The following is a 72,089-nucleotide window of genomic DNA, read 5'->3' as shown; positions in this document are numbered from 1 at the left end:
AGTTATTTTCAGGAAAGAAACCTGGTTAGGCAAGTTTTTTGAGCCAGATTTGTAGCCCTTAATTCTCACCATCGCCAATAAGTTTCATCTGTGTGAACAAGTTTAAGGACATCCAAATCTGAGCCTTTGTGCACCCACTCAGATTTACAAACACAAACACACTCACCAGCCTGAATACTTACAGTGGGATATTAATTCTCAAGAGAGGAAAGTTCCTATCAAGGAGTTTATGTCACCCTCTCTAGTGAGGACAGTATAATCTATATAGCTTACTAGAAGCAATTAAGCTTCCTTTAACATCATTTTGTTAGTTCTCAGTTGCGTTGCTGGTTCTTGCAGGTGAGACAGTTCTTCCTTCACCCTGCATTAACGGGCTGCCCATCTGTAGATGACACTGATTAGCTCCAAGGGATGCAGCACTCCAAAGAAAGCAGAGAGCTGTAATTCAAATGCAGTAGGAGTTCTCTGGCACCAGGTACCAGAAGAATTTCTGTCTCAATAACTTGGGTTTCAACATAAGCCCTAGAAAAACATGCATGCTGTCTCTGGATAGAAATCCGCTATGACACCACCAGACATGCTACAAAAACATGCTGAATAACAACTAAATTCAGCTTAAGAGCAAGAGATAATTGGCATGATGATTTCCAGAGACATGCTGAAAAAAGACCATTTGCATCTATTCATGCTAGCGTATACAGCTTGGTTTTTACATGAGAAATCAAGATAATACTTTAAGGAGGCAATTACTGTAACGTTTCAAGTACAGTAACATAAATATAAAAAGCATTAGTATTAAAGATTATGCCCAGCTCTGCTTTTACATGACAGTGATTATTTTCCCTGGGCTTCTTACTCTGGAATACTATTACACCTTTGGTTTACATCCTTTTACCTTGCACCCAAGTATACATCTCTGAAGGATTATAACAAGGTGAGTTTTGCTTAATAGTGTCCTATTTGCAGTAACAGTAGTTACACCTGATTAAGGGGTCAATGAGACCAAAACTTTGTTCTTGCACTTACATAAAAATTAGGAGTTTACAGACAGTGCAAATAAATTAAAATTACTGTGTACAATAAATTTTAGGTACATGCTAGAAGCAGTACCAAAAATAAAAAAAAAAAAATCAAAACCACAACCCTCAAGCAAGAACACATGAGATACAAAATTTATTTGCATAGTATTTTACTGTATATAAAGAGAAGGATGGGGGAAAAAATACAAAGACTGTTAAGCACAGTGAACACTTTCTACTATTTTATCAGCCCCAAGATTCTCAAAGTTAAAAGTTCCTGTCCAGACTGGTGGTTCTGTGAGCTGGAGGAAAGCTGGAACAGGGACAGCTCACATGTCACAGGAGCAGGGACATTTCAGATGCTTTGGTGTAACTTCTGGAGCTCACGGGTGCATTTACTGTAAAATTCCTGTCTGTAGACTTCTCCACAGATGTAGGACATGCAGTCTAATCACCATTATCAATAAGCACTAATAGTAAATAATTCCTTCATCCCACACAAAGCAAATGCTGATAAGAGAGACTCATTTATAATAGTCATCTGGTTAGATGCTTCAGGCCAGCCGGCAGGTAAATTATTATAAATTCCAAAGAGGAATTAGGAATCCTTCCATTCCATTTAGCCTAAAAGGATGGTAATTAGAGCTATTAATATTACTTGCTTTTCAACTCTATTGACCAATGCAGTCCCAAAACTTGTTTCCAAGAGTGGATATTAATATACCATGGGAAGACTTCTTTTGGGATCAGTAATAGGACAAAAATAGCATTAGAAAGCAAGATAGCACAGAAAAAGGAAGAGTTTCAAAAACTCAGTTCAAAACTTCAGACACACACTACACTCTTTTTGAGAAGATATGCAATTAGCTGTGGATTGTTCTTTCAAAAATTGTGCAGATTAACAAGTTAAAACTCAAGCCAGAACTCAGAAGCCCAGGAACACCAGAAGATGCCAGAAATAACATTTAGGAGTTAGATGTCATTAATAGATGTCTACCATATCTTCAAAGAAACAAACAACTATTTAAATAGATCAATGCAATTTCAACTTTAACCACTAAAAATTTTTTACTCATTTCCTCCCATCGTAATGGACAAATGATAAAGTGGAAAAGACTCTCTAAATTTATATTAAACTTGGAATATTCATTTACTATTTGCCTAACTAACTGAATGAACAGAAATATGTTTTTCCTGTTTTCTACACATAAAGCACATACTTGCTTAAGGTTCGTTGCTCTCCCAAAGTCAAATTTAAAAACCACAACTGACTGATGCAGCTGTGGTCAAATAGTCTTTGACTTGCAGGAGGACCATGTTAGAAAGTACAGCTTGTGTTTGTATGAGTATAGATGCTGATAAGAAGGATGCGCAGAAGCTCCTGAATTAAATGGAGAGTTAAAGGTTCAGTTAATACAAAAAATGTGAAGTCTGCTATCTGGGAGGTTATGGAAGTATTAGGAACCAAGTAGGTCAGAAAAAACCTAAAACCAATGTATACAGTAACTGCAACAATTATTTTTGTATACGTTTTATGTTGCATCAGCATTTTTAATTCATTTTCTCAGTTTTATATAGGTCTATTGCACATTTTTATGGGGTGTTCTGTGGTGGGTTTTTTTCTTAGGATTTAATACACAAAAGTTAGTTCAGGAATTATTAAATTGGTTTTGTTTCAAATATTTTTTTTTAATTTATTTTTATGTAATTCTGTTTGTGAACACTCTGATTTCTGCATAAGTTCACAAAATAGGAACTTGTACTGAAATGGGATACTCTTGATCTGAAATAAGAATATTAATCCTCAGTGTTGCATCAAACAATGACACATTTGAAACAGATTTCCTTCTCTCAGCTCCATTATGAGGGTGACAAACGTGCTTTTGCTCATTACTTTGAATAATATATCAAACAGAAACATCTTTAATTGTTTATTTTGCTAGCTGGAAAATAGACTGTGTAGTTCTGGAAAGAAAAAAAAAGGCAAGGAGTTATTTTAGCTTCCTTTTTTCTTTCCTGTTTCTTTCTTCTGCTTTACTGTTAAGCCAACACTAATTCTTTCTTCCTTAAAATTTTAGAGAAACATCTCTCATTTCACTCTCCTCAGAACCACTTTGACATTGAAGAGCAATAGAGACAAAAAACAACTACTGTAATCACACCTACTTAAAGCTTGATTGTGATGTCTTCTTTCACAAGCAGTAAAAGAATGGTGAACAATCACATTACACCAATAAAACAACTTACAGAACAAAAGTACAAAAATACACAAAATGTAATACTCCAACTACGCAACACTCAGAATAAATCAAATTGAGATCTAAAAACTTTCACACACCAGTAGATCAGAAAAATTAGCACCGCATTTGATACCTGAAAAAAAGAGCAATACCAAAGTATATTTCTTCCTTCTAGTTACAATAGAAATGGTTCAGGTCCTAAGAGATATTTCTAAAGCTGTAGGAAAAAAAAAAAAAAATCTGTAACTGACGCTATAGCAGAACTTTTATCTTTTGACTTCCATTTTCACTCTCAACCACTAGCTAACAGCCCTGTATTTTCTGTAACAGTCTCGACTTTTCCTACATTTTGTTTTCAACTTGATTAACAAACAGACATTAAAAAAAAAGAAAGTTTTCAAATGGATTACAAAATCCACTTTCAGTCTCTTACAAAGTGGTTCCTGAATAATTCTCATTCAGGAAGCAATGGGCATGAAATATTTTCAGGGCATAGTACAACGAATATTCCTAAACTATTCCTAAGAGAGGCAAAACCCAGAGGTCAAATTCTTCTGTAAGATAAAAGTGTGAAACCCGCACTGAAACATATGTGAATAGCCCATATATAAATCTGTCTGAGGATAGAATTTGAAGAATTTCCAAGATGAAATTGTTGGCATTAGCACAAGAAAACCAGTTCTTTAGAAGGAGATCCCTTTTAGCACATCTTTTTTCTTTCCTCTGAAGTAAGAGTCAGCATTAATGGTGAGCACAAACTAAGTAAAACAGAAATGCTGTATGTTTCAATGTCTGTGTGAAAGCAAAGAAGAGGAGGGATGGGTATACTTGGCATCACACTAAAATTTTTTTCAAAAAATTATCAGATTCATTGATTTTTAACTGGAAGAACCGAGTCTTGTTTTTTGGCTCTTTCTCTTCTCATAGAGATCATCGTTGCTGAATAAAAACACCTGATAAAATGCCCTAGAGTAGCTTTGCAACTCAACTGGCACTTACACAGCAGATAAGTCTTACTGATATGAGAGTAATCTTTCCACAAGGATGAATAGCTCTTGAACAGTTTCTCCAGGGAGCAGTATTAGACACAAACAGACATTCTCCATCATCAGACATGATATTCAGCCCATACGTAACATACATTGTGTAACTATACACAGTATGTAATACCCTGATTTTTATGTGCCCTAATATCAGCAAATAATATGTGTAAAATAATATGTGTAAAAATATATGATGGTAGGCCTAAGATGCCCACCCCATCATCACAGTCAGACAGCTGAAACACTTTTGATTTGTTTACAGAAGTTTCATATGACTGAAATACCATTTTTTTATTTCTAGCTTTTTCATTCATTAGTTTGTACTAGAGAGCAGTCCCTCTCACTATATTACCCTGCACAAGACAAGACCTTTTCCTTACATTGCCTATAATTGTGTCAAACTTTAATTTGAAAGGCTTTAGCCAAAAACAGTTTGTCCAATTCCCAGATCATGGGTACCTGTCACAGTGCTTATTGACCTTCACTCTCATCACAAGCTTATAAACTTAGGTATCTGTTCTGAACTAGTCATTTCTGCTTCCTCAATCATCAGCGACAGACAGTCAAGCACATACAGAGGGTGATTTGTTCTGTCTACATGTCTGCTTGGACTAGGATGAATCATCTGATCATTGTGTTGACATGAACTTAGACAAAATGCCTAACTATTAGATTGATATAGTCACATTGAATTAATCCTTTTCTCAGTGCTCAACTCCATGCATGATATTAGCAAAAACAGTACACACTATATACAGAGCAATTACTTCCTCTATGAGCATAGCTGTGTTCATGAACAGTAACTAGTTACACTTCTTCACAGTATCTGTATGAAAAGAAGAAAAGTGTTATGCTTTTACAGGTGGGGCATCTAAGGCAAAAATAGTCCAAATGATATAAGCTCACCTGAGAGATTTAGGCCCTACTTTTCTTTTTTTAAAATCTCCCCCTACACGCAGTGGTCAAAAACAGGTGGGGTTAGAAGAGTCAATTTTACTTTGGTTTCCAGAAGCAACAATTCCACATATCTGGTCTCAGAGTATGGGTATCCACACAATGTGAGAAAGCCAGGAATTTTTTCTCAACTGGAATTATTACATGTCATTCTTCATATCTCATATGTGTCTCTAGTAAAGGCACAGACACCCACATTCTCTGGTTGTAAGGCTATGCTTAATTCTTTCTGCATACCCTGCCCTATCTACTGCAATATGTGAGACCCCAGCACTACAGACAACAGGCACACAAAACTGGTTCACCCTCAGAGAAGACATCTTCAGCACTCAGTGAGGTCACACAATTCTGCCTTGTCTTGCCACTCCTGTGACTGACCTTGTCTTAAAAGGCTGAAGCATAATACTTAGGGGAAAAGGACAAAAGTAGGAGCAGGTGCACATATTTACTCAGCATTTCCAAGTATCCGTATTTCTGACTTTAGTCTCAATGCTCTTTTCATATAGATTTTGAAGGATTGTAATAATGAAACTTCTGCTGTTTAGGACGATAGTAACATTAATACTTGGGCCATCGTCAGGATTTGGACTTTCGTAATCACAACACAAACCTTTCAAATAGAGCTAACAGCAAAAGTGCTGATGAAATAGATGGGGTATACTGATCAACTATTAACAAATGGATATCATGCACACTTTGACCCATGGTTTTCAAGGTTATTCACTGACCACAGGAAATGCAGAGGTTAGTGAGTCTGATTTCCATGACAGGTTCTGGATATGGAATAACTTAAAATTGTTTTTGTCTGTTTGTTTCTACCCAGAATCCTGTGTATACTCTTTCCATCTGCTAGACCTCTGCCTTCTGCCTCCACATCCTCACCTGTAGTCTCCACTCCACAAGGCCTCTTCTGTCCTTCCTTATTTCTCCTCCTTCTCCCCAGTCCTGCACTCCTGATAGTCCCTCCCTGCACTTCTACCTTTCCATCGTGCCTTGTAGCCAGCAGAGGGAGAACTGAAGGTAAAGGCAAGACCAGAGAAAAACATCCATGGAATTGTTCAAAATCCAACTAGACACAATCCTGGGCAACCTGCTCTAGCTGACCCATCTTGGGCAAGGGCTTGGACTACGTGACCTGAAGAGGTCCCTTCCAACCTCAACAACTTTCTGATTCTGTGACTTTTCCAACAGCAAAGGTGCCTGACATCACTCATCATGCCTTCTGATTTTAAGACTGCAACATCACCTCAGATTGGGTTGGTTTTGCATGAAAATTTGAAAGGAATCAGAGAAGACATTTATGAGTTTGAGAATATTTGGACTATAGCATACTTCTGACTTCTCTATAAAGTGTCAGAATTCAATAGTTTTCTTGGATTTGGTACATCTGAGGCTTCTAACTCTTCTTAAGAACCAGAATACAGATGAGAAGTGAAAAGTAAATTGATATGAAAATTAAAAACTATTCAATGTTTTTGTGTAATACAGTTAATTGTTAATGTATCCAACAATTAAATATTTAACTGCCAGTCAGCAAATAAAAACTGCCAACTATTCTGCAACAGACTTTTTTAGTGCTGTAGAGTCTGAGATGAGTTGATTCAATGCCTGCCAACCCAAAATTAACTGTTTACCTATTAGGAAGCAAGCAATTAACTTCTGAAATGACAATGAAACAAAGAAGAACAAGTAAATAATTCAGATTCAGAGGGAATGGCTGGAGATAAGAGTTTCCAGGTGGTATAAGTTATTGGTGTTCTGGCACACCAGCAAAACATGAGCAGCTCCCTGAAAGTCAGTGGACTCCTGTTGCTGCTAAACTGATAGGAAGCACCGAACAGGACTATGAGTTTAGAAATCTCTAGAACAAAATAAAGAAAATGAAAATAAATGTGACAAGTCAGAGAATGAGCAGGGCTTGGAAAATAGTTCGGAAGTCAAGCATGTAGCCTATTATTTAACGCAACTCTGTTCTGAAGGAACAGAAGACAGGAAAGATGATGCCAGCTTTTAAAAATTACTCCAGAAAACACAGACCAGTGAGTTTGACTGCCCAGTGGGCAAACTGGTGGAAACCTTAGTAAGAAACAGAATTAGTGTTCACGAGATAAAATATTTTACACTTCATAAAAAGAAGTCAGGATTCCCAAAACTATTGAAGAAGTCAATGACTAGGGAGGTAAGATAACCTTGTTGATAGAGAGCACACCTGAGGTTTTTCAAGGTCTCTCACCAAATGCTTTTTAAGAAACTAAACTGGTTTGAGTTAAAAGATAAGGTCCTGTCATTGATAAATAATTGGTTGTAGGAGAGTAAACAAAGAATAAAAATAAATATTCAGTCTCAAAACTTCATCAGGTGAACCAGTCAAAGTTTTACCGGTGACGAATATGGATCTGTACTGAGATATATGTCATCAAATACATATAAGTGAGGTGAAAGACATCAGGACAAAGAGGATAGGAAGGAGGAAAAAAAAAAAAAAAGATTTGGTGAAGAAAGAGATAAAGGATAGCAAAATCTGAAATGGAAAATTCAAGATATTGACAAATTGGGTTCTAAAATGTCATATGAACTTAGGTCTAAGGAACACAGTTACACACATAGGAAAGATACAGCTAACTGTACACAAGGAGAGAGTAAACACCTAAAGTCAGGATCTCAAAAAAAGAGATCCTGAAGTTACTGTGCATACTTATGTATGCGCTGTGCTCAGAGACTGTCAGTAAGATTGAAAATGGAATTGAAAACAACACAGAAAATGTTACTATGACACTTTGCAAACTCATACTACACCAATATGTTCAATGCTGTATGCAGTATTAAAAAGAGTGAATGAGAAAGGCTGGAGAAGAATAGAAAAGATGGTCAGGTGTACAAGATTATTCCAATATGGGAAAGAGAACATAACAGACTTTTCAGTTTGGAAAAGATGTAATTTTGTCTACAAATTATGAAAAGGATTAACAAGGTGAATAAAAAAAAAAATTATCATCCACTATTTCTCATTACAGAAGGGCAAGGGGGCATGTAGAGAAATTATCAGGTAGCAGAAAGAGCTAATTTTTAAGAAATGCATATTTCAGCTGTGGAACTTATTCCCACAATAAGTCAAAGAATAAATTAGCTCAAGAAGTATTATTGAGGATAACTTTGTGCATTGGGCCATTGAAAATAGTTGTTTGTATGGTGTCTCTGTTTGATTCCCGGAAACTGAGGATGAGTCAGAATCTCACTCGGTACTCACTTCTACGACCATCACTTGGTATTTGCTGATCACTGCTTACAGTCTCTCTATATGAATGTTCAAATTCTTTACTGAGAAAATACTAAGTCTTGGCAGCTCCAGTCTCCCAGGCAAAGTAATACTGCAGGATTCAGCTTTGTTTTGCGCTCCTTTTAGTCAATGTAATAAGCAGGTTTTATAGTCTGCTGCAGAAACATTTTTGGATATCATTACCTTCTTTTATGTTTGAGGTGGTGTGGCACTTTCAATGCAAGATACCACCTCACTTTGACTCCATGACTCCTGAAAACAGGCATTCTCTCAGTTCCCCAGTGCTTTCTTGTCACTTCCTGATGTGGATAAACCTTTTAAGGCAGAAAACAGCCTTTTCATACTATGCCTTGATTTTTAGACATACTCCCTCAAGTGCACATTCTTTGCCTCCTATTATTTCCTGATGACTATACAGCATTTGTTTTGTCTACAACAAAAGTTCCTGGACCAAAATTTACGTTTTATTGATTTTTTTTTTCTTTTTTGCTATCCATGTTCCTCATTAAAAACAAATCTGTACCAGGAGGAGTTAACTGAATGCAATAGCAGCACTTTCACCAAGATCCCCTTTTTCAGTAAGAGCACAATATGACTCCCCCAGATTTTGCTCATGCTAGTTCACTTTTTTTATGTTGTATTCTTTTGCAACCATCTCAGCCAAAATTCCCTCTAGCAATTCTGGCAAATATATGTGGGCCATTTGTGATTTTTCTTGTAAAATGTGTGCATGATGCCTTTCCAACAGACTCCAGCCATTCTTGCCTATGGTTTGTATACCTGGTTGGAGCTATGGGGAGACCATTGCCTTGCAGCAACCACACAGAATCCCAGTTTCTGGGATGCCAAGGTATGCACACATGCCTCTTTGAACACGTTAGAGAAGGGTTACCCCTACAGAGAAAACTGGCACAGAATGAAGATCAAAGGGCTGCAATAGAGCTATACATATCCCAAAGGCCCCAACATCTCCTCACTGGTAGTCCTATAAGCCTTGTCTTTTACTAGAAACCTGAAATGTTTCTCTCCAGTAAACACACTAGCCACAGGGCTATCATACCTAGGAAAGTTGAGATACTTTTTCTACATTGCTACTTGTCTTTTGATGACAGAATGAGCCAGCAGTGTGCTTTTTCAGAGAGAAAATTAAAAAAAAAAAAAATAGAGTGGCTGAAAAGGCACTGCTCTTTGCAGTAACCAACAGGAGTGCAATAGTGAAGGCTGGCATCAAAAGCATGGGTTGGCATGGTAGCAAAACTGCAAGTTCCCAGAAATTGCTAGAGTACTAGGTCCCAGGGGTGAAAGATTCCCAGGGTGACTGTGGTGCTGGAAGAAACATGTATAATAACTTTGAGAGAAGTTCAGCCATGTCTTCAACAACATGGGAAGGAAAGTTTGGTGTGTGTGTCTGACAGTGGGCTGAAAGATGGAGGAAATCCAGTGTGACAAGAGTCAGAAGAATCAGGTGATTGAGGCAGAAACTGGGAAGGGATTAGCAAGAGAAAGATTAAGAGAGGTTTTGGGAAAAAAATTAAAACAGAGCCGCAGGATGAATGAGGAGAAGTTTTACTCTGAATAAGTGAGAGCAGTAAAGTGATTTGTGGATGGAAGAAAAGAGCTGAGATGGGAGAGCCAGGAGTCTGGGTTGCAAGGCACTGGAGCATTTTGAAGGAAAAGTGTTTGGAGATATTGGCAGGAGGTAGGAGGGCTGTAAGATCTGAGGAGCTGTGGTTCAGGAGGTAACCCCAGGTGAGCAACTTCCTTCCTGTCACTCTCCACACAGGCCTGACAGGTACCACTACAGCCTATTTTCACTTCAGCTGTTAGAAGTAGAGTAACTCTATCAATAGAGTCCATACAGGCTGTAGATAGTGGTGTTGGTGGCCCTATGCAGGTGATCCACGAGGAAGACTGTAGTAAAAGGCAAACACTGCTTCCCTTTCCTCTGTGCTGTTTTCACAGTCCACCCATCCTCTACATCAGAGGTATTTTTTTTTTTTTTTGCCACAATCTCCAATTTTCTATCACCATTCCCTATTAATGTTAATAAAATTAAATTTATGGTCATACCTGGATGATTCCATGTTAAACCATGAGAACAATTCTCAGCCTTCTTCCTGTCTATGGATACCTCGTACTGCACAAGATGACTGTTAGAACTTAAAGAATTCTATAGGATGTCAAACTGTTAATATAACTGGCCTGTGACAGACAGACAGAGGAAATATATCACATGCAAATAGAACACGTGTTTACACATATATTCATAGTCTTTACCTGGCTTTAATAATAGACTTGAAAATGTTCATTATTTCCTGCAAAATAATTATTTCCAAAAAAAGTGTACTGTTAGATGACAAAAGAGGCAGAACAAAGAGAAGAAAATAAACTATAAACCTACAGGAAGAAGAAAGTGGGGGGGGGGGGGGGGGGGGAAGGAAGTAAGATTGAACTCAATCCGAAAAAAAAGAGAAAAAAAAATAACAAAGAGAAAGAAAATAAAGCAGACAAATCAGAGACAGAGAGATAAAAAGGCAGAAATGTGAAGTACGAGTGTTTTTCCTTTTTTCGTTTTATTTTTACAAGAAAGGAAAACAATTTGAAAGGTAAATCTATTTAGAGTATTTTAAATTGAATTATTGTTTTTTTTATTTGTTTCTAAGTGTCACCGGGAAATTAGAGAAATAGCAATTTACGGGAACAATGTACAGAAATTACCTCTAGCCCAAACACACAGTAAATTTTCCCTCATTTACTCCACCCACCCTCACACATTGACTTCTCTCATTGGGAAGAGAGATTTTCTTTTACGTTTGAATAATGTGCCAAAGCCTACTTTTTCACCAGCATGCGAAAATAAATAACATGGAGCACTTCCCAAATTAGCCAGGACCAGAGACTGTCAGGTGAAGGAGCAGCCTGTGACACAGAACTTAGAAAAATTTTTTGGTTTTGTGACAAATCAATTTCTTCACACATCTTTTCCAAATGTAAAATGTAACTGACTAGATGCGGAGTCTGTACGTGTCAGAGAATATGCAGAGTGTATAGAAATAATGTCTTGAATAGGCTGGGTGAGAAGTATATTCCTTTTGATTGTTGTCTCTTTCTTTTTAATGTTCTCGGAAAACGGCTGTATCTTTCAGAGTCTCTCAAGGATTTTTAGATAAAAAGAGAGGTTTTATCTTTGCATGTCTATAAGCAGTGAAAAACTCTGGAGACTGAAACCTACAGGCAATTCAAATAAACTAAATCCGATCAAGGTAATATCAATGCCAGAATTAGAAGAAAACCCAGAGAGAATATCAATAACAACATTAAAACAGCAGGATTCAACTGGAATCAATAGGCAGTATAAACAGAAAAAATTAAGTCACAAAGTGATAGTAGATAAAAGCTCCCCACTCATTAAAATTCTGTTTGTCTTTGTGTCTTTTTATCAATGTACCTATATATCTATGCAAGTGTATCAAAGTTTATAATGTAAAAGAATGATGAAATAATCTAATTAATTTCCGGTGTCATTTCACATATTTCTTTCAAGTTAAAACTGCAATATTAATAATGGTTTGCAGTTTAATAAAATATCTCTATGTCCTATTAACTTCTGTATCTGCTTGTTATAAAGCCCTTTTTTATCAAATAGCTAAACTTCAAAAGATTTCTACTTTGATCTGAAATGAAAAAATGAGGTTCATTCCATTTGTACAGAATAACCTCACTATATTTTACAGAAAGACAGTTGTCTGTTACTGCCTTTTTGTCTCAAAATACATTGTAACTTGGGCAAGCAGGAGGAAAATATATTGGAAAGACTGGGTTTTAAGAAGGTACATTATCATAGGGCTGTGGTTGTGTCTTAAAATTTATGACAACTGGAGTGAATGAGATATTCTTCCTACTTGAAAAACCGTAAAAGTTTCAAGAATGAAATGTGTAGGTATTTACAGGTGGTTTTAATACTCTGGGGGTGAGTTTTCATGGTATATATCCACTTTTAGAACTGAGATTTTAACAATATGTTAATCACTTGTGATTTTCTGATAGCTTTTTCTCTGCCACAGGAAAAAAATATTTTATAGATAGTAAGGGGGAAATACTCTAAATGTAAGTGTTTTATGGAGCTTATATCCCAAATCAACATTTCAGAGGATGCCAGCCCAGACATCCAAAGGGTGACCATTAACAATCTTTGCATGACCAAAACACTCCCTGATATTATTTGAATTTTGACCCAAAAGGGAATTCAGGACTAGGCCTAAATTAAACCACATCTGAAAGCCACATGATTCCTGGCAGACGAAGAAAAAAGCCATATTTTATGTATTCCTAAATGAACCTAGAGCCTTTGTAAAGAACCACACTCAACATTATCACTTCAATCAGAACACCCTTTTTAGTGGGTCCTTTAAACACTGTTCACAAATGAATCGGAAGGAAAATTCAGGAAAATGCAGGTAAAGCTGCTTGTAACTATGTTGTAGCTTGGTGGTCAATGTGAAAAGCGTTGGTTAGAGCTACAGTAAAGTAGTATTTCTTGCCAGCTTATCATCTGATAATGCTCTTTATGCTGAAGCTTATGGATATGCTTCAGTGACAAAGGGCAGAAGGGACCTGTGCTACCCAGCCCAGGTCTGCAGGTGTGTTGATAAAGGTAATTTATCCATAAGCACACATCTGCAGCTCCTCCCCATATCTTCTGTCCTCCTTATCCATAACCACATCACCTCAGATCACCCACATCCTCTGCTTTCAACATGATTTGTCCATACAGTAACATGAGTATGTGCTATATTCCCCTCCAGGTAGCTTCCTCACAACAACATCTGCTACTCTCTCACTCACTGTGTGGTACCTACCCCTGTTTGCACTGCCAATCCAGATGCATCCAGAGTCACTTATGTGCTGAATGGCCAAGTAGTTGCTGCCTCTCAAACACTGATGGATCAGATTAAGTGTCTGGGACCTGCATGCGGCTTTCATAGTATCTGGCACACCAGATATTCTAACTGCAAGAGTGGCCAAGTACAGTTTTCCCTAAAGAATGTATACAGGCCCAGTTGTGAAGGGATTTGACAATGAGGGGTGGTATAATAGCTTACTTACATAGCTGACTACTATGTAAGAATTTTTTAAGTTTCTGTTCAGGTTTTCAAAAGCTGTCATGCTCTGCTCAGTACTAGCAGCGAACTAGAGTTAATGTATTATATGATGCCTCCAGCCTCCATACCACCTCCTGTTAACAATCCTTAACAACAGTGTTTTACCATGGGGATGGTGGGGATGGAATATACAATTGAATTTATGTATGATTTAAACTTCTGATTTTGCAGTTGACAGTGGTTTAAAGTTAATTGATACAGAATTATTAATTAACTGTCCAGAGGAAGATTTATAGCTGTTGTCGTTGTTTTCCCTGGAAAAAGTGCATTGTGCTAAAGTAAAAGAGAAAATATCAGCTACACAAATGTGGTGCTGTTATCAGTTTGTCTACTTTTTTAATCTCATATGAGAATAAGCATTAACATTCTGAGTCAGATGTTCTCATTAATGTGATTCCCATCGTGAAACTGAAAATACACAAGCTATCAACACTTCTAAAACTCTCTTTGTTCATATCACAAACAAGCTCTTAAGAGCACCAGCCCCACAAAACTTATGAATGTTCTTACTAAGTGTGAGTCTTACTTGCCTAAGAACAGGAAAAGAGTTCCAAGAGACCTGTAATAGCTACTGTAGATTTTGAGTGAATCCTCTAGAGTCAAGATCCTCAGAACCTCTATTACCTCCATTGTGACTTAGATGTACCCAAAGGTCCCGTGTGTTTAAATATCCATTTACTTCATCTGGCAGAACCAGATTAATAGGTATTTTGGGGAAGTTTCCTCTGAATCAAACCCTGCAGAAAACAAGGTGCAGGGAACTAACACTTCATTTACACAAAGAACAGTTTCATTTGAAGCTGTTCAGTCACTCAAGAGAAAAAAGAAAAGCTACAAAAAAACCCCATATAATCTTGGATTTGACATCAAGATAGCTTTATTGCCTTGAAAACAGGCAAGCTGTGGAAGAGGTTGCCCAGAAACTGTTCAGTGTCTGTCTTTGGAAGTTGACAAGACCCAGCTGGATAAAGCCCTGTGCAGGCTGATCCTATAGCTGACTCTGCTCTGAGCAGGAAGTTGGACTGGGGGTCTCCTGGAATCTGCTATAACCTACATTATTCTGCATTTGTATGTGTTATATGCATTTCTTCTTACTTAGTGTCGTATCTTACAGGATCCTCAAATGTGCTTTGGAACAGGAAGCAGAAATGCAACAGGGGGCCAATCCACGGCCTGCTGTCCCTTTGAAAATCCATTTAAGCTTGGCTGAGATTTAATCCTCTGAAAATCATCATTTGAATATTGTCAACAGAGAATTTCTTAGAAATGGGGTAGTAAGCTCTCCAGACAGTCCTCCTGCATAGACTACACTAAGATGAAGTGACCTACCCACTATTACTGGAACATTTCTAGCCACAGACTCCCATGGTTAAACAGTTTCTGATACTTCACACAACATAAGACAAATTTCTGATCTTTTCTCTTGGTTTGGATAATATTTCACTCCACATGAAATGCTCACTCAGCTGCTAAATAAAGTATTTTTCTGTGTGAGTAAACATAGCAGAATCTGACTCAAAGCAAATTATTTATTTAATATACCTAGCCCTACTTTCTGTTCACAAATTTTCCTTGAAACAAATGTAGACCATTTGAAACAGAGCTTTTGTCTCTTTTCTGGTGGCATTTGAGTTCATGTTGTCTCCCCAGTTAGTTAATGATAAATGAACATCCCTGACAGATGGTGCTGCATGCAAGCCTCCTCATCAGTGGAGGCTGGGACATTTCAGGGAAGGTTTGGCATTCACCTGGTTGCTTACCAGTGTTATTATTACCATCTGCATTTATTTATAGTAGAGAGATCAGCTTTGTTTTCTTAAAAAAAAAACCCACACACACACAGAAGAACACTGAACGTTGCCAGGCTCTGCAAGTGAGAACTGGGAACCCAGACACTGGGCTCAATCACAGAGGAGGGATCTGAGGAGGATGTGATTCCATTTTTCTCTGCAATTCCTTGGTGAAAACACAGGAGTGAAGGTTAGCCAGCAGAACTCAGTATCACAAGTTCACTTGAGGACTTTTTAGAAATATAATTCCTTGGTTTGTGAAAAGGGTAGACTATCCAGCAGTGCAATACTTAATTATCTTTTGTCAAGGCCCTGATCTGAAGTGCATGATAGAAAAATACAAGAATTGGCGGAAGTGTATTCCTGGATTTGTAATAGATAAATTGAATATAAATAACTAATTTATTGCAGAACATGTGGTACAGTTCCACCGTCCTAAATACAATATTTAAAATTTCATATTAATTGAATCTCTATGCTCATACTTTGCCTTTTCTTAGATGCTGACAAGACAAAAAAATCCCACCTTCTGTACCATGAAGTCTTTGCTGCCTGAATGACAGATACATTGAAGGCAAAGCAGGCTGGAAAAAAAGAGGGGAAGAATTGTCATATTTATCTTTTAATATATTTTAATACCTCATTTCTTATTGATGTAATGGAACTAAACTACTCTCTGCAAAGAAATTGCTCACCTCCTAACACTTTCATTACGTCCCATCATTTACAAGAAAAATAAAAGATGAGTTTTTTATGTGCCCTTGGAATCAGACAATGTTGCTATCATCTAGACAGAAGATGTACTGAAAACTATAACTCTGAGTCTTCTGAGAGGTTACCTTGTACACCACTGCTCACCAGCAAGCCCCAGTACAACCAGTCCTGAATTAAAACTTCTCATGAGTCATAAGAATTATGCTTTCTTCTTGCTTGATTGCAAAGGCATTAGAGCTACTATTAATGTTTCTATCTTATTCCAGGAATGGCTCCACTTTGGCTGAAGCCCCAAAGTTGAATAAAATAGTACTGAAGTCCCAAATATTCACTTACAGTTCCTCGAAGAACTGCATAACAATTCAGTGACATCATCTATGTATAATCTACATTCATAGATAATCAGCTGTATCACACAGTTAGTGGCATCAGATGACACTGTGTAATTGTACACTTTTCATTCTTATTCCTCTTTGGACAGAACAGTCACAGACCGCTCCCAAACCATTTTTGTTCTGTGGGGAAATTGCAGAAACTCTTTACCACTCAATACCTTCTATGGTTGGATATAGAGTTGAAGATCTCATTTTGAACACTATCTGTTGAAGACTTTAAGGGCAGTGAAATTTTAATCCTAAGAACAGAGATAAAAAATTTTGTCTAGCCTTTTTTTTTTTGTTCACTATTCTCAAAGGACAGAAATATGTTATGCTCAACATAATAATTTTTCTTGTGGGAGCATTTGTACAGAAATGTATAGGAACCTAGGTTAATTTATGCAAAACATTGCTTTGGCATTTAACTAGTCATAAGGGTATGACTAGCCAGTGCCCATTATGAGCTGCATTCTACAGAGAACTTGAATTCAGTAGTGGTATTTCACATTGCATGAAATTGCCTGCAGGTACTGTGGAGTCAACCCCAGGCCAAATTATAAGCATTGTTGGAGCTTTGTTTTTCTGTAGTCTTGCAGAGCTCTTCTTTTGTTTGTAAACCACATGAAGAAAATCTTCTTTGGCTTCCCATGATGCCAGATCACTTCATATCAAAATAGATTAGTGCTAGCCCGAGTAGTTCATGTTTATGTTACTGTTTTCTCTGAGGCAATATCTTTTCTCTAATTATGACATAAGGACATCCCCACAATTGGAGATCAGGGTTACAGTACAGTGGCCAGCCCCATTAAGCCATCTGAGAGTATCTTTCCACAGTTTTCAATGGAATTCTTGATACATGAATGCGTATCACTAAGGCCATGCAAAAAATCTTTCAGAGAAGAAATAAGGTTAACTATTTCCAGTGACCATAATAACTACATTAAAAACATTATTTGCTGACTTAACATAGAATCTAAACAAACACATTAATTTATACAATCTAATAGTTTTATGTCTATTTCTTGTCTTAACTTTTCAGCAAGCTTGAAACTAAATAAAACAATTACACTTCTAGGGATTGTCATGACTTAAATGTCCTGGAATTTTAGCTCACAATTCCTGTTTTCTTGGTAACCATTGTTATAAAAGAAACAATCCATGCTAGAATTTATTGCTGTAATTTATATTAGGCAAGAATTTGTGATCCTTGAAATTTCCTGCTGTCTGATTTACAATACTCTTTTTCATTGTATCATCCTTAATTTTATGTAATCATCATTTGAAATGTTTCCTGTTATGGTTGCTGCCATGCTGAGCTAAGGTTATTTATCTGGTCAGAATGTTTGCTCTTATCATAGTGAATTTTGTATATGTTGAATCCCAATACTATGTAATTGCTTGTTTGCTTGCCTGTTCCTTTGAACAAGTCTTTCAGACATTATTGAGCTTTAGTAATCATTAGAATTTCAGGTGTCCGACAACCATTTAGCGATTTGTGAATATTGAGTGTGGGTGTATATATCCGAGATGCATAGCAAGCAGCATGTTCATGTAATTCTTTATTTGATTCCAAAGACAGCTGTTGAAAACCCTTGGTATACACAATTATCTTCTTTCATTTGAGCGCTGTAGTAACTATGCAAATATCTTGATTTGTGTGGGTTTAATAACTGAACTTTTTCTTTTACATATGCACTTGTTTTCTGCTTGTTCCAGATAGAAATAAGAGAGTTTTTAAAGTGTAACTCTCCTCGCTGTGGATTTCTTTAAAATGTAAGGTGCTTTTTTATGTTTTGCTATTCAGAATTCTCTTACTTCTTCATGCATAATATGTATCATGTGACTTGAGGATAAACTGCTTCAATAAATCCCATTATTCTGAAGAACAATAAAAATAACAAGTTAGTGACACTGAAACAGTGATAAATAGCACTTTTTTTCTTTTACGCTATTAGAATCTCATTTTTGCACTTCTGAATCAACTCTAGTTCTCAGTGCTGTCAGACTAGGAAAACATTACCTGTGCTGTTTTTGTCAAAGAAAATTACGTTATCGAACATTATTATTTGTTAAATTCAAAATCTTACTGAGGCAATTAGTGCAACTCATGTTATCTCTGAACATGTAACTGAAAAAATAAATGAACAATGCATACAAAACACACCCATGGCTCCTGAAACAAAGACGACCTTATTAAGAGAGATGCTATTTGAAGATAAGAACAGCACTCTGGTATCATACCTCTACCCCCAGTGCCATGAAACCAATCTTCTGCGACAGCTTTGATGGCTGTGGGTCCCTGAGTTCCTGAAGGTAGGTGCGTTGGAGGACAGTATTTTTTCTTGCAGGTAGACAGAAAGTCCCAAAGACAACATGTGAACTAAATACATCTGAAATGGTCCTCACAATGATTGCAGTCATCATGATTAAAGTTGTAAGCCCACAGTAAGCCTGATTTTAGCCATCTATACCTTCCTAGATTCTACAAACAAAAGTATGAAGTATCAAAATCAGCAAATTCAGCCTAGAGCCAAGACAAACATTTTAACTCAAGGTTCAAAAGTTGAACTCACTCTCACACTACAAGAAAAGGAAAGACAGGCAAAAAAAAAAAAAAACAAAACAAAACAACCAAACAAACAAAAAAAGTGGAAGATCAAGACATGGAGATCAATCAATTCTCAATTCCTTCTGTAAGAGATATTAAACAAAAAATATGAAATATAAATATTTGATATTATTCAACATTAATGTTTTATTTCCCAATTAGACTCTAGCTGAACATGAAGTAAGGGAATCAGGAGAAGAGGTAGAAGACAGGACAAGATTACTAAGAAATCACTCTTTTCACCGCAAATAAATTAACAGTGACTGACAACAGAGGTCCTACTGCATGCTGCATTTTTGTAGGCCTGTGCAGTAGACAGAAATGTAGAGGGTGAAATCATCATCCTCCTGCTGTCCATAAAAGCACTGCCACCAGCTTCACCATAATTGGAGTCCTTCGTTCTCTCATTTGGCTACCCTGGCTTTCTACCAGTCCCCTCTTTGCATCCTGTCTTCTGCCCAATACTATACCTTCCAGCAAAGATCCACCTGTTACTCCTCGTCTTAGATTACTAATTGGTTGGTGTCCCATATGTTTTTCAAGGCCACAAGAGCACTAACAGGCTTTAATAACTCCATCTGGGTGGGCCCCCATGGTCCAGGGCCCCCATTTCAGTTCATCCAGGGACCATGAATCCTTGCCTGCATTATGCTGTCTCCAGGTCCATCACAGCCATGCCCAAGCATGCACTCTGCTGGACAGGATCCTGACTCATGGGCTGACTTCCTAGCTTGACCTCATACCCGCCACCTTATTACGGGACCTGCCTGGTGGTCACTGGGCTGAGTAGGATCCTGGCTGCTGCCACCAAATATAATCCTGTTTTGCCAACTTACATTCCTTGGACCTGCCTCATCACCAGGTGATGCTAAGTGTTCTGGACTCTCAGTTGAACCCTGCTGCCACCTTTGGGCCTGTCCTGTTCCCCTCACTTGGGAACAGTGGGATAGGATGCTGGCTGGCAAGTCCCTGCCCTGCTGGCCCACCTGATGGACCAACCACACATGACTCACAGTGGCGGACCCATTCTGGATTGTCTTGTGTGTTCCTCAGCCCCAAAATTTCACAGAAGGGCCCTCTGTAGCCCAGTCCACTATTGGCATTTCAGGTGAAGGCACCAAGTAGCAGGAGGCTGATGGACTGGCTGACATTGCTTGCAGAAGTGGCCAGCTCACATGGGTGCATAATCCCAAGTATACAGTTGTCCTTCAGATTGTAGCCATAAGGCAATTACGAAGAAAGGAAGAAGATGGATACATTAAAACTGGGAGTGGGGACATGGAGGGTAAGACAGAAGGGAGCTCTTCTGAAACTATTTTACTATTCCAGCCATAAATAAATCAGATCTGGGACTTTTCTGTGTTTTTTGTCTTATGGTACTGCAACAATGTAATAAGAGTAATTCACCTCCTATTATTGCACCTGCTTGTACAGTTTAAATTAAAACCAGAAACATTGCAAATCCCACTTCACAATGCCTTTCAGTGTTCAACACTCTGAATGAAAGGCCTTCATTGTTTAGGAGGATTATTTCATTGCCTTCACTGGCTTCAAAGGAATAAGAATCTTCACTCACTTTTCTATTGATCCCCGTTGATCAGATTAACTTTGTTTTGGATTCCTACTGAAACAAAAGACAAATAGAAATGTTTTGAACACTTACATTTACAGTTTTGTTCAGTTCAGGACTTTATTACCTATTACAAAGATGATTATTGGTTAGACAAAGAAAGAATAAAGGAATTACTGTAAATTATGTTCACTAAATACCAACACTTTAAGCAATTACAAAATTATGAAATATTTCAGAATCGCATGCAATTACAGTTAATTCTATAATTAAGAGTATATGTTTTATTTAGCAGCACTTGTTCTTTCATAAACAATAATTAGTATTAAGAAAGTTCAGAGAACACTTTCATTGCAACACTACAAAACACATTTAAAGCCATTCCTGCTCCCTACCATGCACTTTAGATTCAGTGACTTTGCTTTTTCATTATTTTGTAACAAATGACAAAGAATCTTAATATGGTCCAAGAGGCTCTCCTAGGAAGTCACAAAACACAACCGTTAAATCATGTTAGCTGGGCCATAGACAAAAGCTATTCAGCTAGGAAGTACCCTTACCTGTGTACTCAGATAAATTATCCTCAGAAGTATAATATATTATAATATCTGATCATAACTGACAGGTCTGCTTTCTTACACTACTATTTTACTGTGTTTGCACAGCAATATTTTGGTAACGGGGGCTACAGGGCTGGCTTCTGTGAGAAGCTACCAGAAGTTTTCCCCATGTCTCAGAGAGCCAATGTCAGCCGGCTCCAAGACAGACCCGCCACTGGCCAAGGCCGAGCCCATCAGCAATGGTGATAGCACCCCTGGGTTAATATAGTTAAGAAGGAGAAAAACTGCTGCACAACTGCAGCTGTAGAGAGGAGTAAGAATATATGAAACAACTCTGCAGACACCAAGATCACTGAAGAAGAAGGGCAGGAGGTGCTCCAGGCACCGAAGCAGAGATTTCTCTGCAGCCCATGGTGCAGACCATGATGAGGTCAGTGGAGTAGATATTCACCTTCATCCCACGGAAGACCCCATGCTGGAGCTGGTGGATACCTGAAGGATGCTGTGACCTCACAGAAAGCACACGCTGGAGCAAGTTTGCTGGCAGGACTTGTGACCCCACATAGGACCCACACTGTAGAAATTCATGAAAAACTGCAGCTGCGGGAAGGACTCACATTTGAGAAGTTCATGGAGAACTGTCTCACTTGGGAGGGACCCCACACTGGAGCAGGGGAAGTGCGTGAGGAGTCCTCCCCCTGAGGAAGAAGGAGCAGCAGAGACAACGTGTGATGAACTGATTACAACCTCCATTCCCTGTCCCCATGCGCTGCTGATGGGGAGGAGGTAGAAAAAATCAGGAATGAAGTTAAGACCAGGAAGAAGGGAGAGGTGGGAGGAAGGTGTTTTAAGATTTAGGTTATATTTCTCATTACTCTGCTCTGATTTGACTGGTAATATTTTTTCTTTTCCCAAGGTCAAATCTGGTTTGCCTGTGATGGTAATGGGTGAGTGATCTCTCCCTGTTCTTATCTCGACCCATGAGCCTTTTGTTGCATTTTTTGTGACATCTGACATCCAGCCAGAGTCAACCCACCACAATGACCCTGCACATCTACATGCAAGTCTACTTCTATATCTTCTGAAGCAGCCTATTAAAGCCTCAGCTGGGTTGGAAACTCAGCTAATCGGCTGGATGAGGACTATTCCTCAGGTCTTGCTCATTCTTTTCTTCCTCCTTTCTACTCTTTCCTGGACACAGAAATGGCTTTCTGATAAAGATGGCACAGTGCCTGCCAGATCTCTCTAGTTTGCTAATATGGCTTGTTTGCTCTATCAGGCAGCATCTTAATAGTTATCGTGGCTATATATAAATAAATGTATCTGTAGTGAATATAACTGACATGTTAGAGACATATGCATTATTGCCACATATTTTGTAGACTGCCCCAGATGGTCCTGTAATGTGGACAACAATGTTAACTCCACTCTTACATTGCTATGAGTCCCACTGCTACAAAATTATAAACCAGTTTTGGTTGGAAAGGATCTCTGGAAGTCATCTAATGCCACTCTTCTCTCAAAGTGAGTCCAACTATGACAGATTCCTTGTCCAGTTCACTTTTGAATATCTTCAAGGATGATGAGTCCACAGACTCTCTGGGCACTTACAGCTTGGTTTTTTTTTTTCCTCTTTTTATTTTTTTTTTTCATGTCTAATCACAATTTCCCATATAATATCCTGTGTCTTCTGCTTCTCACCCTGCCACCTCTACAAACAGTCTGTTTCTATCTTTCTTACATGTTGCTGGTAAGTAGCTGCAAGTAGCAATAAGATCTCCCATTAACCTTTGGCTGAACAAAGATAACTCTCACAGCCTCTCCTCATCATGCTCTCTGTGCTTCTAATCACCTTGGGAGCCCGCAGCTACACTGACTACTACATGCCAATACTTGTCTTGCACTGGAAAGCTCAAAAACGGACAGAGTCCCTCATATGGACCCTCACAAGTGCAAAATAGAGGAGAATGATCACTTCCTTCCTGCTGGTTACACAAACACTATTACTGCCTAGTATGCAGTTGGTCTTCTTCACTGCAACTCCTGCTCATTGCTGGCTCATGTTCGCTCTGTCGCCTACTGGGGCCCTCAGGTCCTTTTTCACAAAATGGCTTTTCAGCCAGTTGATGTTAAGCCTGGATGGAAGCAGGATATCTTCCCAGACCAAGGCCAGGACTCTACTTTCACCTGTGCTGAACCTCATTATATTCTTGCTGGACTCTTTCTCTACCCTATCAAAGTTGTTCTAAATAACTGCCTGCCCTCCAGCGAAAGAGTCACTCCCAACCAATGTGGTATGGCCTGCAAACCTGCTAGGTGTACACTCTATCCTACCTTGTAGAATTGTAAGAAACAGTAAGGATTGCTACCTGAACTGCTGAGGGAACTCACCAGTGACTCCCCTGGCAGGACCTTGAACCATGGTCACAACCTTTGAAGTCTCACAGGTCAGTCAGTGATCCACCCACCTTGACGTTCACTACTCAAGTTCAGGTCCTGAACTGGAAAGTGACCCTTGCAAAGTCTTCATCTACTTCTCCATGTTCTTGGCTGTATCCTCAGTTGTCCCATGGGCTTGTCTAGCTAGCTGAAGTGATCCTTTAAGTGTTTTTAAATGCTTTCTATTTCCTTTCTTACATTTATTCCTTTATTTCTATTCTTGCACATAAAAATGTGAAGTTAAATAGTAGTACTAATTAAAAAAAAAAAAGTGTTCAAAATTGTGTGTATATTAATTAATTCTCTTACTGTTGGGCAAAAAGTACAAGTACTATATGCACAGAGCATAACACACAGTTAAAGGCACATACACCAATACTCTCATCTAGCACCGTGAACAGTCACATAACAAACTGTAAGGTTACTTGACATCAGCTCCAGTTGAAGGTCAGATTACATCCAAAAGCCACCATTTTTTTCCCAAAAACATGTTCATATTAATGAGGAACACAAAAGCAAACAAATCCAGAAATGTTTTTTTCACTCTTACATATGTACATGCTCTTTCAAGTGTAAGTTTTAGTGAAGTGAAAAGAGTAACATAATTAGTCACACAACTGTAGTTACATGAGGAGTCACCTGAGTCCCTAATTGCTTAAACTTATCACTTTTAAGCAGAGTAGGCACATCAGTAGAGAATGCAATTTTTTTTTATTGTTGCCTAGGCTTTAGGGTCTCAGAGTAAGCAGTACATAAACATGCAGAAAGACAATTCCTCCTCTGAAATTTTTATCAACTACCAAGTACAGATAAACATGAAGAATATAGGGATGCTGCTTTTAATAAGAACAACTGAAAGGGCAGAAGTGTTTTTCATGTAGAGTCAAATATGGAGCTGACAAGACTGAGCTAGGGGAGATGGAAAACATGGAAGATAGGAGATGGAACTGAAAGAAAAAGGTGGCAATTAATGGGCAGAGGATAAGAAAGCAAGGTGAGAAGACCCAAAAAAGAATGATGAAAAATAAAGTATACTGAATTAGGAAAGTCTGCCACCCTAAAAGACACTACCTGGGAGGACCCAAGTTTTACATGGTTAGCATAGTGACATTTTTAGCAGCTATGTTGGTCAGTGGAGACAGAGGAATCCAACAGCCTTCTCAACACTGAGTTGTTCCTTCCTGCCCAAGAAGGACTATTCTACTGCTTCTGTGCCCTAGCAAATGAGAAAAACTCAGGTGTCCTGCTCCCAGGACTTCAAGGCAGTGCTGCAGTCACAATTCACAATAAAAGCAAACAAGAAAACAAAAGAGCAGTGGAATTGAGATGACAAAGGCTCTTGACCACATTCTTCCTTTGAATGCTCCAGTTTCTGCTAGAGAGGTCCTTTTTATACCCGTAGAGCTTACCATGGTTTAAAAGAATGCGTAAACTTGTAACAAAGTAAGAAATCCATATCAAACCTCTGTATAGCTGGAAATCTGTTATATTGACACAGAAGTTTGTTCAGCAATGCAGTGGCACTGCATTATGGGAAAATTTCCAAACAGGTCCCAAGATGGACTGAAGTGGGGATTAGTCAGAGCACCAATCAATATCTGAAGAGATTATTTTATTTGAACTAAATGAACTGGTATTCATCACTATATGAAACAGCAAATAGTTTAGACCAAGTAAATAATGTGAAGTAGAAGGAAATTGCACAGAACAGGCTTTGTAAGGATTGCGAGATTATTGTGAGTTACGCTGGCAGTATCTACTACATCAATGCAACTGCACCAAGACTGCTTCCATGTAGCATTAGAATTATTAAGGTTAGTATAGAAATGTTTATGGTAACAGTGTTCTGGACTAGTGCAATTACAGCAGTGATGCCAGCACAGTGTGAAACAATGCTTGCAGATGTTGGCGTGAGACAAAGTGAGAGAGAAAAGTATCTGTGAACAACTGAATGACCATGTTATTGTCTAACTCTGACTCTCATGGAAAGGAAAGGAGAAGGTAAATATTTCCCTGCCTGATTCTAGCCCAGTTTTGCAGGATATGGCCTTTTACTTTCTTTGTCTTCAAAACATATGCTTGGCTTAGATTTATTTTGTATCCGACTTTATTCAAGTAACCTGTGGCATTCAAAAAGCATCCAGGTGTTAAGTATTTGAACTTACGGACACAGGTGCACACAATAAAAAACTTCAGGTTCCACTGTCTCTACTCAAGCTAAGCAATATTTTACTCCACTGCTAATCTCTTTAACTTGAGGGTTCAGAATATATTGAGTACATAGTTCCTTGCATGTTTTCTCTTTGCGTGTAGTAATTAACCCCAAAAAGCTTCCAGCTGCTCAACTGAGGGTCTTAATTTGGGCCATTTGTGTTTGTAAATGCTCATAATTCTTTAGTGTTCTTAATAATGACTGTAAGTCTCCAAACACCATGACTTAGACTTGTAAAATTTATCTTGTCTGTATGCAATGCAAAACATATGAGGCAACAGTAGAATACACATGGGGGGAAAAAAAAAATCTATCCATATTGTATAAAATGTCTTGTAAATTGAAGCAGTCTAGTTACGCATGAAGAATTAATAGTGGATGTGATATTATTATTATTCGAGTGTTCTCAACCCTAGGCAAAATCCTAAAAATTGTCATCTTTGGCAAGGAAGTATCATGCATAAGTAAAGTGAAACATATGAGATGAGGAACAGCAGTCTGAGGGGAAAAAAAACTGCAATGAATCAATAAAATAAACTCAGTGCTACTTTGTAGAGTACAATGATGCAGCTCATGACTGCACACTAAGTTCTGTGCGTTGTCACAGTAATTTAACTACCACAAAGACACAGACCTAAAAAAAAAAAAAAATGAGCAGTCTAGTTTCTTGTTTCTTACAGCATCTAGACTAATGGTTCAGTAGAGGACATTATTAACTTTCTTGTTAAGAAAAACTGTATTATTAGTCCAACAGTCAATATTTGTTCTAAGCACCACATATGAAGGTTTTCCTCATAATATCATGTTTCAGTAGAAGCATTTTCATTCATTTACTACAATTTTTTTAAAATCCACTTTATTTGGGGTCTCACTGTTATCCCAATGGAATGCTTTCAGTGGACTAGTGCTGTTTAATACAGGCCAAGCTCAAACTGTGTTGCCATTCAAATACTCCTGTGTTATAAGAAATAACGAATATAAAAGAGAGATGGGCCTCATTGACTTACTGCCATGGTAATGTAGAGGAAGGAAGCAGAAGAGGAAGCTAATTACACTTTAGTAAGCCTAAAGTGGAAAATATATGTAAGTGTATAAATGCATAAAAATGTACAGTCTGATTTGAGAGCAAATCTGTCCACAAGTAAAAATCTTGCCCAGGTCTACACTAGCCATTAAAACTAAATCAACAGTTTACATCTGTCCTTAAAATACAAAAAAAAAAAATCTTATTTAAAAGTATTATTAAATAAAACAACAAAAAAGTCATTAAAATGCAGCACACATCAATAATTATGTAAATCAATTATATTAGCAAAAAGAGTTACTATATATCTAAGAAAAAAAGAAAACAAAGCAAGAAAATACACCAACTGCTACTAATGCTGAAGTATTAGAAGAAAGCTATAGAAGAGATAGAATGACATTGTAAATTATGCTGTTTATAGAATATTAAAAAGAATCTGGGGAGCTTTTGTGAGGAATTTTAATTCAACAAGTTCCAGCCTAAGATTTATTTAATAGTCTGTTCTACCATAACTACATTATTGAAATTATCCAGCTGTACTTTATCAGTAATAATAGAGTGGAAGTGCACATATTTTCCAAAGGGGCTAAGAATAATAAAAAACAAAACAAAACAAACAACAACAACAACAACAAAAAAAACCACAAATATAATCTGTTAATATATGGATTTGGTTATCAAAATTAATGGAGTAAACTACATTATCTAGATGTGCTGTGACAACTGCACTCATAACTTCAAGAAAAGCATAGGGTCTCAAGAATTAAAATGCCAGGCCTACAAATCTATAACTCCTATAGTATCTTTTAAGTCTTACAAACATTTAAATGGAGTTGCCAGTTGATTCTAATAATACTGTGTGCAAATTGTGCATAGTAGAGGACACCAACATATTTATGTGTCTCTAAACAGTGAGATATTCTGATAATTTTTATATAAGATCTGAAAATGACTGTCTCAGCTTTAAATATCTTAAACATTTTTAATATAATTGTGAGTTTTCAGGTGTTCTGAATTCAATATGCCATTCTCACTGTAACAGGGGGCTACTCTTGGGTTCAGGACCTGGCATATTTACCTGAAAGTGTGAAATAGGCATCAGACTCAAGCACTTCTGGCACCGAGAAAAAGGAGTTGAGGTGCTGGTGAGTGGCTAAGCTCCACTGCTGCCACGGTGCCAGTAGTTTGTGCAATCTGTACATAAAAGCTGCTTCTTTCCAGTAGACCCCCAGAAATCATGAAAAGAAAATAAAATTTTTTAAAAAGTCTCCGCATCCCCACCCTGAAATGGGAAGACAGAAAAGAGCAAAGATTGAGGCTTGGCTCTGCCATTCCTTTCCTGCCTGGCGTCCAGCATACCCCCAGAGCTCTGCATGTCGGCTTTGCAGTTCGAGAGGGGCTCTCCTGGCTTCCCCACGATCGCTCTGGCTAGGGCCGAGCCCAGCTGTGCTGCGGTGTAATTAAGCGCCGCTCTAGCTGCTCTGCAATTGACTGAGGGCTTGAGCAGGCACGTCTGCACCAAAGCAGTCAAATGCTGTGGAAACCGTAGGGAGTTCATCGTCATTTCAAACGACGGCGCCGAAAAAAGCGTAGGAACGGGTCGAGGGCGGTGCGCGGGAGCCACGCACCCTCAGCCTTTGGCAGTGGGACTCCCTGTGACACACAGCCACCGCTGCCTCCGCGGGGCGACCGGCGGGTTACCTTCTACCTGGCCTCAGGGGGCGAAGGGGGAGCGAGGGAGACTTCCCTGCCCAGCAGGTGTGTTTGCTGTTTTGAGCTGCGGGTGCACCTCCAGCTCTTCTCCTCCGTGTGCACCCACGGGCTAGTTAGTGGTGCGGTCCTTCGCCGCAGGAGTGCCCAAGTGGGAGCTTCAGTGTCACCTGTTAGGGAACCTCCAAACACGGCTTTGGCTCGAACTGATGCCTCAACGTTGTTGAAGCTTGGTTTTAAGCTTGCTTCTTCTTTTATTCTCCCTACACACTGTTTAAGTACACACATGCTCCTCTTTCCCTCTCGCTGATGTTTCGCAAGCAGAAATGTTTGTTAGGTTCTTACCTACCAAAGGAAGGTAAGAGAGAAATACTCCTTCATGTTTGGCATCCCCTGATAGCCTTCGCTACCTCCATAGATACGGTTTAACTCCTGTTCCCTATTCTGACAGCGATCGGGCTTCCTGCGTGATGCCAGAGCATCACTGCGGGAGGGGAAGGAGAGGTCGATTCGGACCCTCGCTGGTTCCCGCCCTCCGGTTCAGGCCTTGCTGATGGTCTCGTTGTGTTCCGGGGAAGGGAGAAGGGCCACCCGGAAGTTCTCGGTCGGAACGACAGGTAACCGCAGAGTAGTAATTTCGAGAGGTCTCACTGCCAAACGCCAAGAAGAATTCCCAGCGCAGAATAAAACAAACAAAACCAAACCAAACAGATTAAAAAAATATTTTGGACCTAGTTTTTCTGCAGCAGATCAGTAGAATACGTCAAGCAGAGCTTTCACTACTGCATAAGAAAAAAAAAAAAACGGGTTGGGTGGTTTTTGGTTTTGGGTGGTTGTTGTTGTTTTTGAGGCTGATAATCCCCGAGGTGTGGTGGTTTCAGACGAATCTTCTGTCAAGTGTTGCAGTTCAGCGCTGTATGCATTGCATCTTGGAAACAAACAGTGTGGTAGCTGGAAAACTTGGGAACCAAGGAGAAAGGTCAAGGGTAGAGGCTGATGAGTTTTTGTTGTCTTAGCTGAAGAATTATAAATAATCAAAGGAGTGTCATTAGCTTCACTGTACACAAGACTGGGAAAAAAAAAAAAAAAAAAAAAAGAAGACTCTTTTGTAGCCTGACACTCCGCGCTTTGACACCTTCCTGTCCAGTACCTCTTCCAGGCACGGCACTGCAGGGAGGGGACACATCCCTGGGGAGCCGCTCCTCGCCCGGCGGTGCGCAGGGCGCGGAGCGGCGCTCAGCCCCTTTCACCGCGGCAGCCAGACGGCCTCGCCGTCGCTGGCTGAGTCGCGCCCGCGTTTTGCCTCGAAATTCAGCCTGCAAAGCCGCCCGTGTCCCATCTCTATCTCCCTGGCGCCGCCCCCCCCACCCCGCCTGCCCCGGCACGGAGCGATGCGGTGGGGCGCATTACTTACGCGAGTCCCCGGCGGTGGGCTGCGGAACGCTCAATCCGGGCTATCGAAGGGACTAGGTTTGAACCCTGATGGTTGCGGGGCTCGGCGTGCCCACCGACGGCTGACAGAAACAAAGAGTTAAAATATAAAACCAATTTAAAAAAAAAATATTAATGTTCTTATAACGGAAGTTCTTATCAGTGGGTTGCACTGTACTTGGCAAACAAGCCTTTTTACCTTTTAAACAAATAATTCATTAGGTAATTAAATTCAAGTGAGATTACTCTAATTAAATATACACTGCTGTTGAATCATAATTTCTATGTGGCCTAGTTAAAGATGAACGATCTCTTATTCCTCACAAAAAAAAAAAAAAAAAAAAAAAAAAAAAGAAAGCTTTAAAAGAATTCCCCAGTGACTGGAATAATAGATTTATACACCACCGTACAGAGGTCATTTCAAGAAAGAAGAGACACCAAACACAACATAAAGGGACTTTTCATGTCTGGAGATACTAGAATTTCAGGTTTTATTGCTGCGAGTTCTATTAAAAGACTTTGTGGAACCTAGGAGGAAATCAAAATTATCTTTCAAAAGGCGATAAGTTATATAAATATGTGCACAAACAGAAACGTGTCTCAGAAGGTATTAGTTCTGCATAATTTCAGATGAGTAGCTACTAGGCCTCAAAGGAAACAGTGCATCTTGAAATGCTCTGAAGGCTTACATTGGCCAAAATAAGGCAGGACTTTAGCAAAATTAGAAGTAACTTTGTAGCCAATGATGTGCTATATGTCCTGGTTCCCTTTAATAGCATTAGGCGTTCAAACCATAAAGACTAATCTGGAGAGTAGAAGTTCCTGCTCTCTGCTTTGATCTCCTTCCTCTTGGCTGTTTAAAGCTGACAGTTTGGCTGAATGGCATTCACTGCTTTCATTTGTAAGACATGAGTTTCCTAGTGTTCCAGAGCTAGCAGCTACACCTGTACTGCAGGAATTTACATTACATTGCTCCAGGATGGCATTGATTTGGGACGGGTGAAATACAAACACAAACTAATTAAAAACTGCATAATGCAGCCCTACAGGAACAAGACAGAAAAACAAATAAATACAACTGCAGCTGGCACGGCAATTGTGCCTCTGGCCCCAAGCAACAGTCTGGTGACATAAAATTATAAACCTTAAAAATCTCACATAATTGCTGTTGATCATTTTAGTGACAAAATGGAAATTATTTTGTTAATTAAGTTGAGACCCATAAAATATTCATAGATAGGTAGACAGACAGACGGACAGCTAGATGCAGAGAGAGGCAGATGATTCGTTCTATAGATTTGTGGGCTTGTTCACATAGGCCTGTGTGCAAAGCTTTCATTTGCAAAAACGTTAAGGAAGAGAGCATCTGTGCATTCGCATTGCTATCAGAAACAAATGTAAGTTGCAACTGAGGTGGATTGATAACAAATTAATAAAAAGTCACCGTCAGGGTGTCGAGGAAAAAAAAATCAATATATCTGAATTTAATAATTAAAAAGAAAAAAAGATAAAAAATAAAATAAAAAGAGACAGACATATTACTTTTCTTTTAATGCGCGATCTCCTTAAATTAAATAATCTTTGTAAACGTATTATTAGCTGTTACCTTGAGTACATTAGCTGCTCAGACTTGGAGTCCTTCCTGTACTACCTGTACCATGCATATGTGCACGTTCACATTTAGGGAATCGACCGGGTATCCCTGATCGCAACTTTGTGTTTATTTGGACAAACCAAGCCATTCGTTTGCATGGTCCGAGGTCTGGAGTCTGCTGTTGCCGTGGATTAGATTTACAAAAAGAGTGAGAATTTTTTTTTTCTTTTACCTTTTTTTTAAACGTAAATGTTCTTCTGGTTTGGCGTGAAGGGGAGGAGGGGGGGAATGTGGCGCTCCAGAGCTACATCACCTCTCCGCCTGTAATTGTTTGACACATGCCCTGTTGTCACAAAGTAGGGTTGTTTCCCAGATCCGGCTGAAAAAAAAAAAAAAAAAAAAAAAAGGTGCAAAGTAATAATGAGTGTTTAACAAGGCTCATAAATCAGGGTTGATGAGAAGCGCTCAGGACGGACGGGCGGAGGCGACGAGGCCTGGCAGAGGGTCACCAGCGGGAGGAAACCAACGCCAAGGTCCTGCGGAGCCTCAGCCAGTGCTACCGGCACCCCAAAAAAGGGACACGTCGTCAAATGAAACACGGTCCCATGCTAAATCAAATATAATACACTTAATGAAAACTCAGTCAACTGATCCGAATAGCCGACACTCGGTGCATAATTAGAATCTAGGCGAGATATATTAGATTAATGGATTCAGTCCTGCACAGATGTATCATTAAAATGTATAGGATTGATATTTAACATGAGAGAGTTATTTTAAACTTACACATAAAAAAGACAGTGAGGGAAGAAAAAAATTAAAAAAAAAAAAAAAGAGGGAGGGGAAGAAAAAAAAGACGGTGAAACTACCTGCCGAGAACAGTTAGAAAATTAACAACATACGGATAATCTATTAATTTTTTTGCACTTCCCCCACCCCCGCACGTTCTTTCCACAGGAAAGAAAATTGAAACAGGCTATGAACTGAAGAGATCATCTTAAATTTCTTTGTCTATTACCGGTGCGAGCTGAAAATCAAGACAGGATTTGTGAAATAAATCGTTACCAGGATGTTTCAAAGCAATCACAGAATCAAATGAAAACTTTTCTTCCCAAGTCACAAACAAGGGGCTTTAGCGATTAAGCCTCCTTTTCTTTTGGTAGATCTTATTATCAACGCCGCATAAACCCCGAATTTTACTACCAGGTCCATATACGCACGTCTGCATGCAGAGCCGGCGCACAAACGTGCGTATCTCCGTGGAAATTACACGGGTGAACCGTAGACTAGTAAATATCTGAACTCCACTCTCAGATTGTGCTCTGCTTAGTATCCTATTCTCTCCCCATAGTTAGGTGTCTCCTTTCAACATCTCTGTCATCTCCATTTGAAGACATTTTCAGCGGTTTATCACTGCCATCTCCAGCCCTGCACATTTGCAGCAGGTTATCACAATTGCCAGTCCCCCCTGGCTGATGTGTTGCGCTGATTACCATCAGTGCCCTCAGATATTTGGTGCGGATTCCCAGCACTGCAATATCCACTCTTAGGACATCTGGAGCAGATCAGAATCACTGACTTCATTTTTTAGTAGAGTCAGTGCTAAAGCTTCACATACCCTCTTCGCAAACATACCCTTTAGACAATTCCTGCAGGACCAGCCTTTAGTTAAAATTCGGCCAAGCAGCGACCCCTATGTCTGGATTTGCATTTCTTATCGGACCCCTATCTAAACTGATTTGTTAATAATAAAGAGAAAATCTCTTGGCAGTGGATGCATCGCCTTAAGAAACTGGAAGGATCACACTGTCTTAGCAAACTCCTTCTCAAGAAAAGCTCTTTAAGGAGAAGTTTATCTACCCAATGATCTTTGAATTATATGAGCATGGCCATTTAGGTCGATTTAGTTTAAACAGTATACAATTTATTTTAAGCGATTACCTTAGGTATAATCACATTATACCCAGCGCCGCTATATATTTCCCTCCCGCCTGTTTTCAGACGTGCATCTGCTCTCCAGCGGGAAGGTGGCTCTGCTTTTCAGTCCGAGCCCAATCCCTTTTTCTTTTGCTACGTGCCTCTTTACCGTCTTTTAAAACGCACTTCTGCTAATGAGTTGGCACCGCAGTCCTTTTGGTTAGGTTTTGCCGAAAATTCAAGAGGCATTCGAGCAACTAAAACACAGATCTCAGAAAAAAAAAAAAAAAAAAAAGAGTAAAAAGAAGAGATTTTTTTTTTCTCCCGACCTATGTTTAAAATGACTTTTTTTTTTTTCTCATTGAAAAAGTATTTTATTCCATCTCTGAACAATTCCAAGCTAATTTATGGGTAGGGAGGTTGGTCACACCAACCTTTTGACTGTTTAGGTCTCGGCTTTAGGGAAAGATTTTCTTGGTGCTTTTGGCAGCTGCTGCTGATGTTTGTAATTTTCCGTACAGTTTCGTTCTTTTTGCACTTTTGTTATTAAGCTCTTGCTATAGGTCTTGTATGGGGGGAAATAAACCCAGAATCTCCCAGACCTTCACTAAACTGATTTTCAAGCTAAGTAGCTTAGTGTAGCAGCTCTGGTCCCAGCTTACTTGCACAAGGGAGAAAAAAAAAAATTATAAAGGGCTTTGATAGGTAGCCTACTAAAGTGACTTAATAAACCCCCAGAAAAATGGGCAATGTCCAATGCAGGAATCGCGTGGTGAGGGATTGGCATTTGCTGATCAGAACTGTGCATAATTAATGCCGTTCTCAGGACTCTGCTCATCCTTGTGCCGGAAACTTTGCAGATGAGCAACAAAGCTCTCCTCCCACTCTTGCAACTTTTCCCGTCCTCGGCGAGTTTCCTCCTTCCCTTCTTTTCTTTCTTTTACTTTTCCCGTCATATTTTTTGTCTTTTTTTTTTTTTTTCCCTCAAAATCACCGTTACGGGTAACCTGCACTTTGTATTTTTTTTCTCAATTTCCACGCAAGGTCAAGAATAGCAAAGTTTGCCCCGGAAAGATGCTGGGCTGATAGAAAAGCAAGCGAGACTTTTTTTCTTTTCTTTTTTTTTTTTTTTTTTTTTTTTCCCCTGAACCGATCTGAGCAGGATGGGGCTGGTGGGGGAGGGGATGACTCACATTTCTTAAGCCTCCAAGTGGAAACCTTTTCTGGATACACATTCCACCCAGATCTAAAGCACTAAGAAGATTTCGGCAGCGTCGGTGCCTTATCCCACCTTTATTTACCTGCAGCCCTTGTAATGTGACACTTCCATTCGCAAAACACCGCTGCGATTTTTCTAGCCCCACTCAGCTTTGTTACGGCGGTGCGCTTTTGCCTGGGGGTTGCACTGCTGCTTTGAGGGTGAGAATTTGGAAGGGGGGCGGAGGTGGGGAGGGAGGTCCTCCCCTCTCTGTTAGACATAGGAAGGGCAAAGCTCGTTATTTCCAACTGATGGGGGAAAGAAGTTTAACCAACTCTGAAACGGAGCGGTTTCGTGGAGCGCTGGGAGGGAAGAGCTGGCCGGGGTTAGAGACACTCCGCAGGGGCGTTCGTAGAGGGAGAAGCATTTCCCTCTGCTCTAGCGGCGGCCGGGACCCGTGGTGTCGGTCTGAACCCGCCGGCTGCAGGCTCGGAGAGAGGGCTCAAAGTCCAGCGGAGGGGCGCGGACCTTGGGAGCTATGTCTCGCCCTAGGCTCGGCAAAAGAGGAGAGACACCCTTGGTCCCCCGCCTTCTTCCCTCCCTCCCGCCCCCGCCGCTTGCATTCCGAAAAGCAGCAGGCCTTCGCCTCTGCGGCCCCCTCCGAGCCGCGTCGCGCTGTCCCTTGAGGAAGAGCTCTGTGGCCCCGTCCGCCCCTTCAGCACAAAGACGGAGCTCTCGGGCGGCGGGGACGACGGCGGCGAGGGCTGGCCTGTGCTGGGGGTGGCCACTCCGTGCTACTCCGCGGGGCCGCTCCGCTGGGGCGGGCCGAGGGGGCGGCAGCACCCTGCTCTGCCCTCCCCGCGCACGGTGGAGCTGTTGCCCAGCCCCACCGCGGGCTCCGGGCCGGACTCGTGGGGCAGAGCGGGCCCCGGACAGTCCCACTGGGGCTGGAAGTGTCGAGGGAAGAAACACCCAGCCCTCGACCCTCCGCTCTCCCGCTCCCCGTTTCCCTCACTGGCGGGGCTGAGAGGACCTGGCAGCGGTAGGAAAAGGAAATTTTGCGATGCCGGCCGGGAAGTGCGAGGCTCTGCCGGCCCCAGCGGGGTACGAGTGAGCCCCTCACGTCGAGGAAGCGGGCAGCATCGTGGGCAGGTCACAGAAATGACAACTCGTGTCCTTCAACGCGACCGAGTCCCTCGGTCTCTCGCAGAGGGGTCCTTTGTCTCCCGCTGCACCTTCCACCCCGCTCCACGGGGAAAAGGGGAAGAAGGAAAAAAAAAACCTCTTCGTCTAATCATTGCTACTAATGACGGTGATAGCAACAGCCCGTTTTGGTCCTATCATGTCCACCCCTGCGTTTCCTTTGGTCCCTGTAGAAAAGGAAGGATGGAAGTTTTGACAATCCAGATAATCTCTCGGGCCGCCCCGGCTCGGGGGCGAGGTCTGGGGGTCTTCTGTGCCCCTCGGCGTACGTGTCGTCACTGTTGATTTGCGGGTTTATTTATTGCTAATATTCCAAGAACTGTCCCAAAGCCTCTGATAATTGTCCCTGAGTGTAAATCTGTCGACAGGGCGTGAGGAGGAGAAAGGGTACGGTACGGAGGAAGATCGCTGCGGGTCTTTTTTTTTTTTTTTTTTATAACTAAAGATCCTTCTGGGAAGAGCTGCTAAGAGCCTTTTGACTTTCAGCAAAGTTGTGCATGTGTGGCGTTTGTGGGTTGTTATAGATAGACCGCATTTATTTATTTATTCATATGCCTTTTTTCCCCCTTTTTTTTCAAAGTGGTAAATTGTTACAAGTCGCCTGGCTGCAAAGCCCCCTTTTCCTCTCACGGCCACACTCGTTTGTTCCTGAGTCCAACGACGACAAGGGGGACTCAATGTTAAAGGTGGAAAAAAACCAGCAACACAGTTGTTTTTGTTAAAAGGGGACACACTAAGGCTGCGAAACAGCAAAACCCCAATGTTGGACAGCTGTAAAATCGTGTAGACAGGTTGTCATACAGCAGTGGGGGCTTTTCTGAAAGGAGCCCATTGCTAAACATTAAATACACACACAGCAGAGCACAGCAGCTGCGCGGACACACGCACACGCGCGCACACACACGCACACACACGCACACGCAGGCACCGAGGAAAGTGGCCCAGGCTGAGCTGTGCACCACGTGCTGCACCGAGGGGGGCGGGAGGGGGCGCGGGGCGGTGCTTACAGCTCAAGTGGGTGCCAATCAAAACATCAACTTCAAATTGTATCTGAAAGATCAGCCTAGGACCTAAGGGCAGACACATCAGTTGGAGCTCAATTGTTGATCAGATCACATCTAAGGGATTTAGGAGCACAGAAGAGCCGAGATTTGAGGAAAGACACCCCACTGAATCCTTCCACACTCCTCCTTCTCCATATCTAGGTTGCAATATATCTCTGACAGAAAGAAATCAGAACGAAAAAAGAAAATTATCGGCTCGATTTCTGTTCTCTCGCCCTGCCTGACTCCAGTAAAGAAGTGGGGGCGGGGGGAGAGGAAAAAAAAAAAAGAGATAGAAAGACAGAGAGATCCAGAGAAGCCCGGGTTTGTTCCGCTCCCCTCCCCGGCTGTCCAGGCTCCCTCCTCCCCCTTTTTTTTTTTTTTATAATTCCTCCCCCCCCCCTTTTTTTTTTTTTTTTTTTTTTTAATATTTCTGCCGCTTCTACCGCCGCCGCCAGTGCCGCCGCCGCTGTGCCCGCGCCCCGGAGATGTCCTTCCCCCAGCTGGGCTACCCGCAGTATCTCAGCGCCAGCCAGGCGGTGTACGGGAGCGACCGGCCCGGAGTGTTGGCCGCCGCCGCCGCCGCCGCAGCCGCCGCCGCCGCCGCTTCGGGCCGGCCCGCGGGCGCCGAGCTGGGCAGCGGCTCGGCCGCTGTCACTTCGGTTCTGGGCATGTACGCCAGCCCCTACAGCGCCCCCAACTACAGCGCTTTCCTGCCCTACACCGCCGACCTCGGCCTCTTCTCCCAAATGGTGAGTGAGCAACCGCGCTGCCTCCCGCGCCCCGCCGGGCCCGCCGAGCACGGCCGCGACGCGCGGTGGCCGGGGGAGCCGGGGGCGGGCGGAGGCCGCGGAGCAGAGCGCGGGGACCGGCGAGGCGGTGGGTTGACGGCTCCCGCCCGGCGCGGGGTTCGCCGCGGAGAGGGGAGCGTGTGTGTCGGCGGGTGTGCGAGGGAGAGAGGGGCCGGGGGGCTGCGGAGTCCGTCTACAGGCGCAGCCCCCATCCACCCCGTCGTTCCAGACGGGAAAAACTCCTCCGAGTTTGTCTTCTTGGCGGTGGAAAGGCTGAGCAGGAGTCCTGCCTCAGTCTTGTCGGCTTTCCCTAGCAACCCGGCTTTCTTTTTTTTTTTTTTTTTTTTAATTGTTGTTACTGGTGATGTTGTTGACGGGTGATATTGTCGGTCCTGTTGTTTCAGTTGGCTTTCCAGTGCGCTCCTCTTTCCGCCTGATCCTTTGCTTTCCCGCCGAGCTATTAACAGGTTCTGTCCGAAAGGCCAAAGTGCAGTCTAGCTAGCTGGTGCGCTCGTGTATTTCAAGACGTTTTCCTTAAGCCTTGAAAATGGTCCGTTCGGTTCCCTGAACTTTTCATACTCTGATCATGGCGAGTATCATAGATCGGATTTGCATCAAACGAAGGAGAGCGTCTACATCCCGCTATATGCATCGGAGCAGAAAGAGATATTGGCGCTAACTCTAAAACAAATTACCGTCACCCAGATTGTCCTCGGATCTTTTAATTTTTTATTTTCTTTAGAACGTAATAGTTTAGAAGTGTAACATTTTTTTTCTTTTTATTTATTTATTTTAAAATTAACTGTTTTTCTCTCTCGTGTCGTTGAAACGTTTTCGTTGCTAGTATTTCCAAATTTCTCCGTGACGGTACACACAGGTTCCACTTTCTAACTGCCCCGCTCTTTTGTGTCCCCTGGAACACAGAAGTGTGAATATTTGTAACTGGGTGCATGCAAGGCATAACTTGTGAGGGTTTTTAATACATATATGTAGACAAGTAGGTAGATACGGTGTTAAACAAGGGTCTGCATATGAAAACAGATCATTTTATGCTGCAAATATTTCCTTCGAAGGCACTTTTAAGATCATGCACTTCCTACTTTTTTAACCTTGATTTTTCAAATGCAGTAAAAGTTGACACAGAAGCAATGAGTGATTTACAAGTGGCTTCTTCAAAATAATTCCCAACAGAGATTACACAAAAAATATCATTTCAGCAACAATAACAGACAGCGCAATAAAGGGAGTGCAGAAAGCCTACTCTGTAAGACATTACAAAAATTACATCGGGCTTCTCTTTGTGAATAAGCTTTGTTTCTGAAATTAAAATACATGATCCTTTTTAACTGTTTGGCAAAGTTAGATTAATTTATTTGCGGACGTTTTTGAAGAGGTTAATTTTTAAGGCTGACACAAATTTCGCAAGAGTAATAACAAGAACGTATTTCTGGACTAGAAAAAAAGCGCGATATTGTAGTAGAAGAAAAAATCAGAACATGTCTTTAAATGTTAGCTATTCAGGAACAGTTCCTACTCGCAAAGAATCCTTTGGTGTTTTACTACAGTGATTTACCATGACGATGATACTTTGAAATAAATTCTAAAATTCTGAGCATTTGTACATGATGAGCTAAAATATTAAGTTAATATCTGGACGATTTGGAGTAATAATGAGGCCTAATGAGGTTGCTAGAAAGATAAAATGTTATTTACCAAAACACCTGATGGGGTAATTTGACTTGCTGTGTTTTACTACTGATGATAAAAAGAATATTGATTGCAAATAAATCACCGTCTCTAAACGCTTGTAAACAATTTGTGTTTGCCCTGCCCAGATCAAAGTAAAACTTATGAGACAAAGTGTTGCATATCCATATCCTACAATGTTTGAATTAGTTTTAATTCCAGAGTTTAAAGGCTCTTCCAACACTTAGAAGTTAATATTTTACACCAGAATCTTAGAGTGTGACTGAAGGGCTGGAGGTGGGGAGGCGTTGGCTTGAGTGTGAAAAATCTCTTACATTTTAAGTGTCTTCGTACTGAAGTTGTGCATTCATCTCCCCAGTCTCGTCTCACGCCAACTCCTTTTAAAGGCAGATCTGGGGCCAAAGACGAATGCTCTGCATGCATTTCTAATATCCTCCTGGATACTTTTCAAGTAAAATCCGGTGTTGTGCGCAGGCATTAGTTTATAACTGTGGTGTAGTACCTGCTTTCTCTGCCTGATAATTTCGAGGGCACAATAAATTGTGTCGCCGAGGCGACTGCGAAATTGTTGCTTTTCCATCGTTTGGTTTGATTTGGTTTGCGGAGAAAATTAGCATAATGTCTGGCAGAGCCCAGCTTAGCCCCTCTCTTTTCCTTCTCCTGCAAGAAGGGGGGATCATTTGGGAATAACTCTGTCTGATCTAAACGTGAAGAGCCTGGAGCGGGGAGGGCCGAATTTGCCTGTGAAGACCCTCTGCACCGCTCCAAGGCGTATTCCGGCTCCAGGAGTAGCCTATTCAGGTCTGTTAGAGACGCTAACGAGGTAATTGATGTGCTTTTTCCTCTCCGCTTGTCTGAATGTGTTGCAGGGCTCCCAGTACGAGCTGAAAGATAATCCGGGTGTCCACCCTGCTACCTTTGCTGCCCACACCGCCCCCGGCTATTATCCCTACGGACAGTTCCAGTATGGGGACCCGGGGCGGCCCAAAAACGCCACCCGGGAGAGCACCAGCACCCTCAAGGCCTGGCTTAACGAACACCGCAAGAACCCCTACCCCACCAAGGGTGAGAAGATCATGTTGGCCATCATCACCAAGATGACCCTCACCCAGGTCTCCACCTGGTTCGCCAATGCCCGCCGGCGGCTCAAGAAGGAGAACAAGGTGACCTGGGGCTCCAGGAGCAAGGATCAAGAAGATGCAAATATCTTCGGGAGTGACAACGAGGGGGACCCGGAGAAGAATGAAGACGACGAGGAAATCGACCTGGAGAGCATAGACATAGATAAAATCGACGAGAACGATGGGGAGCAGAGCAATGAGGAAGAGGAGGAGAAACCTGAGCTCCTGAGACAAAGCAGTGAAGAGGAGCACTTGGAAAAGGAGAAGGATTTGGCACTGACAGGGTCTGAAGGCCTGAAACCCAAAGACACACTGACCATGGTGAAGGAGGCCTCTGACAACAGCACACGAATCATCAGTCCCGGGGGACAGAACAATTTACAGATGCCATCTCACAGCAAACCCAAGATTTGGTCTTTGGCAGAGACAGCAACCAGTCCTGATGGTGCCCTGAAATCTTCTCCCCCTCCGCCCCCTCCTCCACAGGTTAACCACACTTCTCCACAGATCCAGCACCCCGCTTTTCTCCCTAGCCATGGACTCTACACATGCCAGATTGGCAAATTTCACAACTGGACAAATGGGGCTTTCCTCACTCAGAGTTCCCTGCTAAATGTGAGGTCTTTTTTGGGAGTAAATCACCACCACGCTACTCATCACAATCATCACCTCCAGGCCCAGCAACAACCTTCTGTTTTAACAGCGACCCTGGGAGCCCTAAGCAGTGAAAAACCTTCAGAGAGGACCAGTCCCAAACACATAGGTAATTAATGCATCAGGCATCCACCTCCCCCTTCACTCCCAACACATACACATGAACCTCTTCTACTTGAGGAATGGTGTCAGATTCAGCCCTGGTGTAACTGGTTGCTTTTAACGGAGTTAAAGGCAGTTTACCCTAGCATTGTTTTGTTTGTTTGTTTCTTTTAATTTTCTTCTTTTTTTTTTTTTTCCCTCAAACATGTTGATCGAACCCTATTTTACGTGGGTGATTACATTCTCACCCTATAAGCTCACCCAATAAGATGAGAATGCAGAAAAAGTGCAGTGAAACATATAGTTTTAGTTTTGCTTTCCTTCCCTCCTTCCTGGCCCTCATCTTCAAGTAATTCCAGTGGCAGTCCAAAATGTGGGAAGAAAGCTTGCATACTCCTTAAATATTGAAAGTAAGGAATAGCGCTGTACACACATATACCTACACATGCCTGAACAAGATGGGGAGAGGGAGATTTGTTCTCTGCACACAGCCCAGAGTTTTGTTGCTGTTATTCTAAAATGGTTCTCCTGTTTTTGCCTTTTTTTTTCTTCTGTCTCCTTCTAGAAAGAGAAAATGTACCAAGAACTGAATCCCCACCTCAGCCGCTAAAATCGCCCTTCCAGCCTGTCCGTGACAAGTGAGTTTGTTTGTTTGTTTTCACTGCAGGAATGTTACTTATGTGAAACAGAGTGTTTGAATAATAAAGACTAATTATAACACCTAATCATCACCATAATAATACATACAGACAACAAGAACAACATAGAAGTTGCTGTAATCTTTTCAAAGTAAGGCTAAATTACAATTGTACATAGCCAGACTGTAACTTTTCTGAAACTTAACAGACCTCAAAGATCTCGTGTTAATTACACCAGTGACAATGATTTCTGTGCAATTAACTAATACTAGGATGCCATAGCAATAGACAGGCAATTATAGGAAAAGATTCTCTCTCTTTTTTTTTTTCTGAAAGATTGTTACCTTTTTTTTTTTTTTTTTTTTTTTTTTTTTCCCTCCTCCTCCTTTCCCCCCTGCAGCTCTTTGGCTCAGCAAGAGGGAACACCGAGAATTTTAACAGCTCTCCCTTCCGCTTGATTAAATGGTTTGGTGAAAAAATATTGCAGAGACTGGTATTAAGGACAAAAAAAAAAAGACAAAAAAAAAAAAAAAGAAACTATATAAACGACTCCCATCAATCTCCTTTTGCAATAAGGTGGTGCAAATCTATAAAAGCGATTACACAAATCTGTAGATGGATCCCCTTCTTCATTGTACCATTTCAGATCGTGTTATTCTAACCATTCTTGGATTATTTGTTTGGTAAATGTTCCCCATGTGTTTGTGTTTTTTTCTGTATATAGAGTGATTTCAGATTGTAAATAGCGCGTCAGCAAAACTTGTCTAAATCATATATTTTTGTCTAATAAACTAAATGAAATTATGAGCTCTCTTCAGGTATGTATTCTGTTGCTGCAGATCTTATACATATATTACAAACCTATTCAAACATTTATAACTTGCTTTCTAGAAAGTCAAGTCTTTTTGGTTGTCGATAACTGAAACTTAAAATACCAAATCCAAGCTTTTAATGAGTCTTGTAGCTATTTTTTTCAAAAAACAAGACGCGAGCTTCCATTTTAATACACATAAATTTAAGAAGCTGAGTGAAGCCGGTTCTTGACTAGTAAAATTAAAGTTATATTTTCAATTGTGATGAATCAGACGTGTTCTGTAGTATCCATTTTTCATTTTCCATTCATAAATGAATCTGAGTTCCACTTACGTTCAAAAACACATTCTTGAAAATGAAAAGGGCACATTTTTTTTTCAGTTCCCTAGTGTATAACTTTGCTGTGCAAACCGGTTCCCAAATTGGATCAAGAGCTTTAGTGCTTCGGTACGCATTCCTGACGAAGTCGGAAAAAAAATATTAGGAAAGAAAATTATTTGTAACGGTTCACACTTGAAATAAACACGGAGAAAATATAACTGTGAAAGATTTTTTCCCTGTGAGATTAAGCACAATCCTAGTAAAAAAAAAAAAAAAAAAAAAAAGCAGCTCTTGCACTTCCCAGGAGAAAGTTCTGTGATTCCTATCTGTTGGTTAAAAAGAGACAGAGAGACAATCTATCGGTTTATAAAGGCATTAATCTTCCAAAGACGATCCGTTAAAATGCGTAATATTTTGAGTGTTTACTTCTTTTCTCTCCTAAATGAGAACACTAAATGAGCATTGAGGTGCTAATAAGATACCAGATGGTTATTGATGGTGGAAAATGGAAAGAAGCAGCTGGGAAAGTCATTAAGAAATAATGTGGTGACGCCCTATCCAAACGGAACCAACCTCAAACCAAGACTTGTCGGAAACAAGATGAGATTTTCAAATAAAATATTAATAAAATCCTTGTCAGATATCAGAATATTGATCTTGCTTTAGCTGCAAAATCATCACAAGCAAAGAGGGGTCTAGGTGAACTGTCGCTTAGAGATCTGCTGGCAAAGCAGTGGAAGTGGGAGGCTTCTATTTTTGCGTTTTTCAGATGGATCAGAGAAACAGATCAGACGAGAAATAGATTTGGTGCGGGATATCTGAAGGGCTGAAGTGCACAGCGCGCCGTCTCTGTAAAAAGAGACTCTTTTTGCCATCCTGCGGCTCCCAGCATAGCATCAACGTGTTTGCTTTCTGGCTTTAATTGCTTTATTTTTCCGAAATCACAGGCAGTCCTGCGTTGGCAGCGGTTCCAACAAAGGAGTATATTACAGTTTTAACCAAACCGTAATAACATAGGTTTCAGAGGAAAAAATGGAGCGGAAAAAGTCTTAAAAAAAAAAAAAAGGAAAGAAAGAAAAAGAAAAAAAAAAAGACTCCACGCCTGTAAGGACAAGCGGCGTGTCAGATCAGCGCTAATGTAAACGTGATGGAATCACTTTCTGCTTCCTACCAGTTCAGAAGAAATAGCTGCAGCCCCGCACAGGCCGCCTCTCTCCCGCTTTAGGCCCGGCTTCCCAAATTCCTCAGGGGAGTCGCAGCCGGTCCCGAGCAATCCGGCGGTCCGGGATGCTGCCGCCAAGGGCCAGACCTGATCCCCCTCTCTGCCGCCAGTCCCACTGTCCTGGTTGGGCACCGCTCCTTCAAAAGGGGGAGAGGACATGTGAAAAACGGGCAGTGATGCTCTGGCGAGGTGCAGCAAACGCGGCGGTGCCAAATTGACTTAGGGAGGAGAGGGGATTACTTTGCGGCATACGAACGTCAAGAAGGGACTTTTGATTGTGGAAAGCGAAGGAGTGTGAGTGTGTGTGTGTGTGTGTTCTCTGTGCGTGTGTAAATGGGCACTCCCGCTTCCCGCCTGCCAGCGGCGGGCAGCTCCGAGCGGACGGGAGCGGGTCGGAGCAGGGCCGAGCGGCGGGCGCGGGCCGGGCTTTGGGCGGGCTCGCAGCGCCCTCTGTGGGCTGCGGGCGGCGGCGTCCCCTCGCCCGGCGCGGCGGCAGCGGGAGATACGGGTAACTCAGCTCAATCGGGGGTGAGGGTGCTGAGGGTGGGGGCTGTCCGCCTTTAATTCAGCCAGAAAGCCAGCAACATCCTCCGGAGTGTGCTTCCAGTTTTGATTATGCTCCGGAGAGTGATAATTCCCGGTAGTTATTTGGCTGGCAGTTTTCCGCCTGTGGAAGCCTCAGGATCTCTAGAGCAGACTCTGCCGCAGAACTTGATTTTTTTTTTTCCATCTGCTTGTTTGATTTTCCCAGCCCCCTTACCCCCCCCAGTAACATCAACAGTTGCGGTGTTTACCTCCCCAAACAGCTGAGGGGGTTACGACGGGGTTGAGCCCCGCTGGCTCAGCGCCGAACCGACACCTTCCAGCGCCTCTCCCAACTCCGCCCGGAGCTTTTGCCAGGGATGGGACGAAGCACTCGGGCTCCTACCTCCGCCCCGGCTGGAGAAGGCGGGGGCTGCCCGGGGTACTGCCAGCTGGCGGCGGGAGGAGCGCCCCCGGGACCGCGGGATGAGTGCTCGGACGGAGGGTACTTGTGCCGCGTCCGAACTTTCTGGACAGGAGGAGCGCAAAGCGGCTTCCCCTTAGAAAAGCCAAAGCCGAAAAGTCATAAGGCCAACTGAGAAACGTCGTGCTGCTCAAGTGAGCCAAACTCTCGTGTGGGTGCGTGCCTAAGTGCCCAGCAGCCCCCGAGGGCTGTCGCCTTAGCTTGGCTGTCACCCGAAGGGAAGAGGTGATTTCGTTTGTTTCCTCTACCAGCCACACCGAGGTGGCCTTTCCTCCTGGAGGACATTTCAGCGAGAGCGGAGGCATGCGAGTGGTCAACGCATTATCGCACGGAGCCCTCGGGGGCTCCCGGAGTGCCGCGGGGTGCGGTGCGGGGCCGGGGGAATGCGCACACACCGTCCTTCTCGCTCCGCGCCGCGGGCCGCTCCGCGCCGGTTTTAGGAGGGAGCACGGGCTCCATATTTCCTGGGTTTCTCTTGTCACGTGAGCCGTGCTAGGAATGATCGTGTACGTCACCTTGGCAGGAAAATAACTTCTAGTTTTTCTGTCATATTTTCCGTTTTCATTGAGATCCGTCTTGGCAGATGTATACCAGTAAATACCACAGGCTAGGGAGAATAATAAAGGAGAAGCTTAAGCTAAACGATTTGCCTTAATTGGGAATGCTTCGAGCTGATAAGAGTAAATTGGAAAGTCCTAGTTTCCTTTTTTTTTTTTTTTTTTTTTAAGATGACGGAACCCGAAACTGATAAATAAAGTCGATAGGAAAATTTGCATTGGGTTGGATGTGAGCTACATCGAGTAATACTTCTTTTAGAACAGCGACCGAGCGCCAGGATACATTTTCTTGCTATTTAAAAGTGTGGCAGTAAACATTTTTCACACGTTTGCGCAATCCTCCATCATCCCCCAGTAAAAATTGGCTCCTTGTCTTGTTTCTGTTGTTATTTACTTAGCATTAACAGAAGAATGGCAGAAATCTGTGAAGAGAGAACACTGAAAAGTTGATACAATCTCGAGTTCAGCAAACTCCGAAATTAGCATTTGGCAGGACACACTAAAAGCAAACGGCAGCTTTACGGGGATTTAGCTTTGTCACTGAGACGTAGTTATGAGACGTGGTTATTGGTACACATGCCTTTTTTTTCATTCTTTTTCTATTTTATTCTGAAAAATAAGTCTATTTTTAACTAGGAGAAAGAAAAAAAGCCCGGAGAAAGGGAACAAGAAAATTAGCAGGGTGCGTGTGTTTAAACGCTCGTTCCTATGATTGCTCGTTCCCGGCTCCTGTCATCTCTTTTTGTTGGTCGGGTTGAGTTTTTGAGGCTCTCTCGCCGAAGCTTGACCAGCCCCGTAGCCGCTGCCGGCAGCGACCGGCAGGAGCCGCGGCGGGGGCGCCCCCGGGCTGCGCCCGCCCCCACCACCGGGTCCCGCCGGGGGCCCTGCACCAGCCCTCATCGCGGGGCTCGTCACATCTCCCCGTAACTTTCATTGTGTGGCCACGTTTTCCTCCCCTCCTCAGCCTTTTTTTTTTTTTATAGGCGCCGATCAATTATTCACAAGCACATTTATCTCCCCTGCAATATGGAGAATTCATATTCATATCTCTGTTTTAGTGCCCTGACACTGATTAATGTAATACGCACCGCGGCTCCGAGCGCAGCCCCGCTCTATGAATCATGCACTATAAAGTTTCAATCGTCCTTGCAGATGAGACTATTACAAAAGAGCGGAGAGCGGCGGGGACGGGGAGGCGGGGGCCGGCAGGAGAGAGGGCTCCTCACCGCTGCCGGCCACCGGCCCTGTGTTAAACAGCCTCGTATTGAAGCGACCCGGCGACTGATGGGGGACAATGCGGGTCCGGCATTCGTTCCGCCCGGCGGGACTCCCGCAGACACTGCTTCCCCTCCCCGGCCAGCCCCGGCCGCCCACCGCCGCCCCACGCCGTCTCCCCACTGGCCCGGCCCCGGGGAAAGGGTTGCCTGGGCCCGGCCTCGCCTCCCGGCTCCCTCGGCCACGCAGAGGCGGGGAAATGCGGGCTGCCCGGCGCCCGCCAGTTCGTGTGTGCACCCCGGGGCAGGAAAGGGACTCAGGCTGACCTGGGAAAGTGCCCTTCCTGGGCTAAGGGGCTCAGCCTGCCTGCAAAGGCTGGGTGCCTGCGTTGTGGCTGGGGAGTGAAGGTGTTAAAGGGAGTCCCCATCGCCTGTCTAATTATTATTATCATTTTAAAAAAAACTATTTTTATTTTTTTTAATTCCCAGATGTCCATAAAAGGCAAGGTGTGAAGAATGGGGGCGGTTGGCAGAAGCACACTGGCCAGGCTGTTGACACACAAGCAGCATGGGGCTGATGAGTCATAAATGCCAAAGGGAGCCTCAAAACACCGGGCCTGTCATGTGTCCGTCTTCCCCTGGCTCCCAGGGCTTAATCTGTGGGGAAGGCCCCCTGCCATTTCAGTGACCACCCTGTGCCCAACTCCCACTTTTCGCACCACCCGCCTCCCCACAGGCTGCTGGCACATGGAGGGGTACACACCATGTCTGCACATGCCACCCGCGGGCCCTGAAACCCAGCAACCCGCCATGGCCTAAACAATCTGGGGCAGATCCCTGTTGGCCCATGGGGAGCAGAAGGTTGTGTGGAGTCGTGTCGTGCGGGACCGCTGGTCCCACTCTGCCAGGAAGGGCCATGGAGGTGACCGGTGGGGCCTGAGCCCAGCGCCAGCTTTGTAGGGACTGTGGCGATGAGGGACATGGGGCCCGATTCCAGGCTTGGAGCTGCCAAGTTTTACGTTTCAGCAGTAAATCTTACCTGGGACTAACAAATCAAGTAAAATGCTGGAACATGTAATAAACATGGCCTGCATAGCGTGTTTTCCAGTCAGAAGTTACAGAAACGGCTCCTGGCGAGGTTGGTGTTCCCCATTGTGCAGTGCCCCCATGCAGTGCCGTTCATAGCTTGCCTGTAAAACCAGCCATGTGGACAGGAATCGCTGGAAGTACCAGGAGACTGAAAACCCCATAGAAATGGGTATTCAAAATTTAAGACTTAGAAAATATGAGCTCTTAAAACTAAACAATGTACTTCTGTGAGGAATTAATTTACTTGAGTCCCGTCACCTTTATTAATATTAGTTTTGGCTTCTCTTTTGTGTATGTAAAGAGAATACATGCATGAGTGTTTGTAAAAAAAAAGCGGAAAAAATGCATCATTTATCTGTTTTTACTTACTTTAATTAGCATTACAGGCATCCTTCACGTCTGATAGCCAAACTTGTATCCCGACATGTGCCTTTGGAGCCAAGCTAATGCAAAAATGCAAATGCGGGACGCACACCGATAGGCACCGGTGGTGCCTCTCCTGAGAATAGAAAGCGCCGGCGTAAACTCTGTGCAGAATTAAAGGCAGGTTTAAAAAGTAACATTTATTTTTACTCCAGATTTATGGCTGACCCGTAGATAATTAAAGGTTTTATTTTGAGCTGTTGGCCCCACACAATACATTGTCCTTTGTTGCTGCACAAGTAGCGCTTTCCCTGTGCTGCCTACGGTTCAAAAACAATGAAGCAATCCATTTATTTTGTTGGTCAATTGTAGCACAAAGTGAGGTGGTCAGTGTGGAAAGTTTATCACTGTCTTGTCCCTTTGGAGGAGGCAGAGCATTCACACACCCTCTGCCCCAGTACACAAATGTCAGTCTTTTTGCAGGCTGCTGTTTTCCTTTTGAAGATGCCGATGGTGTCTCTGATCCACTAATCCATTTATCCAGTTTCATGAGTGCATTGGCTGAATACTCTCACAATAGCCTTGCCCAGCTGGAAACAAGAAGTCAGGGAGTGCAGCCGGCACACCCACCAATGCCTGACACCACTCTTGGATGAGGCTTGAGTGCTTGTCTCAAAAAAAAACCCCATCCCAACCCAAACCAAAACCCCCAGAGCCCTCAACCTGCTGCAATGTGCCCGGTACTGTGATCCTTCCCTCCCTGAGAGCAGAAGTGTTTTTAGAACCATCTATAATGTACTACAGGGTTGTATTATTTTCGTGATATTTGGCTGTGTCAGTGAGGGTTGAAGCTTGAGGAAAAAAAATGCCTCCGGGACTCTACAAACAAGTGCACATTAAAGAAACTGGTCAGTTGCTGCCAAGCGGGAGGGTGCATGGGGGAGGCAGCGAGCAACGGGCTTCCATTTGTGTTCGGTGCTGTGCTGTTATCTGCCAGCTTTTTATTGCATTTTAAATGTATGTTTAATTACCAGTGTTATTGGTAATAACAGAATGTTTGAAAATATTAAATACATTTGTGAGCTTGTGTGAAAAAAGAAGTTAAAAGGTGTTCGGTGCACAGAATGTTAAAAAGATCTCACAATGAAGTGATTAACATTTTTATGAATAAAATTAATCACGCATTAACTCTGCAGCTCAATACATCTGAATGCCAAATGTTGCACAGCAGCCCTTTCCCCTAAACCCAAGAATTTTGGATGCAGTATTGACCCACATCAAACAGTCGTCTATTAGTAATGGCAGTGTAGTTATGAGAAGATATTTTAATAATGTACATTTACATTTGAGGCAAGCAAATAAAAAGGAGAAAATAAATTTGGGGTATTTTGTCAGGATTTGTGGGGACCGGTAGGCACATAAAATACATTAGGAAGCAGTCAATAGGGGCAACTGCTTGGAGAAAAAAGAAGTTTATGCGGCGCTTATGGAAGCAAGCAGCAAAGTCACCGTAGTAAACAGATTCCAGTGGATTGTGCTGAGGTCTCCTCAGTTCTTATTAGCGCGCTCATTGTTCTGGACAAAACTTATTAGGTTTTAAGATGGGAGCTTAACATTATTAAAATTTCCACTGTGTCAGATAATAAAATGTGATCTCTTTCTCTCTCTCTCCCCCTTTCCCTCTGTGTGTCTGTGTATATGTGCACGCGCACGCGCGCGCGTGTGTGTGTTTTCTAATCTCTTGCCACTGTGGTTTTGGGATTATTCCAGCAGGCTGTACAAAGGAAAGCAAAGGCATCTGAAGTGTCACTCTACAGCTGTGGCAAAGTAACAGAATTTCCATTTTGTTGATGCTCCCAGCACATGTGTGCAGCAGAAGGTGATATCAAAGGAGCCGTTCTTCCTCAGTTCTGCACATTATTTTTCACTGCTGTGGCGAATCTCTCTGAGCTCCGTGAACCAATAAAACAACGGTCCCTGTTTGAGTTGATATATTAATATTTACTGAGGATTTGCAAGGTCGGGGCTAAATGTCAGCAGATTGCTGGGGCAGTACTGTGGGGAATAATTAAACAAATCTCACAGCAGTTCAGCCTCCTAACATCTTTATTAATTTTTTTTCCTCCTTTTTTTTTTTTTTTTTTTCCCTTTCCTGAAACAGTACGCTGAAATAGTGCTTTTTCAGCCTTAGTGAAGATTTAGAGAAGTTTAATAATAAAATCCTGGATTGGAAGTATTTGGTTTTGACAGTTGCTTGGCCCACTTGCCTGCAGATGTTAGTTGATTTTGAAGGCTATGATGTGTGAATTATCACCAAGCTGCTGAGATTCTCACCTGCTTCTCCATCAAATTTGTTTTGACCAGTCTGCCAAGTACAATAACGTTGCTACTATAAATGGAGACCCGAATTGGCTTCATTAAGTAGTGGGTCCGCTTCTCTAAGAGAAGAAACTGGAGGACCCCAATTCAGTACACACATGCCCCTTAACATGATTATAGTGTGCACTTTAGTACAACTTAGACAATTCTCTTTAATAAGCTTCATAATTAGTGTTGGGATGCCTCATTACAAGTCATTGCCTGTAGCAGTCCTAGGCCAAACAGCCCTTCTCAATCTGATTTATTTTATTTATTTTTTTTTTGTTTTATCAGGCAGCAGGAGCTGTCTAGAGCTTTTTGTTTGTATAATGGGGACTTGCATTAAGCCCCCAGTGTAAAAATACCACAAGGAAATTAATTGCTTCTGTGCACATTCACCACAGATGTGTCCTGTTATGGGGAATGGTGTATTTCTGACATTGCTATGCTGCAGTGTGTTGGAAGGAAAAAAAAAAGTCTGGAAAAACTACAAATGCAAACATATTATCAAGCATATAGATTCCTTATGTTGTAACTGAAAATAAGGAGATTTCTAAAGTGTGTCAGGGCCTTCAAGCCTTTTTTGAAATGAAGTGGATTTTTTTTTTCTGATTTTATTTATTTATTTATTTGTTTTAATACTCAAAACCCACTAATAAAATACACATGGCCACATATTCTGTTTGGTACTGGCTGATAAATGTGCTACTTAAAATAACACACACGAGGAGTGCGGTGACTCAACGCAATAAGAAGGCTGACACACAAAGCCGCCCTCAAGGTCAGTGGTTTGTTATCTATCACTGTTGGTCAGGTTGTGAATCACAGCTGCAAGTTTCAGCAAGTTAAGGGGAGGAGGAGCATTCAGAGTGCTTGCCCTGTGGAAAAGAAAAGCTGAGCTGGTGGTTTGTTAGCCGCAGCTGAACATCACCCTGCAGCTTCTGGGTAATGCCCATTCCCCTGTCACTACAGCAAAGCTGGAAAGTGCCTTGATCCAGATACGAGCGCTTTGATTTACTTGTTAGAATTCAGGTGGAAGGGTTTAGGGTTAGCAAGTCCACCACTGCAGAGCCTCATAGCACTGCCCTCTCGTTATTTATATTGATTTCTTTCATCTCCATCCTTGTAAACTTCAGTTTTGACTTCGGGCTGATCCCTCTGATACAGTTGCATTTGCCTAGTGACATCACTATTGATAACAGAATATTAACAATTCACCTCACAACAGTTATACGAAGGAAGACCCATTTAGAATAATATAATGTGGGAGCTGTGGTATTAGGTATAACTATTTGCATTCTTCATGTGTGACTGTGAAGTGGACTCCATCTATTAATTCTAGGTGCTGCAAAATGAAAAGAAACCAAACAAACCAACAAGTGTCTCCTCTACTCAAATTCAGGATGTTGCCTGTGTGATAACAATACAGTAGCAGAAGTAATAAAACTGTTCTAGCAATGAACCTCCCAGATTAGATTTTCTAAGTATGTGTAACATGAAAAATTCACAGGCGAGTTAAATTTCTGTATTCAGGCCCACTGAATTTACATACAGGAAAAACTTCGTAGACCTTAATGAATGTATCTGACAAACATGATTTCAAGAAAATCCACACATTAACTGCAAGCAACAGTGGGAACATGTAAATTGAACACTAACAGATCAGATCAGTGTTCATTTTTACCACACTGCACTTCATAGGATCTTTTACCAGCTATTTCAAAGCAAATCCTTCAAGTTTGTTTTTTTTTTTTTTTTTTTTTTATAAAAGGATAAATAATTTACAACTTCAGATGAAAAACTGTACATAAAATAAGATAATTTTAAAAATTGGAAAATTAGTTTTGAAAGAGATGGTAAAACTTGAAAAATGCTGTTTTGCAAAATGAGGTTATTATAATTGTATCCATGTATGTGGTTCTTCTATACACAGAGGAAAAGGGAAAATGGATACTGTCTTCATCCCAGAGAGGCATGTTTTAGGTTGTGTGAGGGATTAGGAGATGGATATAGATGCTTTAATTCAGCATCTTCCTTTGGAGAAGAGTAACACATAAATTCCTTCTCAAGTTACATTTTCTCTGTAGCCACCTTCTTACTAACTTTACAAGAAATAAAAGCAGTAGAACAGAGGAGGAAGTGGAAATCAATTCATGTCACCAACTACTTTTTTTTTTTTTTTTTAAATTTATATGGTCTTCTACTATTGTATACGTGTGTGCATGTGTACATTAGAGAACGAAGAAATTATTCCCCCAGGCCTTGCTCCTAGGGGCTGCCCTGTGAATCTAAGTGATTACATGTGGACAAGAGGTAAGAGGAGATGATTTACTGTGAACAGAGGAAATTTGTATACAATGTAATCTGTGGTAAATCTACCAGGAAGCTAATGAAGTCTGATCTTGCTGTATGTTTTGTGTGGCTGCTATCTGGTTATGAGGGTGCTCTCAGAAGGAGTGTGAAAGCTAAGTGGTTTGGCTCTTTGAAATGCCCAAACACATGGCTTTCTTAGGCAGGACAAGTCAACAGTTTGCTTAAGCCCTCCCTTACCTATTCATGCAAGGTATATGAAGGATCAGAGAAGCATAACAGAAGTGCTGTTCTCACCAACAAACTTGTCCCTCTTAATTGCTTTTCCATTGTAAGTGGTGTGTGCATGTTCTTGGTTTTACTATTGTATTGGTTTTGCCTGCCCCCTCCCACCCTTAAAAAAAAAAAAAAAGACTTATAGTACTTGATCCTATTCACATCTGTTTGATAGCATCTTACCAGCTTTGAGAAACGGATTCAGTTTGGTCATATTCCTGTGGAGAGCATCCTTTGACAGTACATGATATTCATGCCCACAGTGAAGGTCTTTTGGGTCTTGGGGATGATCACCAACATAAAATGGAAGGTTCTCGCTTGCATGATTGACAAGTGGCTATTATCTTTGGAACCTCAATCTGCTCAGTCTCTCCTGACAATAAGCAGTCATAACCCTGGGCTCACTGACCATGGATGTGGCTTCAGTCAGTTGCTCCTGGAGTGGAAGGGGTGCGGCTGAAGACCATTGGTGTAAGGGTTCATCGATCATCTTCATCCCATCTTCTCAGGACCTTTCACTGTCCTCAAGATTTTTATCTTGTTTCTTTCTTTCTTTTTCCTCCCTCTCAAGTAGTATCCTTTTTGTTTCTCCTCCGTACCCTCTCAGCAGATAGGAGGCTTTCCCTTGTGTTGCTGTAAGAATAGGCTGCTGTCAGCAGACAGCCTCACTGTTCTTGTCTTCTACACCAGACCTCCATGTCTCCATGCCTCTGCTCTCCCTTCCTTCTCCAAACTGAAAGCATTCTCCTCCTCTCTTACTTGAAAAACTGACACTTTTAAACTTCTTGTGAAACTACAAGGGAAAAAAAAATTCCACACTGAGTGCCCACCTCCATCATTTCCTTAGATCAGAAAGCACTCCTCAACTCACTATTGAGGTTATACAGATGTCATTTTACTGGACTTTTGGGAGAAGGTGACAAATGGGATGCTGCTCCCAAGTCATCACCACAAACATCACAGCTTGTTATCCTGTCTAATCTTCTGCTGGCCTTGATCCAAACAGAGGAATACAAGAATACTGCTCTTTTGCCTGAAGGAAGCTGCTGTTTCCATCAGTTTCAAAGGATGGCAGAAAAATGCTGTCCGTGCACCTCCTCGTCAGAAGCAGCACAATCACTCATATCTCTGATCCCAGGGAGAACGTTTACACTTGGCAATCATCTCTTTCAGACCTTCCCTTGGAATGAGACTTATAGGTCTTCTGTAAGAGTCCATTAGTCCATACCTAAATGTGCAGAGGTTCTCATCTCCCAGGATCAGGGCATATGCATGCAGATCTCACAGGGCAGACAGAGAAAGCAGCAGCAGAACTAAGGGCAGTCCCAAAGGACCTCAAGCCCAGAGAACTAACACATGTTGCAAAGTTCAAAAAATATTTTATTGTTGTCAAATGTATAAACCTGATGTGCAATTCTAACCAGATCAGGCTTTGGGCCGTTTGCCCAGTTATTCATAAGGAAGTGTCCAGAGTGGGTAAGATTGTGAGATTCTCCTGGGACACAGATCTTGATCTGGTTATTTCTTGTTGTGTTTGATAATACACAGTTCTCTGCCAGAGGGAATTCTGGGCTTATATTCATGTTCATCCTCATGTTCAGGCAACAGGAACAAGACTAGTTATGGAAGTGTGCTGTGTTTAAATTGAGGGTCCCTCTGAGGGATAGGGCAATTGTGTGAATTCTGGTCTGAAAGTTATCTCCATCCTTCCCTCTACCTCCTCTTCTACAGAATGAACACTGTCTTGGGGTTTTCTGCTGTAAATTTGCTTTCCTTAAATGTTTTATTGTTTTGCTGCCTAGAAATGTTGAGGGAATTTCCTCAGAAAGTTGTGAAATGTAGCTTGTGAAGTAATTAATCAGCACATGACAATTATTCCCTCTCATCTGGTGTAGAGGGATAGCCTGAATATCCCAATATAGGATTTTTCAGAGGACTGTACGGGTAGCAGGAGTGTATCCTACACAGTGTGAGAGAGTAACTGATCTCCGGCTTGTGAGTAGTACTCACTGATACGTGGAGGAAGAATAACTTCTAGATGCATGAAGAAAGAGGTTGCCAGCCTGGAAACATGGTGCTGAACAGTGAATATCTTTGGAATAGCTCTCACTGCCACTATGCAGTGATTCCAAACAAGCTGAGGGGTTTGCCTTAATTGGTTGCAAGTCCCTGCAAAGCAAATAATAGGAAGTTGTGGCAAGAGGTCACTCGTAGACTTATGTGCATGACAGATGTTTTGCTGTCTGTCTTTCCCGAAATATCCTTCTTTAGGAGATATCTTCTGTCCTACTTTCCTCCATTATGTTTTGAGTTCATAGTTTGGAGATCTGTGTTACCACCTTCCATTCCAAGAACAGAATGAGCTGCACAGTAGCTTCTTTATACGTAGCTCTTTATACATTGCACCCTTCCAGGCAGAGTTACTCCCATTGGTTTGTGAAGCTCCATCAGCTTTTCTTACTGTTTTCCTCTCTACATTACGTTGACTTGGTCCAAACTGACAGTACTCTCTGTAGAACTGGAATTGCTTCAACTGATGTTACCATACCATGCTCCTAAACTAACTCTGTCCAGATTTTCTCCTGAGTTGATGATTTCCCAGAGGCGGCATATTGTTATTTGCTTGGCTGCTATACTTAGAATTAAGAGATCAATGTGTGCCATGTCTTTCTGAAGAGATATACTTTGTGTGAAGAAAGGAGGTATAGGGACATGATATGAAGAACTCATGATCTTATGCTATGAAATTGTTTAGGGGCTTTTTTTGTGTGTGTGTATGTGAGAGAGGTGTGGATAAGATTAGGTTTTTCAGGAGGGGCACTGCAGAGAACAGGTATTGAGGCTGTATGGGAGTGTATGCTGGAGGTGTTGGACACTTCCATGTTTGTTTGCCATCTATTTCCCTGTTCAAGCAGCAACATGCTTACTATGCCCCTAAGAACATTTAAAAACTAGATGAAAACAAGGCAGTTTTGTCAGGGAATTTGACTTCAGGGCTGTCCACAGAACCAAATTACAAAAAAGACAGTGTAGACATAGCTTTCCAGGTTGGCATGTGTCCACTGTAGTAAGAATAATTGATATTTTGGCTAAAAAAGAAGAAACAGGAAAACATCAAAGACTATTTTTGCAAGTTTTTGGGAATTTAGGTGTTCAAGGACATTGCAACATCAATACTATTTGAATAGATTCAGTCGTTTCAAGAGTCATTCATTCACATACAGATAAGAGTTCATGGAAATAGTAAACTCTATTTTAGGTTCACAGAACTTTGTAAGTATACCCAGATTTATTGCAGCAGCTGAAAAACATTCAAGGGTGTTCTAATGTGTAAGACTTAACATTTTATCTATTTTGTTTGGTGCAGTCCAGTGAAACATTTGGCACTCTTTTCCATATTTCACTCCCAGTCACTCTGAGTTCAAATGTGCCATCTTTACTCATGCAAATAATGTTAAATACAGGAAGAATCACTGTCTTCCAGGAGTCTGAATAGAAGAGTCAGTCCCAGTATTTCCTCAAGAAAATAGCTTGCTATTCTAACTTTCATTATAGTAGAATTCTTACACAGTTGTTATATTTTAAGATGGACTAATGAGAATTTTTAGGTGACTGAGGAGGTTGTTTGTGGGATAAACAAGACATCTTTCCTTCAATTTAGAGGAGATATGTATTTTCCCACTTTAGAAATCATGTTTTGTATTTTTTTAAGCAACTGCTATCACTGGCCGCAAAGATGTTGTATAAATTTCAGGATACGGGCAGAGCTTGTAAGAATCTTACTTAATTATGTGATATATTGTGTTATATTGATTATGTTATTACTTGTAAATCCTGTTCCTTATTAAAGCTGCAGTCATTTTGCAATAAAGTTGTGTTTGCAGTCAATTAATGACTGTCTGGGGGCAATGGACAAAGTAGCAGGAATATTGGTGTGAAGTGGAAAGCATGGTACTGGGCCTTCCAGTATAAGACTAGGAAATACAAATGCTTGTATCAAGGAAAAGAGAAAAAAAATAATATATATTTAGCCTCTCTTCAGTACACTGGTTCACAGTTTTCTTTTAGGTCCAACAGAAAAAGCAGCATTGTGCAAAGCATCTGCACATGAATACAGGGCAGGATAATATTTGATTTAAAAATACAAGTAAACGATAACTGCCAATATTGAGACCATGTGAAGGCAAAGGAACAAAGCATACTTTCATTGCTAATCATGTTAACATCAAAGTTTGAAGAGTACATTCGCCTATTCAGAGGAAATGCCATCACACTTCTGACGATCACATCTGCCACTAATATCATCCGGCATGTGGTCAGGTCTCTGTTCTGACTTTTATCTCTCTACCAAAATTTCATGTCTTGATTTTAACATCTGATGCTAAATTCAGGTCACTACAAAATAAGTACAACTTTTATTTCTTTTCCACTTTCATGATTTGTTTAAGAGACGCATTTTAAAATCAGTATATAGTATGAAAGAAATATTTTGTTTGTTTGTTTGAGGTTTTGTTTGTTTTTTAGAGAGGAGGTGGTGTTGTTTGTGGATTTTTTGGTTTGTTTGTTTCTTTGATTTTTTTTATTTCTTGAGTAGCCTTAGAAAACATTGTGTTAGACCTTTAAGAGATGCAGAAGTCTGATTTATCAGTACAATACTCTCATTCCAGAAATCAATGAAGTTTCATCTCCGTAAAACTGGAGTAGTGCACTCACACTCCATACATTTTTAATCCAGAGGATTTCAAACATTGATTCACAAGTCTATGAAAGCCTGAAGTTTTACCTTCCCTGATGTTCTATCTTGACAACGTATAGCTGGCTAAATATATGTTGATGGCAACATCATATAAATGTGTTTGATAATTTGTAACTATTACTTTTTAGCTATGTCCCTAATGTTAAAGTTTTCTTGCTTTTTTTTTTTTTTTTTTTGAGGGGATAAGCTCCAGACCTCTCTCCCTTACCTTCAAGATGTTTAAATGGAGAGAAAATGTTTCCACAGATATATTTCTGTATCCCTTTAAAGACCCCCTGTATTCTCAATGCCATTTAAAATGGGGTTTTGCAGCAGCTACCTAAATAGGGAGGAAGGGTTTATTCAGAGATTTTTGAGCATGTGAAACAAAGGTGTGTGTTGATAGTTTTTCGTCTGTGTGCCAACATAGACTGGCAGTAATAAATTCTCATTTCAAAGCTGAAGCAACCCAGTGCTGTTAAGAAAGTGGAAGAATAAGTAATACTGTATTTCTTCATACAGTAAAGAAAACGTTCCAGTTAACCCAGTGCAATGTTAACCATATAACTCTTTTGGCCTTGTAAGAGGTTTCTAAGGTGGAATCTAACAACCCTGTACTGCTTTTCAAGGCAGAGAAGGAAGAAGTCTAGCATATGAGGCAACATTTTCTTAAGAGTAAGAACTAATCGTAATGAACAAAAGCTATGCATATTTTAGTTTTGTTAGTGATACACTGGTAAGTCTACCTCTACAGTCACTGTAGTATCAGCTGGAATAATAAAAGAGAGCTGTGGAAATTGAGAGTAAAAAATGCACCATAACCCTTTCACTGAGTCCTTGTTACTTTCTGAATTAGATTTAGTCTTCTTTTCAGGTCTTTTACTATGTCTTTTTTATCAACTTTTTACGTTGACCCTCCAGTTCTTCCTTCACTTCTCTTCACTCTCCAGGCATCTGCATAGGCAGTCATGACAATTCATGGCTCACAGAAGACAAGCACTGGCTATTTTTTGTCTCTCAGATAAAATTTGTTAAAAACAATGGACCCAAATTATGAAAATTATTTTTTTTTCCCCCCAGTACACCAAATACATAATGTAAAAAGTTTTAGCAGGTTGTGTTTTATTTTGTTTTTGGTTTTGTTTTGTTGTTTTTTTTCATCTGCTTTACCTACTGGTGGATAGCTCACATGCACACAGAGATCTCTTTTTCTATCAAACCAAAACCAGTGAATATAAAAATCCTACCGAACAATTCTGGTTGCCAGTTGCAACACATTCAACAGTGTTACTAGTTGAATATCAGAACTAATTTTATATAGACAGGTAATATCTTGGTTTTCTAGTAACATAGAAGAGCTACTTCTTGATATTCTCTTAGCCAAGGTTATTTTAGTAAAAAAATACCAATATTCTACCAAAAACCAAGCTGAAGTGCTACTGACAACCACCTGCACACACTATCTAAAAGGTCAAATAATAGAGTAACAGTTTAATTTGCAAAAGTTACAGTAATACACTATTATTTAAACTCTCTTCAAATAATCTTATTTAACCAGTATGGCTGTAAGTAAAAGTACAACTATAACAATTAAGGCATTAGTATATTTCTTCTATTGCTGTTGTAATACATGCATTATCAAAGTTTGGTTGTGGATTTGTATGAAAGTGATTTTTCAAGCTTCTGCTTTGTAGCAATGATGGAAACTACACTGTTACACTCCTCCACATAATTCTAAACACAATTCTGTAAAGTTATTTCTTTTGAAGTACAGGTCATGGTAGATGACTACTTTTAAGCAGCTAAGTAAACAGTGTGATATATCAGTTGAGAAAATATTTTCATTTATTGCAATTCATTAGGATTAACTTCTTTTATTCCCTTCAACTTTACATGAAAGAGGCTAATATTATTCAACAATTCCACCATTGATATGAAATATCTTAGATGTCATAACATTACGGAGATTATTGATTTAAGTAATATTACTAGTTAGAGTACACTATAATATAAGAAATGTGGCTTATAATTTTGATCTTATATTATGTTGAGTATTTCATAAATTACCTGTACAAAATGACAGAAGTCTTGATCATGAGTGATAGATATTTGTCTTATTGAGAAAAAAAAAAGCTAAATAGACACTAATACATTAAAAAATGAAGGTGACAAAAGTTAAAAGTAGAATAACTGAAAGTGTAATTGTAAAATATATTTTACTTCAGTGCCATATTTTCACCCTCACCTAGAGATCTCAGAATATATGTGGAACAAATACTCTTTCTGGTTAATTTTAAATGTTAATGAGAAACTTATCTTTACTGACATTTCCTATTTTCTCTTCGAAAAATCATCAAGTGTGAGAGAATGATGAACAAGAGATGTATGTGCAAGCTTTCCTGTTGAACTGGGATGAAAGTGATCTTGGAATACTAAGCAGTTTGCAGATATTACTGGAGAAGCCACACAGTGGGTAGCTTCAATGGAAGACTTCAAATCCTGGAGACAGGAAATAGAAGCACAGTATCTTCCAATAGCCTCCTGCTGTCACCAGCCACCTGACAGCCCACCTGTTGTACCCTAGCCCTTAAAAGAAGTCCACCCACATGACTGGCCCCTCAAATCACTGAGTATGTCATCCCTGTGATCACTGAGGGGCCTTGGAGCACACAGGGATGTAAGGAGGAAAAGGGGAGTTGTCAGCCCTTTGGCTGGAGCATGAAGGACTTCTCATCGACCTTTTGAAGACAGAACATTTTCCCAGAGCCCAGTCCATCTTGGGAAAGATTGGCATAAGCCTGCCCCACCAAATAAGTCTTTTCAACAAAGACCTGATGAGAAGTTGCTGTACCATCTGCATCAGCAGTGGGAGAGACACCCCTGTGGTGCAGAAGTAGACATTCACTCCTTTCTGGAAAAGTGGTTCTGGTTCCTCTGCCTGTCAAGCCTGCATAAAGGGAGAAAGTCTAAAGGAGGAAAGATATGGAGAAGCAGGGTAAGAAGTGAGCACATGGGGAGAACATATAGGAGAGAATAGTTTTGCTAGGTCACTGAGGGCCCAGACACACTGGAGATGGAGATGACTTTGAAGAGGACATGATGAGGGATCAGCAGGACGTGCAACCACTGCCTTTATACATGGCCCCGGCTGAAATTGCCTTCAGAAAGATGAAATGAACTTCCTGCAGAAGGGCCAAGTTCATTGCTTCCAATCTTATGCAGGCACTGGAATTATCTGTAGTCCACAACCTTGCTTAGCCTGGGGCCAGTTCCTTGAAATAGTGTAAGGTGGCTTAGACACCTGACAGGGAGTAGCTGGGATGGAGGATAGTGAGTTATCCTGAAGGCAGGAAGCAGGAATCAGCCTTACCAGACTGGGCATTGTCTCCTGGTGATCAAAAATACCATTCTGGTTTTTCAAGCCTCATGTGACATCTTTTGTGACCTGCAGTGCTTCTGCCTTTGCAGAGTGAAGAAGAGGGATCTCTTTTATACTGAGGAAGAAGTTGGGTGGAAAGGACCTGGCTTGTTTTGCAATATTGCAAAATTCCTTTAGCTTCAGCAGATGTGAGTCTCCATCCCCCTTAATGCTTGTCACCATTCCCACTGGGTAACACAGACTCAGGGGATCTTCTTGCCAAAATAATGTGGTACCAATCAAACCTGACTTGAGAGTGGAAAGTGCTATAATATGTAGTGTGAGGTGCTTCCTCAGACTGCTCAGAGTCTGGTTCTGGACAGAAAAGGCTGTGACCAGGCCCTCAGAGAAAGCAGTGTGGGATGTAAAAGCTTGGATGTAAGCCCCACTAGAGTAGGGGAGCACAGGCAAAGGCATGAAAGCAGGTTGTACACCAGGTAGCCCATGAAAATCTGCAAAGAGTGCAGATGGTGAGAAGCAGCCAGGCCATGGGCTAGCACTCTGGGATTCTCCTTTGTCTTTGCCATGATAACAGGTGGCTTGTTTCCAACCTGAAGGCTCTTGTTTACAAAGGGGGCTAACAAGAGGTGGTCATCATCCTGGAGAAGCTGAGAGCTCATAGTTCCCATCTTAGTTAGGCTAAACAAGGTGACTTTTGCAGGCAGGAGCATGGGAGAAACAGAAACTAGGGAAGAAATCAATTTAGTCACATAGTAAGACAGCCCCTGCATGCATTCACTTAGCCATTTCTGTCCCATTCAGGAGCTGGCAGCATATCCCAGCTATGACCGTTTCTTAACTCCAACCAAAACATTTCTGAAGAAAACTGAAGATAATTTCCAGACAAAGGGCATTGGTGAGCTGACCATGGGATGACCAAGGCAAGTGTTTGTTCCCCTCTGCTCAGCACTGAGGAGGGGAGGGAGGCACCTGGAGTTTTGTGTCCATTTTCTGCTCCCCAGTTAGTGTAAGTTAGGCAATGAGGTGCTGGAGAAAGCCCATCAGAGGGCCACCAGGCTGGAGCACAGGACACCCTCAGGGAGGTTGAGGTCTGTCCTCAGCAGTAAGAAGAGAATGGGAAAGGGAGATCTTACTGTTGTCTTCATCTACCCTGGAGGACGCAGAAAGCCAGATCCAGGTTTTACTCAGAGCTACACAGTGACAGGATAAAAGGCAATGGATGGAAGGTGCAACTTTTAGATATTATGAATAATCTTTTCACCACATGGATTTTCAAACACATGCAGGGATTTTTTTAATTCTCTGTGGAGATATCCAAAACTCAGCTGGACATGTCCCTGAGCAACCCAATTTCAGTTGGCCTTGCTGGACCAGATCACCTCCAGAGATTCGTTCTACTAAATTATTGTATAACTCTATGCAATGTGTTAGAGCTGCTGTCACAGTGTCAGAATTTGATATATAAAAGGCAAGAGGGGATGGTAATGGCTAAGTTATGCTTACCAGCTTACAAGCAGCATGTGACCCTACCTAGTGTTTATTTAATCACTGCTGTGGTCAGGAGTACTGTGCAAATTATCTCTTTTTTTTTTTTTTTAAGTGGTATTATATTGATTATTTTTACCTCCTTAGGAAGCAGTGTTATAAAAATCTTTATACTCCCGCAAGTCTTTTAGCAAAGAGGATAAAAATCAAATTTCACAGCTGTGCTAACACTAGGCGCAGACCGTTTTCAGTACATATTAAATACAAAACATTAAAATAACATTAAAAGCCTAATTTAAGCTGACAAAGGCAAAGAAATCAGAATGTGGATGAAAAAGGTTGAAAAGGAAAGTAACCTCTCTCTAGATACATACACACCAACTTTCTGAGTTTTTTAAAATAAGATTTACATTTCTTTTGGAAAAGATATAACGTCCTTGGGACTATTAGAGAACAAATAATGTTGGACCTTTTCCAAAATAATCTATTGTAATTCACAATTTTAATAAATTTTAAAATATTAAATACAATCATGAAATCCTAACATATCAGATTACGGATATTGCTCTTTTTATGTTCCAATTAAAATATTTTGGAATTTTCATACTGGGAATATTGCATAATACAAAACTTAGACTAATATGTGTGGTTAAATGCACTTCTACAAAAGCACTTAAAGGATATTCACAGCAGCTTCTTCTCAAATATAAACAGATCTCACTCACCGTTTATTTTGAGGAGAGAAGTAGATCAGGAAGTTCAGCTAGTTCAAGTGTATTTTTAGAGAAAGACAAACTTTCAGAACGCCTTATGTTAATATATCAATGGGAGCTGCATGGGCATCCTATGACTAGCTGGCAGGAAAATTAGGATAGGACAAGAATGAAATACTGTAAAAATAGCATAATTATTATGGATGGTTCTGTGTATCACTTCTGTCTTCAAACCAGCTTTAAATGTACTTATACTTGCTGCAAAAATGTTATTTGTTTTGTGTTAGATTTAGCAGAAAAGGTGGTACGACTGATGATTTCCTGTCTTATTTGTGCAATACAGATATATGTGAATTGTGACACAGATCTAAATTCCTTTTGAAGCTTACTTTTCTGTTGAAAAGCATGTACAGAAATGGTACACACCATACATATATACAAATATACGTATATGCCAGCTTTGGAGTAAGGTATGCTAAGAAATAGATGGAGCTTAATCGGAGGACACCAGTTGCAGACATCTGTTGAGTGGTCTCCAGTGTGCTGTACTGCTGGGTTTTCTCAGACGCTTGGTATCTGTAAGAGGAAGCTGGGGTCTGAAGTGTCAGCCTGTGTTATCATAAGGTAAGTGACCTTTCAAAATGTATGATAAGTCAAGGTCTTCTAATAACTTATCAAGACAACATTGTCTCAGAATTTCCCAACTGATCTTAGATACCATATCTTGCCGTGTCTTTATATGTTGTGGTTATAGCTTTTTTCCTGCAAGGAGACACCTCTTTTGATTTTCAAACGAAGGCACATAGTTTTTAACCAGTTGGAAAAAAGTAACTGTTAGCTTATCTTTAAAAATATGTTCTGTAATATATTCACGTGCGATAGAACTACATTTAAAATACAAACTATGCATATTGAAAAAAAATGTACTAAAGATAAAAAACCCTGTATACAAGCTAAAAAATACTCCAGTATTCTACTTCTAACGGCTCAGCCACAGTCAATCTAAACAAAATCAGTGGATTTTGTTTATTATTCAATATAGGCCTTAAAAGACGAAAGAACTGGTTAGAAAAGATGGAAAAGAGGTACTGAAGTAGCAGAGCTATGAACCAGAAAAAAATTCCCCCTCCTGCCCATCTGCTGCTTGCCCTTGGTGGCCCATATTCTGCCTGAAAATTGGTTTGCCAACCAGTTGAGGTCACCTGATGTCATTCCCCCTCTAATGACTCTCATGGTGTTATCACAAGTTTCGTTTCTGTGCACATAAGCAAGTAGCGTGTTGGTGCCAGCTCTCAAATCTGCAGGAAGGGCAGGAATCAATTTAGAACATCAAAAGAGATTTGTGGCTACAACTCTGGGGTCCCTAGCTAGTTTGTTGATTGTGTTTTTCTTAGACCATATCACAGCCTTTGTAGTATGAGATGTTGGTCTATGTCAGACAATCCAGAACTATTTGGAGATGATCTAGAAAGTCTTTGCATCTGAATTTGCTGCTTCAGTGGAGGTACTTTTTTTTTAACAATTGAAAAAAAAAAAAAAAAACAAACAAAAAAACAGAAATCAAACCAAGCCAACGATAAAAAACACCAAACACCCAAACACCGGATGAGGTTTACATATGAATTAATGTGCATGTGAATTAATCTGGAGGGGAAGAGAAAATAATGATTTAAAGAATTTTTCAGTAGACATACTCAGTAAAAAATAATGTATTACTTTCCTACTACAGCAAAATGTGTGAAAATTAAAGTATTTCTATTGGCATACTCTGGGATTTATGTCATTTTGTTTTTCCTTGTCCCTCACCTCATTGTTAAAAAAACCACCACCAACAACAACAACCAAAAATGGTAAATCTGCATAGCAAGGTCCTGGATATTTTTTAGCTTTCCATATAAACATATCTTGTCTGGTCTGATATGTAGTTCCGGGTGTAGTTTTCAAAAATGTCAAGCATGCACATGACCTATAAGCCCACATCACTTTTCAGTTTTGACAATTTTACAGAAATCACCCATAGGCCAGAACAGCAATGGACCCACTAGAAGATGTATTTTACAGTAAAATGAGCTTATGGAAGAAAACCTGCTGAAGCTACTTCCTCACAGGCTAAACTGCTCATCATTTGTTGGCAATACTCCAGTTCTGTTTTATGGAAAACATACATACTTATCTAACATCTCCCATCTCTATATTGGTACATCTCTATGTTATAGTACTTTTTTTTCAAGCACATATGTTACCGCTCTTTGTGTTGTACGTAAGATGATTTTAACATACAAATCATCACTTTGGCTTTGATGAAAACCTCTCTAGCAGAGGATACTACCAGGTCATCCTATAAGAGGAATAATGTTTTTATAGCTTTCTATATATTTTCCTGTAGGGGATTTGTGTCCATCATTCTTCATGCTCTTTTCTGCTTGCATATAGCCACTGTATGCTTTCCACAGTTTTCCCATATAATCATCCTATAGTATAAAACACATAATTAGGAATGAGCACCAATACAGTTGCAGTCCAGGCAATTCTTGCTGTAACCATTGCCTGCTTCCTCATTTTCCAAGCTTTAACATCAAGTCAGCAGATTTGTGTTTTAGATAAAAGTCACCTAATTGCATTCCTTGGTTTGAGAAAAATAAACTTACAAAAAACTCATCTGTCTTAACTACAAAGTGAGTTTACAGAAGAACTTTAGCACAGAAAAATACTGGACAGCCATCTGCATTCTTCTATTATTGCAATATTTATATAAACTACTTTTAAAAGCATAAGGAGTGTTTTCCCTCTTCATACATTTGTAGCATAAATATCACCAATGGTGGTAGGAATGATATGCATGTTTGGAAAATAACCCCTTTAAATACTATGACTGAAACACACAAAAGTAGAAGAAGAATCCCCTAAAGCAGAAATACACGCTTGATGAATATGAGGATCTAGAGTCTTTTTTTAGCAGATTGCTAGTTCACATTTTTAACACACCAATGTAGACATCAGTGGTAACTTTTGGTGGTGTCATAGTGAGCTATATAAAGCAATGTTGATATCAGATTCAAATTTGAATGTATGTGAACATCTCCTAAAGGAAAAAAAAAAAAAAAAAAAAAAAAAGAAAAAGGAAAAAGTTGAAAATAAGACTTCTGAAGTCATCTTTTCACAACACCAATATTGGTAGAGGCCATGAATTGAATTAAACGTATTGCACTGAGAGATGGCATTGTATGGACTTGTATGTTTACTTAAATAAAGATACTGTTCTAGCAGACATATCTATGATTCACTGCCTTTTTTTTTTTCCTTTTTTCCTGGCAACTTCTGTTATCTGTTTCATTAGCTAAATGTTGCTGCCTTAAAAAAAAAAAGTTGAAAAATTGCTACATTCAAAACCCACAGTACTAAATCCTGAATGCTGATAAAATAAGCGAATTTCCTATGTTTAGTCTGTAATAACTGTGATGGGCTCCTCTAGAACTAGCAGGGTTAAACCATCTGAGCTGCTTGTATGAGGAATTCAGAGAGGCCAAACCTGAGAGGAAACAAGCTTGAATGCCCAGTGATGTTAGTGGCACTTGTCTGGTGTGATCAGCACACTGCAGGACGGGGTTTACAGTGCCATTTTCTAAGAACTAAATGGAATATAATTCCACTAGGGAAACCTTCATAGTGTTATCCAGTACATTGGCCCTGGAAAATCCGTAGACAGTCTTATAGCACCTTTGGTCTAGATCACACAAAAGTTTTACCCTTTCAGTTATGCTCTTAGCTATTCAACTCTAGATCTTGCAGTCACGTGTCAAAATAAATACTGTCTGACAGCTAAAGAATACCTTTATCATCCCCCATTGCTCACTGACTTCATAGAAGCATACCTTTAGTCTTCACAAGAAAAAAGGAGGCTGTGATCTCAATATTTCAACACTTTTATTTACCTTATCTGTAATATAATTAATAGATGACTGCATAAAGATCAAGGTGGCTATCAAAGAAAATGAGACAGCTTCATATGAAACTTGCTCTTTTGAATCAGTCTAGGACTCTATCAAAGCATGTGTGATAATTTCATGTAAATCCCGGTGTTCTGAATCTGTATCTTTTAACCTGTACATACCATTTTTAACACACTACATTTCAAAGACATTCAAAGCTGATCTAATTTGTATTACAGAATTACATTATAATCTGCAAGCAGCACATCATACTGATTTCTTAAAATTAATGTGGAAGCTCATTATAAAGACATCTACAGAGGGCTCATGTAGTCTTTCTCAAAAATGCTGTGACTTAAAACAACCACGTTCTGTATTTAAAGTACATCTTTTTTTCAAGCCAGTCAGAAGTCTGTATTTTGAAATTCTATATTTTGAGCATAAACTCGAGATCAAAATATTCAGTGGCATCCAGGATTGCCATTTGTAAAAAAATCTGATTTTTTGGTGTTGAAATATATAAAAAAGTTTTACATTTCTGATATATAGGATGATGAACTAAGGAAATTTGTCACCATAATGGAAATGCATGCAAATGATGGACTGAAGTAAAAAGCAGTGATACTAAGTAGGGCTATCATGAAGGGAAGTCTGCAGTTGTATTTTTAACTTGATTATGTGAGACCTAAACAAATTTTTCAAAATTAACCTAGGATTATAAATTTAGTAATGTAGTCTTTGTCGTGACAAACTAATAGACACTTCTTTACCAGGGTATCATCCTAGATGGGGTGCAGTCGTAGACTGCCCTTTTACCAGGTGACAGAGCGAACCACTTTTTGGAAAAACACAGCAAAAATAGTATAGGCTTCCAGAACCATCTGTTTAGACACATTATAAATTGTTATCTGACCACTCTCTAAGTCTGGTTTTAAATTAACACTGAGTCATTACACTTGAGCACTGTCTCATGCCAACATTTCTTTACTGATTAATCTCCTGCCCACCTGAATAAGCAAATTGCATCTGCCTATTTTTATTCTCTTTGCCAGATTAGCAGGAACTACCCATACAACACAAGATAAGAATATCTAACAAAAACTAAATATTAGGTATAGATGATGTAAATAGCTGATCAGCCTCAAGGTTCATCAAATGATGAGTACAGAGGACTCCAAGACAGCTGGACAACCACACTTCATGCCTATGTTACTTTCTAATGGAAGGACATTAAACCAGATCTTTTTTTATCTTGATCTGGCCGACAGCATGACTATGTGTTCTTTCAAGAATATGTCTTCATAAAGCAGTAAAGAGAACTGGTCCTATTCCTACCCTACCAAAATTATTCCATATAAGTTACTAGGAGTCATAAAACCCTAAAAAGAATCAAAGATTACAAGCTTATGTGCCTTGTATTAACTACAGTTAAAGTAAGCCTGGAAAACCTACAAACACAGTACCAAGCAGATATTTTTTTTAGAACATACCGTATATGAGAAAAATGACTAGAACAATTATTTTTTCAGTTAACTCCACAAAGTTGGTTGTGTGCTATCAGAAATGAGAGGATATCCAGAGTGGCTAACCCCTGATGACCAGAATCCAGTTTGATATGAGTATTTATCCATTGTCTAAGAACATGCATCTTTACAGAAAGACAGAGCTGCAAGGTTCAGAGGTGAGGACTGCCTAGTAGCTGCCAGGCAATGCAGGAAAAACAGTGTCTGGAGAGAGGAAAAACCCACAGAAAGCAGCTGAATAGAAAAGCTTAAACAAACTTGACACTCTGTGTATCTTAAGGTCATCTTTCTGCCTCATCTATCTGCAAGTGGAAGGTGTTTGCCTACTGTTTTGACTTTGAAGGCCTCAGTGTCTTTGATTCTCACTGTCAAGCACCTAGGAATTTTTTACCTATTTGGAGCATGCAGATGTTAGATATAGAGCATCCATGAACAAGGGATTAGATATAGAGTAATAATTAACAAGGCAACAGGAGTATGGACTGTACAGTGCACAGAGATATGATAGCACTTTTCCTGCACCTCATACAGGATCTGATCACATCTGCAATTTTAGATTTTGTGTTCATAATTTCCATAAAAATTGGCATCTGCTTGTTGGAGATCATGTTCACATAATTGAGGACAAAATTTCACCCATTACCTTTAATTAGAATAGTGTGCATGCCAAGGACAAATCTTGATCTCTTAATTCTAGAGAAGGCATTACCAGCTGCATAGAGTAAAAGATGTGAAAACTCAAACTCATGAGAACTTCCTGTTTCATCAAAGGAGTCTGCTAATAATGCACTTTCTCTACACTAAAACTTATTAATCTTGAGATATACATTAATTATGGCTTAATAGAGCAATAAAGTGGTATAGAAACAAACCTGTTACAATGAAAACATTTTGTGCTGCTTGCCAAAAAACTGTTTAATAATTTGAATGAATCTTTTAAACAAACAGGAATCTAAAGAATGATCCCACTGTCTAAATGCCATGAAATCTGCTGGCCTCTCTTAAGAACTCTTAAGAAAAAGCCCTGAAACAACAATTTCTATTCCATCTCTTCCCCAGAGAAAAAGAATCCAAACAGAGAAATGATCTCTGCTAAAAACAAGTACCGATCTGAAGCTACTAGTGATGTTTCAGATTTGAGTGCATGCCTTGTTTTTCAGGAAATAACTTAAATCCAGTACAGATTACAGCTATGAAATAAAAAGCAGAGCCACATCTGGCTGTCACATCTGTGCAAAGCAAAGATTACTTTGTTTGGCTTGTCTGATTTATGGGTGTATCTAAATCATCTCAAGGCTATTTCATTTCTCATTTGCATAAAGGAAGCAACAATATTGTATCATTTTTAATTACTATAATGTGCAAAAAGATTTTATGCCATGTCACTTCACTGTAGTGTCTTTGAAGAATAGCTAAACCGCGGGGAAATTGCACAAATATATATTTTCCCCATTAAAAAAAAAAAAAAGAAGTAAATCTTGCAAATAAATAAAATATACGTTTAAATCTACAACTATTGCAAATGATAAAATTATATATCCTACTACATAGTCCATAATACATGTTTTAAAAAAGATATGTATTAAAAATTATTGAATCAAATGAGGGAAAACTGCTATATCTGTCTCATAAGAACAATCCTTGGTCAGATTTTCAGCTTTGTAAATGAATTACATGGCTTAATGGGTTTGTTGTAAGGTAATCAGTCCATTAAGTTACAAGCCTTAAAATTAAGTTGCCAATCAAATTCAATCAAAAATTTTGAAATACCTTCTGTTTTTTACAGCGTCGAATGTGGAAATAAAAAAGATAAAATATTTTAATTTGAAATTCCACTTGAATTTTTTTTCCAAAATACTAAGCTTTACTTCAGAATATATTTTTATTGCAACTACCACTCTACTGTCTATATTCATACTCTGTCAAACACATAACATTAATGTTATATTCATTTCACATTTTCATGTATATACTGCTACTAATACTTATACGCAGGCCAAGGAGAAGCTTCCATTACCCTGATGTATTACTGAGTTTATTTCAAGCTCTGCATGAATCCAGATATCTCTCATTGTGGCTTTTTTAGTGGTATCATGGATTTAATTGCATAAATGTCACTGTGGACAACTGAGTTTTTCTCTTGCAAACAGTTACACATATAGTTAATTTTGCACATATAGCCTGCTTCAATAAATCACTAAAGCACACAGCCAACATAACACAAATGCTTCAGTCCATCCTTACTCAACAAAGCAGGTTCAAAAAAAGAGTAGTGGTAAGCAGTGCAGTGGATTATATTAATCAACTGCTCCCCTAAAGGTAAGGGAAGTATACATATGCACAAAGACAAATAACTGGACCCAGAATAAATTTATTGATAATTCAAGGTCTGTTATAAAAGTAAAAGATATTAATGAAAATGTTAAGACTGAGAGAAGAAGAATCACAAGCAAATCTTCACAAACAGAAAATAACCACTTATAATATTGCAGAAATTCAGACTGTGATTACAGAGGGGATGGAGAAAAGGATAAGAGAAAAACAACATAAAGTTCATACATCAATACATACAGTAAATGCAGCTACAACACACCATTAAAGAATTAAATTGTCAGTTTAACAGCAAAACCTGTGATCTTGTTTGATTAGTATTAGCTTAAGTTATTCATTGTCTGTAATGGGAAAATGCTAAGAATTA

General features: G+C 40.6%; 1 protein-coding gene across 1 annotated transcript; it reads left to right on the top strand.

Moving 5' to 3' along the window:
* The first annotated feature begins 37,091 nt into the window (after nt 1-37,091).
* IRX1 (iroquois homeobox 1) lies at nt 37,092-42,905 on the top strand. Its single transcript, XM_065831988.2, has 5 exons — nt 37,092-37,409; nt 37,544-37,837; nt 40,453-41,467; nt 42,026-42,098; nt 42,499-42,905. Exons 2-5 carry the CDS (start codon nt 37,574-37,576, stop codon nt 42,554-42,556), a joined length of 1,410 nt encoding a protein of 469 aa, XP_065688060.1. The 5' UTR covers nt 37,092-37,409; nt 37,544-37,573; the 3' UTR covers nt 42,557-42,905.
* Nucleotides 42,906-72,089: the final 29,184 nt, after the last annotated feature.

Source organism: Patagioenas fasciata, chromosome 2 (assembly GCF_037038585.1).
Source record: "Patagioenas fasciata isolate bPatFas1 chromosome 2, bPatFas1.hap1, whole genome shotgun sequence".
NCBI classification, from domain to species: domain Eukaryota; kingdom Metazoa; phylum Chordata; class Aves; order Columbiformes; family Columbidae; genus Patagioenas; species Patagioenas fasciata.
The sequence above is the reverse complement of the archived record's forward strand: the minus strand, read 5'-3'. Positions and strand labels throughout refer to the sequence as shown.

Bases quoted from the DNA above. Each gene is read 5' to 3' on its own strand.
- IRX1 (XM_065831988.2), top strand. From the start codon at position 37,574: ATGTCCTTCCCCCAGCTGGGCTACCCGCAGTATCTCAGCGCCAGCCAG. The intron at 37,838-40,452 runs GTGAGTGAGCAA...AATGTGTTGCAG, and splicing joins TCGGCCTCTTCTCCCAAATG to GGCTCCCAGTACGAGCTGAA. The intron at 41,468-42,025 runs GTAATTAATGCA...GTCTCCTTCTAG, and splicing joins GACCAGTCCCAAACACATAG to AAAGAGAAAATGTACCAAGA.